Consider the following 72,089-nt stretch of genomic DNA (forward strand, 5'->3'; position numbering starts at 1 on the left):
TACCATATAAGGATGGTATGATACTTTTTTCCATTGGATTCTGTGGATTCCCAAAGCAATGAGGAAAATCAGATTGAGAAGGGGGGTGTCTGGTAAGTACCTTATTGGATGTGGGCCACACCAGGAAGTGGGTTTATTTCTGGGTCTGCACTCAGGGATTATGCCTGACAAGCTCAGTGGACTATATAGGTTTCTGGGAATTGAAATTGGGTTGGCTACATGCAAGGTAAAAACCTACCCACTATACTATCACCACTATGAATCCCAGAAAATGGTATTGTTTTAAGAAGGGGGAGAACCTTGTCTGGGATTAATTTTTCAGCCAGTGTTGGGCTGGATTACATGAATGAAGCTCCATTGGAGAGAAGGGTGCCAATTTGGGGTCTTACATTAAAGGCAACAAGTGATATGGTTAGAATGAGCTGGGCATATGGTGGTGAAGAGAGAGGGGTGGAGGGAGAGGAAGAGATTAGGGAGGCATTAAAGTCATAAGTAGGCAAAAGAAATAAATAGGCTGACCACAGAGGACTTTAGGGAAGTGGAAATTCTTTGAATTATATAATAATGAATACATGTCATTATACATTTGCTCAAACTCACAGTAGATACCAAGAGAACTCTAAAGTATACTATTGACTTGATAATCACATGTTAATATAGACTTAATGGCAGCACATTTTTTACTCTGACGTGGAAACAGGGAGAATATGGAAAGTTTTCATACATTTCTCTAGGTTTTTCTATAAACCTAAAATTTCTTTAAACATGTCTTTAGAAGCAGATATTTCATAAGTCAGAACTGATGGAATTTAGTAGCCAACAGGATGATGATAGTAGAAATGAACATCTCCAGTATATCTCTGAATTTCTGGCTCTGATTGATGAAGAGACTATAACTCAAGCTAATTAAGCTATCTCTAATTCAGTAAGTCACTCCATTCTGAGGACAGCTCCTGGACTTTTACCTTTGTACATAACTAAACTCATCTCTCTCTCTCTCTCTCTCTCTCTCTCTCTCTCTCTCTCTCTCCCTTCCTCTCTCCTCCCCCCACCCCACCCCCAAATACACTTTATACCTTGTTATGTATTTAAGACAAAAAGAGGCAAAAATGGGGCCGGAGCAGTGGCACAAGTGGTAAGGCCTTGCCCTTGCTAGCCTAGGACAGACTGCAGTTCAATCTCCCAGTGTTCCATATGGCCCCCAAGCCAGGAGCGATTTCTGAGTGCATAGCCAGGAGTAACCTGTGAGTGTCATAGGTGTGGCCCAAAAGCCAAATGGGGGGGGGGGCAAAAAGAGTGAAGTAAAAGGTATAGCTGATGAAAAATCTGTAAGGAAGAGAACAGACTGAATGACACAAGTTACTATTTACAGGAGGTAAGTAGTCTGGGTCACAGACCAAACAATCAGAAAAAACTCTGATTCTAGCACTAACCATATGTCCTTAATCTGCTTCTATCTGGTATGGTAAAGTACGTGCCATCTTAGAATGATGAAGCTAGTGGGAATTTTCATAACTGGTGAACAGCAAAAAAAGGATTCACAATTCTAAAGCTTAAGGGGTGCTTTCTGGGTTATCTAATTCTATTCTCAGTAGATAATATGTATAAAATAATTTAATGAACTACTTGGTTCTATGACAGTATTATTGTGCCCATTTTACATCAAGAAAACTGAGACCTTCTGAAATGAAATAACTCATTTGAAATAACACATTGTTGAGTGCTGGAAACTAAGAGTTAGACCTCAGCAACATGGTACCAAAGCTTGTTTTTTGGTCCCCACTTAGTTCTCCAGGTCTGGCAGTACAAATCTTGAGGCAAATTTTCCGTGTGATTGCTGAGCATTTGGCCCAGACATGGAAGTAGAGTGGGTGAAATTCTCATTTCAAGACAGTGAAGATCAGGAAAAATAGGGGTAGGGCACACGGTAGGCATCTTTGCTCCATGGGATGGGCCTGTATCTCAGATGGGAAGTGTACAGCAGCAGAGTTGATGACTGCAGCATGCTCTGAACAATTGTAGGTGAAGGATCAAGCAGTTACAAACTATTTTTCACCTAGGCTGGAGCAAAGGCATGGTAGTAGAAGGGATCAGAGCGCTGTAAGTGATGAGACTTGTTGAGATTCTATGAGGACACTTTACAAGAATCAGATTCTCTGAGTCTTGTGAAATTGATTTTATTTTTATGTCTTAAGTTCGTGCCAGGATGTTATTTCTCAGTTGAATTCCTCTGACTACTTCTATCTCCAAATTGCACTCTCATCTTTCTCCTGTAGCTGTGCATGCATTCTCACATGTGAACAGGGACTGCAAGCAAACTAGTCTTGTTTCCTATAGGCTACGCTTGTTGTCTACCTCTTGCTTTGTGACCCAGAAAAAGGATCACATTTTGAAGTCTAGTGACCTGTGTTGGCAAGTCTTCTTGAACTGGTTTTGCTTCTTTCATTTATTATATTTTTACTTGCCTTATTAACTTTACTGCAGAACCCATCTTTTGAAAAAATAGTATTTTGTGTAAAATTCAACGACTGCTAAAGTTTAAGACTTTAAAAGTTTCAGGAGCTGGGGGGGGGACAAAAAAAAAAGAAAAAAAGTTTCAGGAGCTTTAACCTTTGCTTTGTGCCTTTGTTCTCAGCTAACAATCTCCATCTAAACTTCTGTACCTTTGGGCAAGGCTCTATCCTCCTTAAGACTCTTTTTTCTCCCAGTGGTTCTTTCTAATTGAAGCAACCTCTGGGACAGGAAGAGTGGTAGAGGGCTGGGATACACAAACAAATAGAGCTTCTCTCAATGCTATGATTTTAGACCTGCAAAGGCTGAATGTTCTCCAGTGTAATCTTTACACTCGCTAGGCACCGACTCCATGCTAAGTGTCTTGTAAACCACAGCTGTCTTGAGATATTTCTAGGTCTTCTACCTTTCCTCTTAAAAGCTCAACTATGGACCAGAGAGATTGTATAACAAGTAAGATGCTTGCCTCACACTCTGCCAACACAGATTTGATGCCTGGTACCCTAAATGGTTCCTGGAGCACTGTAAGCAGTAATCCCTGAGCACAGAGCCAGAAGTCAGACCTGAGTACATTCAGGTGTGACCCCAAAATTAAAATAAATAAATAAATAAAGTTCTCAATTCTTCCTATTACTCTTAGAATGGAGCTACAATGTGGTTCCTACCAAGTTTGCAAGGTCTTTCTGTGGTCTGGTTTCTGAATACATTTGCCTCCTCCTTTATCTACTAACTATTTATTTATTTATTTATTTATTTATTTTTATTGCTTTTTGGGCCACACCCTGTGACGCTCAGGGGTTGGTTACTCCTGGCTATGTTCTCAGAAATTGTTTCTGACTCAGGAGACCATATGGGGCGAGGCTGATCGAAACAAGATCCATCCTGAATCAGCTGCGTACAAGGCAAACAGAGCTATCTCTCCGGCCCCCTCATCTACTAAATTATTCTGCTATTTGTCTTTAGATCCCAATCAAAATCTGAGTATATGGGATGTGGGTAAGTGCTGTGGTTTGGGCATAACCTCACAAACCAAACTTTTGGGGTTTAAATTCTAACTTGGTGTCTGACTGTTCTGCTAAGTATCAGGTAGCATTTATAAGTCAACCATTGGAATACCCAGTGATGCTCCCTTCTTGGAAAATGCTTTCCAGGAATGAAATAAACTGTGTTGAAAATATGGTGGGTGGAGAGTTGGGAAATAATTATTCACCAAAGAAACTTGGGAAATGTCCCAAAAAGGGAAGCAGATGCTGAATAACAACCATCCCCTTATTCCTCATACTGCCTTATCCAGGTCTTGAACATGGTGCCCTTCCTTCTGGAAACTTCTTTATCAGGTATCACATATATTGCTTTTATTAGCATTTTCTCCACTTGATTTTGTACTTAAAGCTTTATTTAAGATAAACTTGTTTATATTACTGCTATAAATAAAAAATCTGTATTACTTGCCATGAAAAGGAGTTCATCTTAAATTTTTATCCAGTGAAAACAAAGCAATATTATTAAATTCCAGCTAGAGATTGTGGCCTGCTGAAAATGCTTTAAGATTGTGGCCTTGTTCTCTCTTTGTTAAAAAGAGAGATTATCAAGTGTTAGAGAGGTGTAAAGACATACTAACACCAAACTGAGCCTTTCTCCCTGATGTAATCAGAAGGCCTAAGAAAGAATTGAAAAGGAAATTACTTTCTCACTATGTGATTCAATGTGATGTGATGCCATATCCATATGGCATTGACAAGTCATTTTCCATGCCACTTGTAATCATCTGGAATACTCTAGTGTTACCTGCCTCATAATTCAAGAGTCATTGTCTTGAAGTTTTGAGCTTTGTCAATTGGTGAATGGATGACCCAAGGCAATTCACCAAAGGAATAGTTGGTTATTAAAAATGATTAGAGGCCAAAAAAAGATATTAGTTATCAATAGGAAATCTCCTCTTTGTTTGATTGGACCATTCTGATGTGATACAAAAGGAATTAGCTCATTTCTTGTTCTACTTGCTTCCTGTGCTGTTACCTCCTTCTCAATGCCAGACTGTCCTATTTTTTTGTGGGGAGGAGATTTGAACTACACCAATTTCTTGGATGTCTCTCCAGGAAGTGTTTGGGGACCAATGCATTACTGTGAATAAAACTGGGGTTATCAGCAAACCCTTATCCTATCTCTTATACCCCCAAATTTTCTATTAAGTAGGTTCCCAATGAGTATGATATGAACCAAGCCTCCTGTCCCAATCAGAACCTCAATACATCCTTGCTACTTCCTATTTACTTACCCATTTCACATTACAATTTCTCCAGCATAGTCATTTCTACCTATTTTCTCAATTCTGCTCATTTCTATTCCTCTGCACAGTAATCACCATAGTCCATACCACCTTTATCTTCCTTCTGAATGATGACAGCTGCCTCTTAACTATCTTAAATATTCTGCTTCCCTTTGCCTTAACCCCAATCCATTTTCCATCTATCATCCAGACTGATGTTTTAAGAAAGCAAATTCCAACACTGATTCCCTTGTGTTAAAACTTTAATAATTAATCAAGGTTATATTAAAAGATGCAACAAAGGCCTACCTGATTTTCATCTGGACCTGTCTTTATCTCACTCCTTACAGTCATTTATGCCAAGATTCTCAAACCCTGTATGGAAGCCTCTCTTTCTTCGGTTCTGGATTAAGTGGCTCCAGTCCTTAGAGCACTTGTCCTCAAAGGTTGCCCCTGTATCTCTGCTAATCATGTATTCTCATCTTCAAATAATGCTTTTACTGACCGCCAGTACAAAAGATATCCCCTTCACAGTGTTTTTATCTTTCACATATATGCATACAATTTATTTTTGCACATATATTTGTATATGTGTGTATGTATGAGTGTGTGAGTATGTTTATGTTATTCTCTTTTATCAAACTAAAAGCTCCTTAAAAAGAGGAAACAGGTTTGTCTTTTTATTCACTGATACATTGCAGGCATTAGCCCAAAGCCTGGCATTCATTCGTGTTTGTTAAAAAGCATAAATAGATGCTTTCCATAAAGCACATAATGTCCTTAATGTCTCAAATTGACTAAGAGGGAAATGCATTGCATTAGAAGAGGAGAATTTGTGGGTTAAGCATTAAGTGGATTGAACATATTTGGTAAGATGTTTGGTGGTGGATAAGGTATAATTATGAGGCTAAATATGTTTAGGGATGATTTGTGTTTCATTTCATTGGTAGAAATAAAAATATTCTGTTACATTAGAGAATTCAAGAAAACATGAAGTTTTATTAAGGCATGGGATATAAATACACAGGATAACATTCACCAGACTCTGAATGTTGACCACTGGAAGCCACAGAAATGAAGTGCATTATGCAGTTAACTGGGTTCTAAGAAAAAGGGTCCCAGCAGGCCAAAGCAAGAAAATCGCCACTACTCTGCCCTTGTCCTCTTACTAATGACACCAGGGTTAGAAAATCCACTGTGGGGTAAGGCTGGTGAGATAGCACAGTGGTGGGGTGTTTGCCTTGCATGCAGCTGACTCGGAATTGAGAGTGGTTCAAATCCTGGCCAGCCAGGAATGATTTCTGAGCACAGAGCCAGAAGTAACCCCTGAGTGCTGCTGGGTGTGACCCAAAAACAAAAAAAAAAAAAAAAAAAAGAAAAGAAAAGAAAAGAAAAAAGAAGGAAGGAACGAAGCAAGCAACGAAGGAAGGAAGGAAGGAAGGAAGGAAGGAAGGAAGGAAAGAAGGAAGGAAGAAGAAAAAAATCAACCTGAAAACTTAGAGCCAAGCCTTCTTCAGTCCCTAGAGGAAAGGACTGGGGAGAAGGTGAACCAATATTTTTATTGTAATGATGTGGAACAGGAAATTAGGAGATAACCTACTCATAATTGTGCTGGAGAACTTCCTGAGAAAGTTACCTTCTTGCATGCATGTGGTAGCCAGGGGTCATCAATTATGAATTTTGGAAGTCAAAGACCCTCCTCTATCTTGCCATACTCATCTTAGGTAGCAGGACAAGGAGAAGTCAATCACCTCCACCAGGTTTTGAAAATCATATCTCTTCTTACCATTATACCAATAAGAATAGGACATGAAGACAGACTTGGCCCTAATGCATTCAGTTCATATACCACACTGTGTGTGTGGTCAGTCAGTCTACACACCTCAGGACTTAGAAATAGTATAACTCTTTAAAATGACTGATCTGTGAAAGTATCAACCAGAGGGCAAGTTTGATTATGAGGACAAAGTCCTCCCTAGGCACAACAGACTGTATACAGCCAGTTCATACCAGCTTTCAAAATTCAGTTGTTAACTTTTCTGGGATTTTTTTTAACAGTTGTTAAGCACAGACTTTAAAAAAATTAAATTCTGGGTCCATACAGGAGCTAAGGCACTTGCCTTGCATGCAGTGGATCCTTATATGATTCCCATGATTCTCTATGCAAGCCAGGAATGTCACCTCAGCACAGAGCTAGACAACACTAGGTGTGGACCCATTCCCCAACTAAATTCTCTATAGCTACAATGAAATAAATGAACTGGAAGCTAAGACAACAGAAGTTTACACCAAATATCATAGTATTTACTAACTCTTTACTACAAACTACAATCAGGGTGGACAGTGGTTCAAATTCTGGCACCCCTATGGTCCCCCAAGCCATCCAGGAGTGATTTCTGAGTGCAGAGACAAGGGTAACCCCTGAGCACTGCTGGGTGTTTTCTTTCCATTCTGTGTGGTAGAAAAACTGTATAATGTACTCCAGCTCATCTCTTTCAACACAATGTTCAGCAACATCATATTGGTGGCTTGAAATCAGCCAAATGTAGAAATATTTATACTATGAAAATCATGAAATGCTAAAATCAGTGCTTGGATTAGCTGATTAGCTTGGAAATTTGATGGTGATGGATAAAAGTTAATAAGACAGACTGCATATAAAAGCCTGTTGTGTCTGTATATAATACATTGTGAATGGCACAAAAATCGAAGAAATATACTTTTGGAATTTGAAGACTATTATCAGCTCAGCAAAGCAGTTGCTCACATCATTGACAAACTAATGGAGTTCTGACATGCCTTTCTTGTTTCTTGTTCATCGTATTTGTGAATGTAAAAGAAACTATCAGCCAATGTTCATGTCAGAACTGTACCCATTCACTGATAATGTCCTTAGTTTGAATATAGATTCAAGAGTTCAACATAAATCCACAGCAGCTTTCTCTGAGAATTAACTGGTTATATGAAATAAGCAGTGCCAAATATTTTTCTATTTGTGAATTGCATACAAGATATCTATTATATTGAGACTCATTTTAACAAATTTGAAGCTGGTTGTTTAAACACAGACAAGCATCTTATTTGGTTTCTCCTAAATCAAAGAAGAGGATGAACACTAAAGGTTAATGAGTTGTAACTATTGCATTTATAATTTTTAGAAAGAAATAAAGTCATCAGAAAAAAACTGAATCTTTTGAATTCAGGGAAAGCCCCATGATGATCTAACAGAGAAGTATCACAATTCATTTAGTCCTGATCTAGAAAGGACACTTGGAGATTCTAAGTAGCAAACTATAGGGAGTTGATTTCTGCTGGAAGAACAAAAGTTTTTATGAAATCTCATCACTAGTTCCAGTTTCTCAATCTTTGCACTATTTAGGACCACATCAGTGTGTGTGTGTGTGTGTGTGTGTGTGTGTGTGTGTGTGTGTGTGTGTGTGTGTGTTGTAGGGGGTGTCGTATGTACTGCAGGAAATTCATCAGCATCCCAATTCTTTCTACCTACTAGATGCCAGGAGCATCTCTCTACTTTTGAAATTAAATTCTCTGCAAACTTCAGGTGAAGTAAACTTGGTGAAACTGAAACATCACTTAATTTCCATGCAATTCAGCAAAAAGATGTGATCACCTGCTGTGCGAGGCAGTGTACCAGGCACTTGTGATCTAAAATTGAACAAAAGAAAGAGATTTGCTCTCATGAAGCTGCCAGTCTACATGGCTTTGATGATGCACTGAGTTGCTTTTTTTTTTTAACTGTGCAGTCATAAGCTCCACAAGAATAGAAATTATGTCTTATTTCATTCACTCAAGGTGTCCAACTGATTATGAAACAAAACCTGACTCTTCCAGCTCAGTAATGTGGTGCTTGGTTTGAGCATACTGTTTACATGTACAGTGCTATCTCTTTGCCCACTATAGCTGTCCATTATTTTCCTTTCCCCAGTATTCTCTTTCTGGCATTATTCCCTGATTGTATGAGTTTTCCACTGATGAGCAACAAATTACTAAATACATGATCATTTAAAGCCATCTCAGTTTTTTTCCTGTCAGAGACCCAGACAGTTAATTCCTGGTGTTTATCTACATCCAGGGTGTGAAGTGGGAGGGGGGGTCTGATTTGCCATCTGAAGCTTAAGGATTTTCTTTCAAGTACCTTCAGGTAGTTTGTCACATATCTACCAGACTGGCTATCCACCAGGGATGACATTCCTCTTGGGAGGCCACTTTTATCCTTGTCACAAAGACAACTTTATCTTCAAAGCCAGAAATGAACAGTGTCTTTCACATCCGATTCTCCACGTTTCACATTGTTCTTCCTACCATATTTGGACTCCCCAAACTCTAAATCATCTACAGTATCCCTCTCTTACCATTTTTCTTTTCCTTTCTTTCTTTCTTTCTTTCTTTCTTTCTTTCTTTCTTTCTTTCTTTCTTTCTTTCTTTTCCTTTCTTTCTTTCTTCTTTCTTTCTTTCTTTCTTTCTTTCTTTCTTTCTTTCTTTCTTTCTTTCTTTCTTTCTTTCTTTCTTTCTTTCTTTCTTTCTTTCTTTCTTTCTTTCTTTCTTTCTTTCTTTCTTTCTTTCTTTCTTTCTTTCTTTCTTTCTTTCTTTCTTTCTTTCTATTTGTTTTTTGTTTTGTTCTGTTTTGGTTTTTGGGCTACACCTGTGGTGCTCAGGGGTTATTTCTGGTTTTGAGTTGATTTTGAATTGGTTTTACTCGTTGGTTTTGAGTTCATTTGGCAAAATCTGGTGACCATATTGGATGACAGGGATCAAACCCAGGTCAGCCACGTACAAGGCAAACACCCTACCTACACTCCACTCAAAGGCCACCTCCTCAGAGAAGCCTTCCCCTGGTTATCCTTTCTAAAAATGGCCATAAAAGAGTGCCAGATACAATTCCAGAAAGAATAAAAAAATTAGTAAAGTCATCAATTGGAACCATCATATTAGTAATTGATTCAGGCAAGAATCATCAGTGGAGGCTAACACCAGTGGGGAATTTTTTTTATGAGGAACAAGATAATTATATAGACTGCAAGTATCTCTTGAAAAAAACTTAATCATTATGAAAGAAAGAATTATATTGCCTTTATGTTAGAAGAAATTGGCAAACATTAACTTACCTAAATGGTCAGAGTTAATATCACCAATAATAAGATAAAGCTACCAGGCGTGTCTTCAATATGAGGCTGTGAGAGAGGCACACTATTTCTATGTTTTCCTATTTTACCAGATGTGCCCAAATTGAGAGCTCACATTACAAAATTACTAGACTATACACTTCAAAAATGTCAAGACCAGGGAAAGCTGAGAAACTATTGCTGATTAGAGGAAATTAAAAATGTGTGAGAGCTAAATGTAAATGTGATTCTACATAAATCCTGGAGCTAAAAAAGGGGAATATTTTTAAAATATAAAGATATTATTGATACAACTGTTAAAATTGTAATAAGATCTGCATAATTTATAGTGGTATTAAGTTAATTTCCCAATTTTGATCATTGTACTGTGGCTCTGTAGAGAAAGTGTTCTGATTCTTTGAAATTCCACATTAAGTATCTAAAGGAACATCCAATCTGCAACTTATTGTTAAATGGTTTCAAAAGTAAATAATAGAAAAAAAAATTTTTTTTTTGTTTTTGGTTTTTGGGTCACACCCGGCAGTGCTCAGGGGTTACTCATGGCTGTCTGCTCAGAAATAGCTCCTGGCAGGCACGAGGAATCATATGGGACACCGGGATTCAAACCAACCACCTTTGGTCCTAGATCGGCTGCTTGCAAGGCAAACGCCACTGTGCTATCTCTCTGGGCCCAAATAATAGAAAATTTTAAAAGGTGAAGTCAGTCTTTGAACAAAGCCAAGCAAAGAAAAAAGTGGAACTTTATGCTATTTTGCAATTTTTTCTATGTTTTATATTATTTCAAGAAAATAAGTTAACCAAATATAAGACTATCTCACTGACCCATTCTTTATTTCTCTCTTTGCACCCTTTATCCTCCCTAATTATAACATGCACTTAACTATGAAAACAATTAAATGAAGTTGAAACTATTATTATTTTCCAGTATAATTTTCTCTGCCTTGAATGTTCTATTTTCCCAGATCTTTGTAGGTTACTTCCTCATTTCCTTCTAGTGTCCACTCATATTTTATTCATAGTAGTAGCAATGTCAAATTCATCCCTCTCCAGACTAAATTCCATACCTAAATACCCAACCCAAAGTCAACGATATAGGAATCATGAGAAATCACAACAAGCTATACACAAAAGGGACCTGTTACACCAGCAGTCCAGGGGGCTAAGGGTGAAAGTAGGGGATGCATGCTAAGAACAGGGGTGACTGGTGGTCAACATGGGAAAAGGAAATTTCCCCAATTCACTGGCATTATGTACCTTAAACATAACTGTGAAAGACTTGTAATTTACATTGGCCTCAACAAAACTATTAAAAAATAAATTGATTATTAAAAGAATGCATAGACTTTAGATTTTTTATTTGATTGTTTTAGGTGTGGGGTGGGGTGGTGGTCAGCACACATTGCTTTGCTCAGGTCTTACTCCTGTTCTACGTATAAGGATCACTCCTGGCCATGCTTGAAGCTATGCTTGAAAGATTGAACTGCAGTGGTCCATATGCAAGGCAAGTATCTTACCCATGGTACTATCTCTCCAATCCAAGATTAATTTTTAATGATTGCTGATTCTCATTATTTAAGCAGTCTTTTGGTAAATGTGTTAAATAGAAAACCTCCATTTTTTAGAAGAAACTTAAGAAATATAGTTGTTTTTGAGTCCAGGCTTTGAATTCAGACAAAAGTATTTTATAACTACTATAACTACTATGTTCAACTGATTTCATTTTTCCAAGAAGGCTCCTTGTCTTGTCTGTCTTAACTTCTCTCCCTTTTCATATGAAATGAACCTTGAAGCTCACATATACTAAATATCATCTGCAAAAGTGATGGACTTCAATGAGATGGACTTCAATGATTAATTAAGCTGGTTACTATAAACTGTGACTTCTAAGTTGTAAGTTGATAATTACTTATGCTTTTACTTGCCTTCTTGTTTGCTTTCATGTTATGAGGTACTGTGTGGAAAGACCCATATGGCAAGAAACTGAGAGATGCTTTGAGCCAATCACTTGCAAGAAATTGAATCTTGCCACACCAAAAAATATGAATGTTCATTTGTATATTTATCCACCACAATTGAGTCTTCTGACAAGACTATTGCAACTCCAGCAGATACTGGCATTGTGTTCTTTGAAAGATATGAAACAGAGGACCCAGCTAAGTCATGTCCAAGTTCCTAACCCACAAAAGTGTTTGTTAAAGACACTATGCTTTGTAATTTACAACACTCTGAATCTCTACAACGACATCTTCCTAGTATATAACTATTTTGTATTATATTATCTGTATCTTCCACCCCACTTCTCCATTACTCACACAATAAGCTTTCTGTGAAAACAGGTCGTGACGTGTTACATATAAATGATTCATAACACAGCCTCTGTTTCATTGTTGAAGCTCAATAACTGATCATCAAAATTTATCAGGAATTCCTCATTCAAAATAAATTGAAGTGGGCTTATTCATCAACCTATAAGTCTGGTCATAACTAAGGACCCAGATACTGAACTTTAGATTTGCAAAGCTCTGAAGCAAAGCTTGAACTACAGACATGTAGACATTGTCCTACCTCTTATGAGGGCCCATCTGGGTGGCCAGCTGCCCCCCTAGATGATATCGCTATCTTAGCTTCTTCAACATCATAATTTTTAAAACTAATGTTTGTAACACTGAACCGCTTAAAAGAATAAAGTGAACCATCTATCTACCTGTTCCAATTAATATACTTTTAATCTTACCAAGGAAAACCATTTCATCTCTTTCTTTACACCACACAAAGATTTAGCCATAAAATTTTGGCTTGGAGTAATCACATCCTGAATCAATGGCTTCTTTTTGAGTTAGGAAAAAAAATGAAAGGAAGGTCCTTCTAACATGTTCATTTTAATTTAAAAAAATGCTATTTTAAGTGGTAGGGAGCCTTTTAATTCTTTACTTTGGGTTATAAAAAATAATAGATAGGCAGAAATGTGTTATTAAAGCTATTTTTCTTGGCATTCTGGTAATTTAATAAACTGCTGAAGCTAAGCCTCAAGACTTTATGATGCAGCAAGAAAACGGCTTGCCTCTTGATTAATAGTTTTTGATCATCCTACTTCCAACCCCCTGCTTCCTGGGGTGATTCCTGAAGGACATTGGGTAATTTCTGAGAAATAAAAATTTGGGGAAACATCATTCAAAAATGTCTTGCTTGAGAACACCCCAACACTGCTCAATTATTATTGGTGCTGGTGAGCTGGTTGGAAAAAATTTCAGAAAAATTCTTAAGATGGTAATTTCAATAATGAATAACTTTAGATGTTTGACCACCCTGAAACATTTTTGCTGTCAAGGTAATTAGAGAGAGTCCCAGTCTGTGCAGGCTGCCACAATAGTATAAGATGACCCTATGATGTAAGCAACAGACCTTTCTGGCAGTTCTAGAAATGGGGAAATTGAAGATCAAGGTGTCATAAGCATTTGTTTATTCTAAGGGCTGTTCTACTGGAATGTGGACAACTACAAATACCATCTTACTGTGTACTCACACTGTCTTCTTGGATCACATACAGAAAGAGTGCAAGCTTTTATCTTGTAAGAGCATGAGGGCCTCATCTTCAGGAACTCACCTACTCTAATTAATTCCCAGAGACCTCATCTCCAAATCCCATCATATTGATGGAGGAAGGAATCCCTACCAATTGATCTGAGGGCAACATAATCACCAGTCTCTAACAGTGGGGCATTCCAGTTATTGTACATTTATTACTTAACCCATACTTCTTAAATGCTACAAACCACTTAACTGTTGCCTAGTGGCTCTCTGTTAGGATCTGTCAATAAGGGGCACTAAAGGGAGATGTAAGTCTGAAGAAAAAAACAGGACTGGTTCATTTCTTGGTTTCTGATTTTGATTGGAATCATCCCAAGAAAAGTCAGAGTTTTAGAATAGAAGTAGTATGTTTCTAATTTACCATTGTTCAACAATTTCAGACTTTCCCCCTCTCCATACATCCTTAGAATATCAATATGTTGGTACCTCCTCCTTAGAGGATCCAACTCATAGAGCTTCTCTTTCAAGCCGGAGGCCCTGAAAATAAGCCAACCAATCCCTGTTTCCCACACTTAGATTTATCATTTCACCTCTCCATGTTCTTCCTCCAGACTTCTAAATTTTAACAATTCTACTCTCTTGTCTATAGATAGTAGATGCTTTTTGCAATTGCTGCTTCTGTTACCCTAAGAATTCTTTTTTCCTTTAACACTTTTTTTATGATAGAGTAAGCAATTATTGACTTATATGAAATTCTGCTCTGATAATGGAAGAGGTTCTATCTCCTGCCCAGGCTATGACTAGAGATTTAACACTACTCATTTAGCAGAAAAATATAAGTCCTCAAAATGTAGATCAGCTACACTGCATTTCCTGACCTATTTCTCTTCTTATAAAGTAAAGCAAATAGCAAATATGTTTCAAGCATGAGATTGACCCCACTAAGCCAATTTTGTCTTTTTCTTTTGGTAACAGCTAGGTAGAATTATTGTGGCAAAATAAATCTTCCTTAAAAATTTATCATTCTTTAGAGACAGCTAACTGTGTGAGGGCAGAGAATAGGATTGCTCAACTATGGACTTAGCACCCATTCCCATTTATGGGTCAAAGAATGCTTTCAACAAAAATCTATCAAATTAGTGTTTTTAACCTTATTATATTGATAGACAATAGACTATGAGATGATAATCTAATACAAGTGATGAATGAATAAACAGAAGGATAGATGGATAAAAGAGGAATAAATATTGAATGGATGAGGTATGGTTGAGGAATGAGTAGACAGTAGGATGTTACCTCATCTAAAAATCATCAAGAAGTGATGAAAGAAAGATTTTTTATGACTATATAAATTAGATTAAGTTTGACAATATGTATAAAGGAAAACTTATATAACAGTGGTTTTTAAAGGAGTTCACTTTCCTACAACTTAAAGTCCAGGAACAGGCTTTCTTGGGGAGGGGCTTATATCTATTTATGACCGTCCACAAACTTTCTCACATAGCACAAGCTTCTAGGCATCTATCTGTCTATCTGTCTTTCTGTCTCTCACCCTCTTGTTCCCCATATACATGTATTTCTGCTCAAACCACATTTAATCAAAATGAAGCCATATTTTGGTGCCCATGCGCTAATCTGAAAAGTTGAGTTCTTTAACTAAAGAAAAGGTAGAGATAATGCATAGTAGCAAGGAAATCTCTGTTACATGGAGGAACAGAACTATGATGTTTATCTGACCCCTCCTTTCCCTCAGGCTGCTTTCCCAGCTCTCAGCCCCTCTCTTCCATTTATTATGACCAGGATGGAATCTTGGAAAGTGACTTAGAGTCTTAGCTGCCTATCAACTTAATAGTCATCAAGAATATAAAAAAGTTTCAATTAAATTCATTCACTCTGTACTGATACTAGACATAGGTAATAACAATAACTTTGAATCACCTATCATGTGACCATGTAGTAAGATATCAATCACTCTAAACGGAGTTTCTGTGTACATTATAATAGACAAATACATGTATAATAGTTATTATGGACATTACATTAGAAATGAAAATGACATACAGCCCTATGTCTTTCCATTCAGTGATCATCAGCTATTATTATTTTATTATTTCTGGAACCCACAAAAACATATTGCTTCTCAACTTATAGGCTTTTTATTCTCACAGTCTATGGCTAGTTCTAAGATTTTTGAGGGGCCGGAGAGATACTACAAAAGTAGAGATACTACAAAAGTAGGCAAATTTGCCTTGCACGCCACTGACCCTGGGTTCAATTCCTGGCATCCCCTATGGTCCCCCAAACTGCCAGAAGTGATTTCTGAGCATAGAGTCAGGAGTAACCCCTGAGTGCTGCCAGGTGTGGCCCAAAAATGGAAATTAAAAAAACATCAAAACCCCGAAATTTTTTAGGCAAATTTGGGGGAAGATTGGGGTTGTGACCTGAAAACATCCCTGGTGACAAACAGATGCAGAAAGAGCAAACAGTGGGTGCACTGCTGTGTACTTTCATGATCCCTTGAATGATCTCATCATCCCCATGGTAACTATGATGTCATATGTAAACTTAAAAATACCTGAGAGAAGACCCTTTTTCAAATTGAACCTGAAAATAAGGTGTTCAGAGTTCCTGTCCCCGTAATTCCTCCACGTATTTTCAAAATTTCTTGAGCATGAAAGTTGAGTCAGAGAATACACTGCATTGCAAAGATATGGGGCATACACTCCAGCCCTCCTTTCACTAAGATTCCTCCTAAATCTTTTTGAGAAAACCTTCATAGGGGCCTCTGAAAATCAAGTTATGGGACATCCAAGGTTTGGGGTTTGAGCAGTAGGTGCTAGCTGTGTCAGAATGTAGCTCAATGAAGTTAAACACGTTTGGCAGCTATCTATCTTGCAGGAATTGTCCAAGGTATGTGCTCCATGCAATTTCTTTTCAAAAGCAAATTCTTACATTTTATTTAAAAAAAAAACACCCTGTGTATATAGGTTAAAAGCCAAAAACACCTGTGAGAAGTCTCATAAACAAGGCAACCATCTTTTTATCCCTTACAACCACATCTTTTTTTGTGTGTCATTTATTTTGTTTTGGGACCACACCTAACAGTGCTCAGAGATTACTCTTGGCTCAGGGCCCAGGAAATATTCTTGGCAGGCTCATGGGGACCTTATGGGGTGCTGGGGATGGAACTGAGTTAGCTGTGTGCAAAGCAACCGCCTTACCTGCTTTATTATCACTCCAGCCCCAGAGGATTATCACTCCTCTTTATTTGGGGATCCACCTACAGATTTCTAGATAATTATGGGAATTCCACTCTCTCTTTAACCATCCATTTTCGATATTACTGACTTTATTATGATAAATATGAACTTGGGTTCTGTTCATATCCCTCATTCCACCTCCATCCTCCCACTAAAGTTTTATAACAATTTTGGGTTGAATCCATATTTGGGCTCTCTATTATTATGGACCATGCAAATGTTTTTTTAACTGTAGAGTTGATATCTATTACTTCATTTTTTATTTGACTTTATAACTATCTCTCTCCACCAGCACCCACTGCTATAAAACAACTCCAGATACAATTTTCCACACCGTCCACTCTCTTGTAATGAACCATCCTTTCTTCTCTCTAGGAAAAAGGGATTCCCTCAATCCTACTACATTACCTATATTCATGCTCCTTTCCAGTTCTCCCCTCTCAGTTTCTGTCTAAACTAGGATTAGATGAGGGCTTTCCAGTTATGCCTCAGGATTCTTGAATTGAGGCCATCCCATCTTCATTGCAGAGTCTCCTTGCTTCTTCTCCATTGGAGAATCCATTGCATTCCATGTCTTCTGAGCTCATTATTTTTCTATATGACTTAGGAATGCACATCCCCTCTCAGACTAAGGTTCAAGAAGATAGATTCTTTGAGACTTTATTTGAAAAGATCTTCATTATGAACATTTTAACTATGAGAATTGTATTATTTTTTTCTTTGACAAACTTGCTTATACTCCATTTCCATTGCTCTGCCTTGGACTTGCTGTCAGTCACATATTTTTGGTCTCTGATCCTCTTGTTTACTTAACTTTTATCTCCTACAATCCATTCTTGTCTTTATTTTTAATATACTACTTTTCTTTGACCAAGCATGGTAGTTTTTTATCAAAATTTATTTAGAAAGATGTGAAGAGAAAAGGAGAAATGTATTTTTAAGAAAGAGCACAGACTTCTCCAGAGTGGAAATAGACAAGCAAGGAGTCTTAGAAGCAAGATATGTGATTCAACGGAAAACAAGTGTCTTTGATGGCAAAAATTTCCCTCCTACCTTTTTGGTGAAAGATAAACTATTGGCATTGGCCAATGTGTATACAAATTTTACTTAATCTCCATTTCCTGTCTGAGCCCTCCTCTCCCACAATACTTATGCATCATCTCTAAATTTCTCTAAATATGTTGTTCCCACATAACTGAGCAGACCTTGCCTTTTAGGAACCAGAAGAGGAATTACCTCTTTCTTATATACACCCCTCTCTCATCTCTCTATCCTACTTTCCATGATCTAGTCACTAAATTTTAGTGCTTCCTCAGATCCTCAGGGAACTACATGGGAAATATTTTGCTTCTTGTTGACTCTTCTGAAAAGCAGTCATTTTAGGTATCTTTCTCTGTTCTGCTAAGATTGTTTATGACCCGCCACCCCATTTCTGCCTCTGTCAATAGTGGACATTATTGCTGTCTGCTCCTAGTTTTAACATAAGTGAAGCTATGTTTTGTTTCTTTGTTTGTTTTGATACATACCCAGAGATGCTCAGGGATTTCCCCAGGCAAAGCTCAAGGAACCATATGGGATAATGGGAATTGAACCCAATTTGTCTGCATGCAAGGCAAGCTCCAGGCCACAAATCTATGTTTTTTGGTTCTCAGTATTTGGGAACTAATTTCAAAAGGGTCATGTATATCTTCATTAAATCATCTCAAAGCCCATACATCTGCAGTATTTGATCTGCACTAAATCTGATTGCATTTTAATTCTCTCAACTATGAGCATTGCCATTTGTAGAACTAAGGTTCAGATGCTTTTAAGTTTTCTACCTCAGAGTTGGAAAGTGACTAGAAATCTAAGTCTAGCAAAGAGCCAGCTCTTTCATTTACTCTTTCCTTCACACACTTGTGAGGAGAGAGAATGGCAAACTACCATCCAGTATGGGTTAGTAGTTGGGAGTACAATGTGAAGAAATAATTTATCTTGCAGGCCTAGGAAAAAGGGTTTAAGGACTCAGGAGGAACTTCAGGCTTAGACCTAATGAGAGTGATTGTTGGTTTCATACCATGAGGATCTGAGAAATAGCTCTGTGGACCCATTCCAAGACATCAATATTTCCTCCCCCAGCCTCCCATTATATTCTGAACTAGGGTTCCAAAAATTCTCTAGACCTGGCTCTCACTTTAGGCAGCTTTAGAAAGATCTACAGACCAGTCACAGAGCAACTTAGCAGACAGTGTTGGACCATAATGGTTATTTTCAAAGAATGTAACGGTAAGAAATTAAATCTTTTTTGTCTTCTATTTGTTTCAGGACCACCTCTGGTGAAGCTCAGGGTTTACTCCTGGATCAGCACTCAGGAATTATTCCTAGACATGCTCTGAGAATTATATAAGACGCTAGGAATCAAACCTTGGTTGGCCAGGTACAAGGCAAGCACCCTACCCATTGTACAACCTCTCCTGACCCGACTGGTGTGAATCTTTCAAAGAAAACATATGGGCTTCACTTGTAACCTGGTCTCACTCTGTGCTAGGTTTCTGGATGATCACAGGGAGAATGATTCTGTAGCTTTAGTTCAGGTTCATCACAGGAGCAGCTTAAAATGTGGGCCAGTTCAATGTAGCATGGGAAAGTTAAAGCACAGGTACTATCACCAACCCAAATCATCTCCTCTCCCAAGATTAGAATCCTCCCCATAAGTATAACCATGATGTTCTTAAAGTCACCAAGAAGAGTTGATCCAGTTGCATTTATGAGCAGTGCACTGAGCACAGTTCTGAGCTTGACCTCTAGATTGACATCAAAGTGTAATCACTGATACAGTCTGTAACATTTCAATTTATTTTTGGAATTGATTTCCATTTTCCCACCTTCTATCAAGAGAGACTTCCTAATAAATTCCTGAGACACATCAAGTGGGCCTGGAGAAAGGAATTTCTCTCCTGGGAGGAGAATAAAATCCTTCAGTCCCTAATTCCTAAGCCCAGAGTCTCTAACTCTGGGCAGCATTAGGAAGACTTCAGCCAGTGGTCAGAGAAAACATTGAATTACCCAGGTAGAACTGAGCAGTAAAGTTGACATAAGCATAAAAGAAAACCAGGAACACTTCATTTCAAGCAGCTCATTCTTTTATCATAAAATGTAAACTTTCTAAAATATAGTATCTTACTTCTATTTTACCAACAACAAAAAAAACAAAAATCACTCATGTTAGCTAAATACAGGTAACATATGTGGTTGAGCAATTAAGTATGACTATGAGGAATGTATGTGTGTTTGTGTGTATGTGTGTGTGTGTGTGTGTGTGTGTGGGTGGGTGGGTGTATGTGTGCACATTTGTATAAGCAGGGCTGTGTGTGAGGGGGGGAACTGTATGTGTCTGAGTGTTGGTTAATACATGAGACTGGTCTTGCTGTTTTCTTTCTGTGACCTGGTTGGAACCTTGGCTTTCCAAACTTCAAACCAAGCTGTCGCAGAATTCAGAATTCCAAAGCCCTTAGCCTTGATCCAAGGGCTAAGGTAGAAGGAAAGAAAAGAGTAGTAGATTTAAAAATTAATGCCATTTCCACTGGAGGGAAAGTAGGGGCTGTTCATCAGGGGTCCACTGGATGTTGAACCGAACCTGGGAGAGAAAAAAAAGGACATCATAAGAAACTCTTGATGTAAGTGGGGGCATTTAGAAAAATAATATATTAATTTTGTGGCTGTCAAAGACTATGGAGATCATGACAGGTTTGACGGCCAAATTATTTAGTATAATATAAAATCTTTGGCTCTGGCGAAATCAAATATTAAACTGATACAACTGGAAAACAATAAAGAGTTTCTTCTACCACTTCTTAGGTCAGGAAGACCCCAGGGCATATCAGGATCTGCTCTCTCAGACTGTGCTTTAAGTGTGGCTTTATCACAGAGCATGAAACCTCTCTGGATTTGGATACCTTACCTGTGGACTGGCATCCACTCTAACTATTTTAGGACCAGGATCTGATGTGACTCTTAGGAAGTTCCACAGAGTTCACGGTTCATGGTTCTCAGGTTCCTGGTTCAGAGTGAGATCAATTTCAGGACCCAGTACTCCTCACCTACCACTTCTCAGCTTGCAACTAACTTAGACTTTCTATTTCAATACTAGTCTGACTCATGAACACTGGGGTAACCTTGAGTCCCTGGGACTTTGCTAGATAACAGGGAAAGAAAACCAAGAGGAGTTGAGCTTCTCCCTCTATTTGGGTGGGGAAGGGATAGCCACATCCCAAGTTCTTCAGGGCTTGCACCTAATTCTGAACTCAGGGTCTCTCTGGGATATGGAGGATTAAACCTGTTTCAACCAGGTGCAAATTAAATGCCTTGCCCTCTAAACTATCTTTCTTCATCTGAGTTTCCTTTTCTAAAGGTAAATATATACACAATTTTGTGTTTTTTCCCCTATAACACTCTTACTCATTCTTCAATGAGAGTACAGAAACCATCTATGAAGCCTTCCTAACCTTTCCAGATGGAATTACTTGTTTTGCACCCATCTGCTAGGAAACCCAGAATGAATGGGAACAATATAAATGGCAGCAGTGCAAATGGCTAGCTTTAGTCTAATCCAGAGATTTATCAGTTTCTTTTCAGCTGGACAGTTGCATATATTATAGAGGCATCTCAAATTCATGGCATCCACCCATAAATGCATGTAGAGGGCAGAAATAAAAGCAACCACATTAATTCATAACTTCTTTGTTTGCTTAGTATCTGTCATTCACAGGGAGTGCCCATCCACAAGCTGGACTTTATTTTATGTTGAATTCCTTTTCATGGAAATATATTCCATGAGCGTAGTAACATCATCCAATCTATTCACCTTTATATACACAGTGCCCGGGGGAACCTGGTACGTGGTCAGTAGTGAATAAGCAACTAATGCTAGCTGTTAAGGCCACATCTTTTTTTCAACAAACAGGTTGGAAAAGAATTCATTAAAAGTGTTTTTGATTCATTCAAAAGGACACATGCACATCGTTATTCATTGCAGCACTTTGAACAATAGTTAAGATATGAAATCAACCTAGGTGTCCAACAAATGATGAATAGATTATATATGCATACAAATGGAATACTATGCAGTTGCAAGAAACTGGGTTTCTACCTGGAACTACTCATGTGTGTGAGGGAACCTAAGACTCTCAGGAAGGACTCAATCATGCTGCCTCTGGGAGCATCCTCATTAGGTGAAGATTTTCAGGGTGGGAACTAGCTTTGTATAGCTCTGCAAGCAGCTGCTGCATACTGGTGACTGGCCAGCAGGCAAACTGTGGAGCTCACAGCTAACCAGTAGAACTGGAAGTGGTTGCTGGCTGCTTGGACCCTCTCCCTGGCTATCTTGGGTGCTTTTGTAGTAAAGTAGGAGTAACTGTACTGGAAGGCCCTCCCCAGGGTCTGCGTTGAGTCAATAGGGGTGTTCAGAAGATAAGGCTTACAAGAAGCAGGTGCAATGAGATAGGGAGGGTGCTGAAAAGTTGCCAAGTCCTCACATAAACCCTGTGAGTGAGTAAAGGCATATTTGTCACACTTCCACCCTTTGGTCCCTACCAACCTGCATGCCACACTTTCAAGCAGACTGCAGGCTCCAGCCCTGAAATGGATCCTCCAAAAAAAGGCCTTGGCTCCAGGCCTACCTCCATCAGGACCCACCCAGTTGCAGGATAAATGGCAAAGGACAGTGGGCTCAGGCACCAAAAAGTTGCTCAAATTGTGGATTCCCACTGACTGGTGGGCCAAGAACTTACCCATAGGCCTGGGGGAAGAGGAACTGTGGCCCATCACCTGCCATAGGGGAAGGGTCGCGTGGATTGGTCGGCAGCTTGGGCGGTGTCCTTTGAGGGTATGGATAGTTGGGCTGCACAAAGGGTATGTAACTCAGCAGTGGAGTGTAAGAAGAACGGAAAATCTGCTGTCCTGTCTGCTGAGTATTGTAGGGTGTCACCTGCAGCTCAGAAAGGAGAGAAGGGTAAAGTTCAGTGGGAGCCTGTCACCTTGAAACACCACAGATCTTGAGCCCAATTCTGCCATCACTTCCACACTTTCCTCTCCAGGTCCCTCCAGCATTGTGGACTACATAGGGATCGGCCTGTAAGGATGGGGAAAGCCCAACACCAGAGTTTGAGTTTGTGGATATAGACCTCATACCTAGTAAGTAGCTAGGACATATTTTCTTCATTTATTTCCCTATTCTCACTACCTTTCTCCTCATCAATAACTATACCCCAAACCCTTTGCTCATTGTTAAGTCTTTTGCATTCTCTGAAAAAAATGATTTTGATATTTACACATCTCTTAGAATCAAGCAGCTTCAAGTCCAAGGCAGCTCTGCTCAAGGCTAGGGATGTAGAGCAGTGTGAGGGCCTTTGTCTTGCAGATGTGAGGCTATGAATTTCATCCCCAGCACTGCCCACAAACAAGGTGAGTCTGCTCAGCAGTATCCACCTGCAGGCAAGACAACTGTCCCATCCCCAGTGCACCACCAAGCACAACCTTAGTTCTTGAAATGTAACTAATATGAATGAGAAGCTGAATGCTTTATTTCACTAACTTTCATTAATTTAAAATTAAAGTCATTGCAGCATTGGATAGTGTGAGGCTAAGAGAAAGGTCCATGGAGAAATGGGCTAGAGACATTAAGGCCTTCAGTGGAGCTCTGAGATTGCCCTGATCAAACACCCTTCAAGAATTCTGGTTCCTGAGGCTGAGCAGATGACTCCAAGACATGAGATGTATGTGTACATGTGGGAGCTTGTGGCCCAACTCTATATATTATATAATCAATCACCTGAGCATAACAGATTTGGTCCTTAAAGGAAAAAAAAGTAGGAGAACCCAGATTCCTGCTTTCTTGGTGCTGACCAGGCAGGGAACCCCCACTTGTCTCATTTTCTGACAGTTTGCCACTCGAAGACATGAGTTAAGTGAATGAGTACAGGGAAGAAAGAGGGTGTGCCAGAGTTACAGCATGGTGCATGCTTGATATCACAATTGCTGCCAGAATAGGGCAGAAAATCTTATCCCAATGCATGTGACATATCCTAGGTGCTGCTGATAGGAGTTACAATCAAAACCTGGACCCAGAGGCCAGAGGCAGGAGTAAAGCATTTGCCTTGAACATGGCTGATCTGGGCAGCCAACCCATGTTTGATCTCAGGTATTCCATATGGTCCCCTAAACTTGCCAGGAGTGATTTCTGAGTGCAGAGCCAGGAATCACCCCCTGAACACTGCTGAATGTGGCCCCTAAACAAAAAACTGAGGGCCAGAGCTGGAATGACAGTATAGTGGTTATGGAGTTTGCCTTGTACACAGTCAACCTAGGTTTGATAACTCCAGCCAAGAGTGATCCCTGAGCCCAGAGCCAGGAATAAGCCCTGCATGTCCCAGATGTGACAAAACATCACCACCAACACCCCCCCCCCCAAAAAAAAACATGGGGGTATTTCTGATTTTTCCTTTATAAGAAGTCTGGCTGTGGGCCCCACACCAAGATAATAAACCTAAGTCCAGAAAGCATTCGGAGCTCTTACAGAGAACTCAAGGTCACGATGGGTCAGTGAAGCAGAAAACGCCCCCATTTTTTTCAGGGAGGGACTCCTCAACCTGAAGAACTTACAGAAAAAAGAAAATGTCTGTCCAGGAGCAGAGATATCCTTTATTCCGAAACATGTCTCTAATCACAGGAGAAAAACCAACCACAGAATCCATACAATAGATTGCAGCATTGTGTCCTGCTCTGCAACCATCTCCAGGGTGCGCTCTGCTGACAAATGTAGCCACACTGCTGTGTTCAAGATGTGGCATTGGCCTCCCTGTGTCCAACTCTCTGATCTGCCTCAGCAGGAATGAAAATTTTTCCTGTGTCTTGGCTTGAGCTGAGAGGACACACCGGCCAGCCCAGCTCAGCCGACTTGCAAACTCAGCAAAACCCGACGGATGAGTCTCTAAGATACAGACCAGGGCGTGTTTGAGTTAACACTAAAAGCTCAGGTGAGCTATTTACTCTCTGCACCTTTATCTCTTAGTCTGTGATCTCTTTATAGTGAGGTGGGGAAGCAAGCAGTGCAGGCAATTCAGCACATAGTATACAGCAAGGGCACTATAGATGCCAACCTCCCACTGAGGGCCTCTCTTGTACACCCTCTCTCCTGGACACCACATACACTGGGTGTATTTTCCACACTCAAAAGCAGTATTGATGTCTCTCCCCCAGAATTCAGGATGTAGCACAAAGTATGTCTGGTGATATGTTGGTCAAAGACAACATGTGTGTCCAAGCCTGAAGGTTAGAAGGGTGTCATCTACTCACCTGTCGGGAGTAGCAGCCCAGTTGGGGGTGCAGGGGCTGCTGATAAGGCATCCTTGCTGCCCGCTGAGGGTACAGACCCTGGGGAGAGAAGGAAAGATCAGAACCCTGTGGTAAAGGGATCACGCACATTGGGGCAGATGCCCAGACATGCATGGGCCCAGTGGCTCCCACTTCATAGTAGACCCAACTTTGGGTTGGATTGTTTACTGGCATCAGGCTGGTGCAAGTGTAGGCTCCTTCAGTGAGCTCCCATAAGTGCTCCAGGAATCTGCCTCTTGAAGCCCTGATCAGCCCCGTAGGAATCTGTGACCTTGACCTTCATCACTTCACTGCTATGAGCCTCATTTTCCTAGGTCATCCACCAGTGTGTTCAAGCCCACCCAATGAAGGCAAGTAACCCATTTAGCTTCACCAACCACACCACCTTTTCAAAGAGCCTTTCCCCAACACATTGCCCTTGCCCTCCCTCACCCAGACATTAGGTGCCCGGGGTGTGTGTGGCTCACCTGTTTGCTTATGCAACTCCACATGAGTGTTTCTGTTCATGTCAGCAGCTGTGTGCTATATACAGCTGTATACGTGTGCTGCTATGAACCTGGGATTTCCTATTTCAGTCTCAGCTGCTATGTTTGCATGCCCAGATACACACCAGTCACATTGTCTCTGTTGAGGATGCATACTTCAAGAACTGGGTTCCTGTGTCTACCAGTGCCATGCATAGTAAGACTGCCTGTACATGTTAGGGACCCTAGTCCCCTCAGGCTCATACAGCAGAGGAGTAACTAATCATAACTCTATCCTGGTGACCTTGGGATGTCCATGTGTACACAAACATGCATATACATAGGCTCATACACACACATCCTCACACATTCAGCTAACTGTATATGACCTCTCTAGTCTGCACTGGCTTTAGCTGCCAATCTATGGTTATCTCCTCAGGTATAGCCCAAAGCCTTACAGAGCAGAACATCTTTCCAGAAAATTTCATACCTGAGAAGTTGCCTCTACTTTTGAGTTCAGTGTGTGCCAAACAGCAAAGTGTGGATGGCTAAAATGAGGACACTCCTCATATCAGGCTTCAGAATCCCTGAGTCAATGTCTGGTGGTTGTTCTTAGGGTTCCCATCCTCTGTTTGCTCCAGACCAGGCTAAATCTCCTCCTGTGTTTTGACCTCTTCCCATGAGCACTCAGTTGTGCTGTGCACTAGTAGCTCTGCCCACGTCACAATCCTCCATTCCCTAGCTAAGCATGCTCTGTCTCTGACTTCCCTTGAAGGCCAAAGAGAAGCATCCCTGCTCTGTTCTGGGGTGGGTTTATAGAAGACTAGGCCATCTTCATCCACCAGAGGTTTAAAGACCAATTTCCGTGGTTCAGATTCTTAATTCTATAAGATCATAAGCTCCATTCTCCTTTGCTGCATGCCATAGTTGTGCCTCTCATCACTTCTCTTCTTTTCTGCCAGCAGAGTTCTTTTGTGCCAACCATCTCAGGAGCCCCTCTGGAGTTCCTGTGTCCTCAGACTGTTTCCATAGCATTGCCTCTCCTCACAGAGTGAAGCACTGAGAACATTGGAGGGCATCTCATCATTCTTCCTAACAACCACCAGGGAGAGTCCAGGATAGAGGGTGGCTCCTCTTTCTCCCCTCTTAGCTCCTCAAACTCAGACAAGTTCCCAGATGTTTTCAAGGAAGATCAGAGCTGAGCACTAATAAAAATCACAGTCTCTGTCACACCCTGTAGGTCTTACAAAGACCTTCCTACCCAGGGATTACTCCTGATGGTGCTCACGTGATAGTATGAGATGCTGAGAATCAAACCTGAGTTGCTCTTGTGCAAGAGAAGAGCCCTAACTGCTGTACTAGCTCTCCAGTCCCAATCAGAGGTCATTCCTGGTGGGCTCAGGGGACCACATGGGATTCCAGGAAGAAGTAGGATTCCAGGAGTCCAAATTGGTGACTGGGAACTGGGGGCTTTCACAGCTCTAGATGAAGCTTAAGGACCTCTCCCTCTACTGCAAAAACTTCATACATTTTAGTGTTAGGCCTTGAGCAGTAGGTGAGTCGGGCAAAAGGTGGCATGATCCCGGAGTCTGTCAAATAGTTTTTCCAGCAATCAGGCAGCGACCATCCAACAGGAGCAATCCAGCAGAGGGCAGGGGCAGAGCCTCCAAAGCCCCCTTAGCACTTCAGCACTGGGCTTTATATACCCTCTGGGCCAACTGTCATCCTGCAGCAGTTGTAAGGGGTGGGTTTCTGATAACTGATGTCTTCACCCTTAAAGGGACAGTAGAACTCTTATGGCTGACCAGGGGCCATAAGGGTTTCTGTTTCCTTATAATGCCCTCTGAAGGAGGGTGGGTACGTGTGTCCTGCAGCAAAGTCTTGGAATCAAGACTTTGGAGAAGAAGATATCTGGCTAAGCCACTAAAATAAATTACTTTTTCTGGGGCTGGAGTAATAATATGGCAAGGTGGAACACTTGCTGACCCAGGTTTGCTATGTTTCCTGAGCCCTGCCAGGAATGATCTCTACAAAGAGAACCAAGAATAAGCCTTAAGCACCACTGGGTGTGATTGCCTTAAGTTCCATGAAGACACTTTCCCCGCATTCTTCCCCATAGGACTCTTATGAAGAAGATTATATAGGTCTGGTCCCACTGGTTCCTGGTCCCACAGCTTGCACTTTCAAGCCTATGTTCTCCCTTGAACATGTACTTCTCTCTTTCTGCCTATATTTTTTACTCCGGAGAAATATGTGCTCTCTCTTAAATACTATTTTCTCTGCCCTTTCTTTTTCTGTCTTTGTATTTTTCTAAGCAAGTGTTGTTCAATAAGAACTCTTGTTTAACTAAAAAAAAAAAAAAAAAAAAAGAATATTTCTTTCCCTCCTCAGGCACTTGTATACATTCTACAGAGGAGCCAGCTAGAAATCTAAGACAGCAAAGTGCCATGACTCAGTCACTAAAAAGACTATCTTTCAGACAGTTAGTAATGAGTTCAACCTCTAACCCCCAGTGCTGCCACACATGCCAAGCACTGTGGTGTACCCCAAGACCCACCCATATCTGGGAGGAGTTTTGGGAACCGGATAATAGGTGTAACTACCTGCAAGACCTCCCATTTCTGGGAGGGGTCTGGAAAAGGATAGATAAACCTCTGAGCCAGGGGATTCAGGCCCTTTTGCCGTTTCTCTCTTGGCCCGGCTTGGCTTCCTGGCTTTTGGATCTTTGGGCCGCATGGAGCCCAAAGGGAAGATGGCTAACAGGAGATAAGATGCAGGGCTAGCAAAATATAGCTGAATGCTTAAAAGGTTGACATAGGCCACACACCTGTGGTGGCTAGGGCATAAATAAAGATGATTCTTCCTGAAGCCTGCGTGTGAGTGATTTCACCTGGGCCTGGAACTCGCCGGCTGCATGGAGGTTGCAGAGCCATGTGGGCTGGATGGCATCATCCACCATCCAGCCCCATCGTTAATTATTTAATGCAACAAAGCACCATCCTGGTAGCTCTGCTACGACCCCACTACACACTTGACCACTCAGCTGCAAGCGCCATGGCTAGAATACAAGAACTCTGGCAAAGCACAAGGACCACAACTAAAAGTCAGTGACTCCTAGTTAGTATCATAACTGTGTGTGTGACCCAGATCACCACAACACTGACCTTCACAGAAGCAGATAGAATCAAGGGAAGAGGAAGGAGAAATCCTAGTCACTGAGGACCTTTCTTTAGAGAACCTGAGTGATACACCTAAAGAAACTATTTAATAAACTTCTGGATTGAACAAGAGTTTAAACATTTGAACATTTGATTTATTCCTCCTTTTTCCCAATGGGCAGCAGCTCTTCTGGGATATTAAGTTAAATAGACAAATTAAAGAAATTACATTTTCTGTGCATGAATAAGTTTTGTGAGTAAATATTTTTAACCCAGATAAAAACTGTTACATCATCCCTTGTGTCTGGCTACCAAGTCTCTTTTAGCTATGAACCCAGGGCTGAATGTAACTTAGCAGAGACAAGCCAAGACTACACAGATATAATTTAAATGAGGCAGCTGTAGAACTTTTCCCACAAATCAGAAGAGTTGAGAATACAAGGTGGTATTATTAATGATCTAAGGGGCCAGAGACATAGAAGATAAGTGAGGTCTTCCCAGTTTTATGGTTTGGGGATCCTATTCAGTGGTTCTCAGGATACCTTGGTTGGCTGCATGCAAGACAAGCATCTTACCTGTACTATATCTCTGGCCTAAAGTTTGATCTTCAGTTTCACATGATCTTCTGAGCATCTCCCAGTTGTCCCTGGTGGTCCCTGGCACAGCAGGATCTGAGCAGTACTACATCCCTGGGTCCTTGCTTTGAACTACTAGTTGGCTGATAATTAACAAACCCCCCATCACTTGGAGGTTCCCAAAATAACAAAATATAGGTTCAAAACACAGTCTGGAACTGTTTCTGTGACTCTAAGACATGTCATCCAGCTCTAAAGGAAGTGACTGGAGGAAGGCAGGAAGCCAGAACTCTACCATACTTCTGTTCTGGGACCTCGACATGGAATCAGCCCCCACCAGTGAGGCAGCTTTGGAGCTGGAACTCAGAGCATGAAAAATCAGACACAATCTGCAGATACAGGGCTGCATGCGTGTCCCAAGTGTCAATATGATGGTGCCACCACATAGAAAAGGAGCTTGAGTTTGTTTAAAGTGCTCTGTAACCTAGACTGCAGGCCCAACATCCCAGCTTCTTCTACAGATGGAACATGTAGGTGAAACCCACCCCCCAGCTGGCACTCACCTGATACTGCGGGAAGGTGGAGTGATTGGTGAACATGGGTGGAGGAGGATAGTTGAGGTTGAGCCAGAGCGGCTGATTGAGGGTTGCCGAGGTCAAGGTGGGAGCAAAGCGCGGGGGGAACATATTTCCTGAGAATTTGAAGTTGTTCTTGTCTGCAGCTGTCACAGGAGGGTTACCTGCAAACAGCAGGTGAGAGGGCAAGGATTCCCATGATGCATGTGACCAACCCACTTATAATCCCTAGCACCACAATTTGTCCTGAGTACCACTGAATATGGCCCCAAGACCATAAAACAAATCAAATTGTCTGAGCTTCACTGCTCTTCTATCTCCCTGCCCCCTAGCATCATTAATAGCACCCAGCATTCCCAATCCACTTCGATCCAACTCATGGATTCATGTTCCCAGCCATTTGTTATTGGAGCTCCTAGAGGGTCCTTCAAGTTTGGAATATTTCTGCTCTGGAAAAAAAAATGATACTTTCACACCTCACCAGGAGTGACCCATCTCAGCACAAACTGGCTCTGAGCCTCTCAGAAGAAGGGGAGGTAAGAAGCCCAACTACCAGAGCTATAGCTTACCCATGGGGGAAAAAAAAAACCAACAATTTCCTTGCCTGCTTCTGAATTTGGTTTTATACAGACTATCTGTGTGTCATTCTAGTCAAGTTACTAAGGCAGCCTCCTGGGAGCAAACTTGCAATGCTGAGAACCATGCACAGCAGATTGTTGCTTCTAGATTGAAGTCTTTGGTTGGTTTGTTTTCAAAGAATAGTTAAGACATATAATTTAGTGTAGCATGAACCCCAAATCAGTGTGATTAAATGAGACTTTACTGAGTTGTTTACTGAGTCTCTCAATTGTTTCAGAGACCCCTACTCACCACCCTCTCCAAATGTCCTGGGAACTTATTGAGTCAGAGATGAATCCCTGGTTTCTTCATTTTGATAATTTGTGGGCAGAGAGGAAATTTGACTAAAACAGTTATAAAAAGACAGGGAGAGAGCACTGGAACAGGAGTCATCTTAGGAACCTACAACAGGTTCTCCTTTGGCTGAGGTTGAGTTAATTTATGCCTGCAATGGCTCCCGAGGCTCAACTGCATTGCTTGGACAACTGTCATCCCAGTAAAGGGTGTAGGAAGAAGTCATTCCCCCCATTCTGTGAGTTTAAAACCCCACAAAAGAAAGCAGTGACTTGATATGAGGAAATAACTCAGAGGAGTTCTAGGATCCCTTCCCTTGCAGCCACTCCAGAAACACAGCTTACATTTCAGTTCCAATCCTTCCACATCCACTTTGCTTCGAAGCTTCAGCTGCCCACTCTGGTTCTTGGTGGCCCCCAAGAATTCATATAACAGGTTCTTCTCAGCTGGCCATGCAGGCTTCTTGGCTGCTTGGGCTGTGGACGCAGAGCCCACTGGCTCACTGCATGCCTCCTCATCACGAGTGTCCTTCCGGCCCTGGGGCCACTGACTGAAAAAGAGGCTCTCTCTATTTTTGGTGGGTTCCTTGGCACCAGGGTTTCGTTCTAGAGAAGAAGGGAAACTGAGTCAGTAACTAGAGAATCTAGTGCTGGATATGGAAAAAATGTCTAGGGTAGCACCTTCTTATGAACTAAGTGATTCTTCCATCAGACAAATATGCACCTCTCCCATTACCCCAGGGATCTTCTCATCCAATACAATCTTGGGCCCTTCCCTAAAATTTGTACTGTCCATTGCCAATTTTGGTCTTACCCTCTCATAACCCACTCCATTTATCCCCATTCCCCCTACTCACCTACAAGTCCATCCATAATCTAGTGATCAGCCCACCCATCCATCTAGACAACCATTCAATCACACATACATGTATATACCATAGCCTTCCCACCCAACCATTCATTCATCTATCTACAAATACATCACTCTATTTATCCACCTATACATATATTCATTAGTATATCTGCCCATCCATCCATCAATACCTCAGCCCACTCAATCTGTTCATCATACATCTATTAACTCATCCCCCACACATACAACTATCACTCGGCCCACTCATTCATCCATTCACCCACATAATTCATTAGTCCACCCATCCATCTGTCCCTCAGTTTACCTATTAACCCATCCATTGCCCATTCTTATCTTATCTTTTCTCCTTTATTCCATCCATTTATTTTTCCTTCTATGTTTTCTTTAGTCCATCTAGATGTGTTTCCATTACCTTTCCCTTCCTCCCTCCTCTTCATTATACTTACTTTCCCTCTTATCTTTCCTATTTTTCCTTATCCTCCCTATCCCTACCTTCTATCCAGGGTGTCAGCCTTGGTTATGTGCCTTGGTGTTGATGTACACCTCACTGCTTGCTTTCAGGGCTCAGCTGCTCAGTGAAGGAGACAACTAGTACCCTTACCAGTGGTATGAGCTGCAGTTTGGTCCCTCATTAATGGACTCTACTCCTGCCTGCTCACAGGAAATTCAACTCACTTGTCAGCACAGGGCATTGACCCTAGAGTGGGAACACTGATGAGTCAGAGTCAAACTCTGCCCTGTGAGAGATTACCACAAACAAGGAAAGGGAGACAGAATCAGAAATAGCTACAGGACAAGGCCAATAAAGACCTTGAAAGAATCAAGGGTGATGAGGGAGGTCAAAGAGCTTCCATAGGAAATAGGCCTAGAAAAGGGGATAAGGTAACACAGAGGCATGGGAACTGTTGGCCAAGGCAAAGAGGTATCAGAAGGCAGTTGATCACCTCTTAACCTGAGGACACTACGTGGGTCATTGTGGGATCTTCCACAGCAGTGACCTACCTCTCACCCCCACTTTCTTCACAATAAGAGAACTTCTATTTCAAATAGGTTTAAGTGTGGCAGGAAAATGCAGGTTTGGGGTATTTTGAGGTATAGCAGATAATGCTTGAGTGTTTCTCTTAGTTCAGGTATTTCTCCCAGTGGGGCTTGGGTGGGAAAACATGAAGCCAAAACTGGGCCTCTTAAATGCAAATCACATTCACTAGTTCTTTCTGTTGCCATGTCATGTCCGTAAGCCTGATTTGCAAGGCACTGCAGTTGTAGTATAGACCTTCCAGACTGGAGGTCTTTTCTATTCCCCATGGAGCATGGCTAGGAAATAGTACTGGACATGTGGTAGGCATCCTGGGTCATTCTGGAAGCAGCTAGTTCAGGAAACCTGTGTCCAGCATTTCTTGTTGGCAGTGACTCTCCTCCAAGCAGCCCTTGCCACACTTTGCCCCAGCCCAGTCGTCTTTAGACTGAGTCCAATCTGAAGCAGACCTGCTTCCTAGCCCCACCCCAGGCAGGGAATGAGCCTTCCTAGCCCAAAAGAGTTTAGGAGGAAATGACATTTTTAATAAAACATGTCTCTGGAATCCTTTTCAAGGTTTCTCTGGTGGCTGAATATAACCCCTGACCAGTGTGCTGAAATGACAGTTCCTTCAAGTAATAGCCCTTTCCCAGAGATTACAAACAGCCCTGTGCATACCTCCAAGAACCTTTAATATGCTGCTATTCACACTTTCTCCAACATCTGTGTACACACATACCAATACACTTACAGATGCATTCCTGCCATCCTCTGACACACTCACACATCCATGACAGGCACATTCTCTTAGATACTTACACAGCCCCATTACCCCTCCACTTCCCCTAGTCCCCCATACCCAGAGCCCTATGTCAGATACTGACTCCAGCTTTCTGTTTACTTTGCCTTGCTACTTTCTGAAACTGCTTTCTGTGGTGACCTTGGGAGATGGATATGCCCACCCAAAACACTCATCGCACAGTTATCTATTGGTGCTCACAGATGGAGGCAATGGCTCTTGTTCTTGACATGGGTCTGAGTTAGTCTGTGAATGGTCACTGATTGTAGGCAGTGCCACTGTCACCCATGTGCCTACCTGGGACCATGGTCCAGGAGGACAGATCAGAGCTGTCACTAACTACAGCAGTTGTTGAGTGAGAAATGGGGCTGGGTTTTCTCTATCTCCTGTATATGGTTGAGAAAATGCACTGGCCACAGGCCCTGAAGTCACAGGAAACATAGCCAGGAGCCATCATCTGAACTGCATTTTGGCATTCCCAGCTTCTGCTATTCCCACAGAGGCTCAAATCTCCAAGGCCAAAATAGGTGCCACCAAGAACTATGCATCCACCTTGCCAATCAGATCTTTCTCCTATCTAGCTGCAATTATGCCCTGGACTTAGTCCTTTCGAAATGGGTCACTATGACTACTCAGGAAGCCTGGACCCTATGGCCTTCAAGACCAAAAGCAGTCTTACCTCCAAGATAGTGGCCAGTGGCTTGCAGAAGGACCACACTACCCATTGACCAATGGGCATTTGTAGGGTTATGTGAATGAGGTCTGCCATAGCCCACACAAGCTTTCTCTTCCCTGCCTGCCTACTTCCCAGTTGTGCCCCAACCCACTCACCCATCAAGCTGTGCCCCTCCATGGGGGAGTCAGCCTCGGGTTTGGAACAGATTTTGGCAAACACTGGTAGCTGCCTCTTCTGAGCAGAGGTATCAAACGGCTTCTCTGGGGATGAGGGAGGAGGTGGGGGTGGTAACAACAAGAAGGGGCCCAGCCCAGCAGGTTCCTTGGGTCCAGGGCCATTGAACATGCTGTTCTGCAGGAAATCCTTGATAACCTTTGTTTCCTTCCGCACCATCTTGTTATCAGGGGTCTTGCTTGTTTCTGTGGACTTCAGAGGGAACTGAGCCAGGAGCTTGCTGATCTCGGAGTTGGTGGTGCTTAGGCTACGACTTCCTACCTCAGACCCCTTAGCACTCTTGACCTTGGCAGCACGTAGGATGCCTGTGACTGTAGACATGGCAGAATCATAGTCTTGCCGGCCACCAAGAAGGGACATGGTCATCTTTGGCTCCAGAAGTTTGTCACTGGGAGAGGCTCCTGGGTGCTCGCTGCTGCCTGCCATCAAGGGGGGTTTAAGAAGGCAGGGGGGCAAGGTTCTGGGGCTCTCTGGAGACTTGTGAGGTCCTTCCAATGTCCCTGGGCTCTCTGTGACAAGGAAGACATGCTCCTTGGTGAGGTTCAAGAACTCCTGCTCCACCAATAGGGAGATCTCATCTTTGCAGCTACTGAAGTCCAGAGCTCTGCAAACAGGCCAGACAGACAGATACTTTCAGTGCCAGCCTGCTAATAGTGGCAGTGCAACAAAAACAGACCTTGGAATGTGGTAAAAAGAGGAACACTTATTTTCTTGATATCTATTTATCTATCTACCTATCTAACATCCATCTACCTGTCTGTCTTTCTTTTTCTTCCTTCCTTCTATTTTTCCTTTCTTTTCAGGAATGGAGTTATTTATTGCTTTTACAAGATAAGACGGAAGACAGTAGAGGTGTTGAAAGTGAGGCACAGAATGCCCATATGTTCAGAAGACCTTGTGTTAATCCCCAGAGCAACCATGTATGCCAAGAAAGTTGTGTGTGTGTGTGTGAGAGAGAGAGAGAGAGAGAGAGAGAGAGAGAGAGAGAGAGAGAGAGAGAACACGTCAGCTGGCCTATGCCACCTCTGGCAAGCACAAGTATGAGCACCATAGCTGCCCTGGCAGTGATAATCACAGATCAACCTCTGCTGAGCACAGAAGGTGGCCAAGGACATAGCACCACATAGCCAGTGAGTGTGAAGCCCCCGCCACAGCTATAGCTACTACAGGAAGGGAAGGGAAAGGGAAAGTAAAATCTGGGTGGGAGGACAGAGAGATGACACAGAGATAAGGTATTTGCAATGCAGGCAAAGGCATCATAAAAAGTCCCTTGAGCACTGCCAGAGTGATCCCCTGAACAGAGCCAGGAATAAGCCCTGAACACCACTAGGTGTAGCCAACAAAGAAGGCAGGATGAGCATTCCTTTCCTCTAAGATCTCTACACCAAAAGCCTGGCTCGGAACAGGACCCAGAGTCCCTCTCCTATATCATGTCATCCCTGTTTACTGATCTGAGCTTTTCTTTCAGCCCACTAAACTGGTGCATAAGTTTGAGGCCTGAACCAATAAAAAGCCTCAAAGTCAAGCAGTGGGGATTGAACCTATTGCTCTAAACAGGTACCCAGGCTGCTGAGGTTGAGCCCTGAGGACCACATTTCCAAACCCATGCTTCTGCTGAATGGAAAAAAATGAGAGGGAGGAATGGGAGGGGAAAACAGGGGCTCACAGCTTGGCACTATCGTTTCCTAGCTGGGAATCCTGCCCAGCAGCTCAGCACCCTGTCTCCACATCTGTCACCAGACTAGCACAGAGGCGCGAAGGCATCAGCAACTGTCTGGCACAGGGTAAGGCTGTTCTCCTAACTGAATCCGTGAATCTGTATTGTGGCTCCACAGATTCCTGGGTCTGCCTAGGTTGTCGTGACCTTCTGACCAAATTTCAGTCCTATGGCTCAGCCACCCTTCTTGGTAGTTCCCACACATCCCTGCATGTTCTCTGTAGCTAAATCTGGGCCTATACTGGCAACACAGACTCTAGTCTAGACCACAGATGAACCCTTGAGACTAGGCAACAACCTGAGGGGTCAAGTGATCCCATAAATCTTCTGCTCATTGTTGCCAACACTCCAGGCTAGACCAAGGGATGACTCTGTGGTTCAGTCAGTTCCTGCCTGGCACTTCCAGGAGAACAAGGGTCATTCAGTATGAATCCCTGTGCCAAACCAGCTTTCTCCTTCGAGAGAGTGGCTTACACATGTTGGCATTCTGGAAACTATCTTGATCTTAGTCTTGGGGAAATGTGGTGAAGATGGTTCCTGCAGGGTTTTGCATTCTGGAAATACTCTGTGTGTGAGCACAAAGACATAGAGACAGGATGCATACACGTGTGTCTGGGGCACACAGCATGTAGGCTCACAGCCTACATGACTCATAGCTCACCTCAGAGTCTTAGAAATTTCTGTCTCGGCCTGCCACACTTCATAAGAGTCCCATTGCAGCTGGAGAAAAAAATGGGATGGGACATTTTGGGAGCATAAAGAAGAGAGGGAGAGGTTGGAGGTGTCACCATTCTAACCTGAAGACCTGAGGCTCCTCGGGCTCAGAAGGAGGAATGCTGCCAGCAGAGAATGGATTCAGGCTTAACAAAACAGGCTCTGACTCCAAGGGCTACTGCTTGCCTTATGCCAGAACCTATGAGCTGGGTGTGCTCTTTGACAAGGGGGTTGGGAGGTGAGTGGAGGCACGTCCATGTGGGGGGCTCAGTCAGCATCCGTGGAACATGCGAAGGGCCTGAGGTCCCAAGTAGAACAGAACCAGCTTTGGGTTCCACTTCCTTTTTTCTTTCCTTTTTTCTGTCCTCTTTCTTGGCCTCTGCCCCACACTGCCCTGTGCAGCAAGCAATGAGAACAGAGAGGGTGTCCCCGCCCCCCACCTCCTGCTTCTGCACCATCCTCCTAGGGACCCGCTGAGTCTCCAGCCACAGACAAACTATCTGAGGAGCTGCTTTTTTGCCTCTCCCCAGAAAGGCAAGCTACACATCAACAGATTTCCTGAATTAGACTTAGGACAATTATGTTCATTTTTAAAATTGTGATAATGGTGTGTTCGTTATACTTAAGCAAGAGTGGAGGGCAGTCCTTATTTTTCTTAGAGAGGATAGATCCTACTAAAGTGTTTACAGATAGCATTCTGTCTGGGCTGTGCTTTAAACTTCATCCAGCTGGGAAGAGGAAAGATGAAACCAGATTCGCCCTGGGTAACTCTACACTCTAAAGGGGGACGGGCATTTTTGCTGTGTTTGCTTACTGATGTTGTTTTGCTTTTAAATCAAATGTGATATAATTCATGTATACACAGAATTCTCACACTATAATCTATTTTTTTAAAGTAAGGGACCACTCCCAGCTAGAGTTGGTTGGGGTTGGGGTTGGGGGGTTGGCCCTGGGCAACTCCCAGTACTACTCAGCCAGAGGTCCTGATGGTTCAGTGGTTGGGGACAAATGGTGACAGGAAACAAACTCAAGGTCTTGGACATCCTACACCTACTCTGCTAGGTCCTTCACTACTGAATCTTTCAAAGTTCCAAAAAGTTAAAACATCATCTAGAACCAGAGGTCTTCAATCAGTCCACACACTGGTGCCAGGTTAGAAAGGTTAAAAATCACCATGTTTGAGTGATTGGGGGAATTGGTGGAGGGAAGGTTACACTGAAGGGAAGTGTACATTTTATGATTGAAACCCAACTACAAACATGTTTGTAATCATGGTGCTTAAATAAAGATATTATTATAATTAAAAAATAAAAAAATCACCATCTATGACTTTGCTTTTAACTGCTGATTCATGAGCCTGTAAGGAAGATAGGTCCAGTCCCTGGGTGCTATTCACAGGAGTACAAGGTTAAAAGACACTGTTCTAGCAAACACATAGGACCCAACACTTCTGAACCAACAGTCAAAGGGAACAAAAGGCTAAGACAGATTCAGAAGAAAGATAGAATGAGTAGGACACAGGACACAGGGCCTTGAAACTAGAAAGTCTACATATTACAGAAAATCATTGAATAGGGATCCTTCTTTGTCTCTATGGTTTCTCCCAGGAAAGCATCCACTGTGATAAACACAAAATGTTTGTCCAAAATAGAGGCCCTTGGATATTTAAAAACATTTATCTAAACATTTAGATTAGCATATTGGCAGCAATCAATCAAAGAAAGTCACCCCCCCTGCCCTGGAGCGATGGCACAAGTGGTAGGGTATTTGCCTTGCATGCAGCTGACCTAAGATGGACAGCAGTTCAATCCCAGGTGTCCCATATGGTCCATATGGTCTGCCAAGCCAGAGGCAATTTCTGAGCACATAGCCAGGAATAACCCCTGAGCATTACTATGTGTGACAAAAACAAAACAAAACGAAAAAACAGAAAAGACAGTCACCCTCACTCCCCACACTAGAATTTCCAGCTTTTTTCCACAGGTTGTACTCTGTTCCCCAGCTTTGCGCCATGCCTAGCTTGCTGTGAGCTAATCAGATGACACTAACCATTTATTTTCCTTGGTCCTCCCAATCTAAGAACTCTAGGTCTCATCACAGAAATCCCATAGAAATCCAACCCATAGCCTGGCTAACTCTTAGCAACCTCTCAGGGGTACACAGCAAAAACAAGTTTTTCATCTTCTCCCTGCTTCCCTCCACATAACTGTAAAGGGTTTGACATTAGGTAGGCTGGCCTACATTTCCTAGAGTATCTGATTTTCTTTCCTCAGAAGTTTTGCCAGTCCTGGCATCTCTCCCATGCTATTTACTTTCTCCTTTGAGTTGGTACAAAACCATACCCTCTACCACAGACTATCTCAGTGAGTCACTGGGGCAGGGAGGAGGGGGTGGGGGTGAACCCAGCTCCGAGGCACTGACAAAGGACAAGTCAGTTGGGCTCTCTCAGTTGCCACCACCTCCCTTGGTTTCTCCCACCTCCAGAAATGATGGGTGTCTGATGGCAGCTCTGGACTTGGATGTGGCAGTTATTTCTGCATTTGCAGTGTACAGAGTCATGTAAAAATAAAGGCTATTGACTGGCTGGCACCCCTTCCCAGAATAATGACTAAGCAAGCATGCTGTTCGCTCCCCAACAGCAGTTCTGTGTACATGATAACACAGAGCAAAGATGAAAACTGCTATTCATCGGAGCCAAACAACGGGAAAACGCAAGCAGAAAATTGTTAGTGCTGGAAGAGGACAGCAAAACAAATATTTTCTTCCCACTGTGGCATTTTAGACCAACGACAAACATGGTACCCAGGCCTGGTGCCCAGAAGCATGGCTGATTGAGAAGTAAAGTAGAAGATTCAAAGGTTCCCACAGAGATCTGAGTGTGAATGGTCGACAGATTGTGTGAGATTCTGACTTCTTTATCTTGTCTGTATGTGGGAACAATAGAGAGGGGGTGGGGGTGGGGGTGGGATGATGGGCTTGAGCCCTGGAAAGGGGCAGAAACTAGATTCAAATCTCTGCTTCATGAGATTTCAAAAACTTACTAAAATGCTAAAACTTGGGTCCTTGCTCACAAAATAATGATTATTAAGATGTGTAGAGTACTAAATAGCTGGCCAGGCACTGTGCTAAGTATATTATATGCAAAACTCTCAGTTTTATCTTCAAACTAACCCCTAAAGAGGCAGTAGGTAGATTAGAGTTATGGCCCCATTTTATTATACCATCCTATAGCAAGGCTTTTTGGTAGTTGATTACCCTATTGACTCAAGAATAAGTAGACTTAAAAAGTACTTGGGCACTGGAGCTTAATATCTTATTTCCCTAGGGACTCAACAACTTTAATGTGAACAAACCTTATAGATCCATGAAGGGAAATTATAAGGTCATCAGTCAATGGTCTGCCAAACCCAAATAACTGCAGACATGTGATGAGAAGTAAGTATCATACCAGGCCCTTGCAGATGATTCTGCCAGCTGAATCCAGTCCACACTGGACTACAAAGATGAAACTTAAGCAGAGTTTTGAGGTATGAAGCTTTTGTAGTCAACTATGAAAAGCTACTTGATTCAGAGAAATGCCAAGATCTCCAGTAATTTTTTAGATTAAGAAACCAAGGGATTGGGGCCGGAGAGATAGCATGGAGGTAAGGCGTTTGCCTCTCATGCAGAAGGTCATCGGTTCGAATCCCGGTGTCCCATATGGTCCCCCGTGCTTACCAGGAGCGACTTCTGAGCATGGAGCCAGGAGTAACCCCTGAGCACTGCCGGGTGAGACCCCAAAAAAAAACCAAAAAAAAAAAAAAAAAAGAAACCAAGGGATCTACACAGTGGAATACTATGCATCTGTTAGGAAAAATAAAGTCATGAAATTTGCTATACATGGATGAATATGGAGAGTTTTATGCTGAGCAAAATGAGTCAGAAGGAGGATAGACATAGAATGATCAGACTTATTTGTGGGATATATAAAGATAGTATGTCAAAAATATCCAGACATAATAGAAACAAATACCAGGAGGGCCAGTTTATGGTGAGAAGCTTGGAACAAATAGTAAGCTAACACAGTTAGGTCAGAGAAGGGACTTTTATGACAATAATAGTTGGAAATAATCAGTGCTGACAAGAACTGGGTACTGAAAGGAGATAAAGTGATATGCATCATACCCCTTCATTAACAATATTGCAAATCAACATGTTTAAAAGGGGGAGAAAGGATGAGAGAGAGAGAGGAGAGGAGGAGAGGACAGGAGAGAGAGAGAGAGAGAGAGAGAGAGAGAGAGAGAGAGAGAGAGAGAGAGAGAGAGAGAGAATGTATATCACAGACACAGGAAGGTGAGAGGGTGAGAGGTAAACTGGGGACATTGGTGACAGGAATGTGCACTGGTAAAGGGTGTTGAAACTTAATCACAAACAACTTTGTAACAAGAAAATAAAACCAACTGAACTATAAACAACCTTGTAAACCAAGGTAATTAAAAAATAAAAGCCAAGGGACAAAGAGGTTAGTTAATTTTCCCTAGGCCAAGGGATTAAGAGACAGAGTAGGTAACTGGAAATCTTACTCAGATACCAAGCTCTCCACCACAGCTGCTCCCTGGCCTCTGGCCCTTTCTGCAAGTGAAACTGAAATAAAAGGGAATTGCAAAGTCACTGCACCACAAAGAATGGAGCTGGGATTTGAATACAAATCTCTTGGCTCAAAGCCCCTGTTTTTTTTCTTAATTTCTTCTATTTGGGAAAGGACAGGGTAGTGGCTGGGAGTGACCCCAGAGGGTTGGGGCCTTTTGGACCTGGAATCCAAATTCTACTCCAACACTTACTCTCCTGGGTGTACATGAATACAGATCCCAGATTTCATGAACCTTGTTCTTCTCTAAGTTGAGAATGAAGATACCAGCCTTCCCCTTGTAATTGCAGTGGGGACAAAGGCTGTATCTGATGCCTGGCACAGTTCTTGGTTCACAACCTTCAGTCCCTTCTGTCACTTCTCTGAACTGCAGGGGAGATCAGATCCTAACATTTTCTTGATCGAAGCAAGAGCCATCCAGGAAAAAGGATGACAAACTGCAGAAGACAGAACTTGTGGGCAGGGAGGTATTTACCCTGGAAACTTGTATAAACCTTGCTAAAAGTAGGGTAAGGGGAAACACTCAAAGCCCCAAGGGAAGATATATCATGAGGCTCTGGCATTCAGATGGGGTTCCTACACCTCACTTGGTCATTTTTCACTGGTCATGTCTATAATGCTTTGTCTCCAAGAGGAGGGTGACCCAGCTATGTATGTATGTATGTATGTATGTATGTATGTATGTATGTATGTATGTGTGTGTATAATCATCACTGAAGGAATCACTTGGGTCTACCCCCCCACATACATCATAGAAGTGCACACATATCACTAATCAACACACACACAATGCTGCTATGAACCATGACACACACCACCACCACCACCTTCATTGCCACAACCTGTGGAGAAAAAGCAGCAAGAAGGGAACTAAGGGGCCCGGAGAGATAGCACAGCGGCGTTTGCCTTGCAAGCAGCCGATCCAGGACCAAAGGTGGTTGGTTCGAATTCTGGTGTCCCATATGGTCCCCCGTGCCTGCCAGGAGCTATTTCTGAGCAGACAGCCAGGAGTAACCCCTGAGCACCGCCGGGTGTGACCCCCCCCCAAAAAAAAAAAAAAAAAAAGAAGGTAACTAAGGATAGGAAGGTAGATTCCATCTCTCATGACTTAAGGGCTCTGGGCTGACTTTTTCTGTTTCCTCCAACTGGAAGCTATTGCAGATTCAGTTGACAGCCTGCAGCATCCAGGGAAATCTACTGAGTTCTGTAGGTGGGAGAGGGGAGGGGAAGGCCTTCATAATGCTCTGGACTTCTGGTCTCTGCCCTTCCTCCATTCTCTTGCAGTGTGAGGATTAAGGAGCTGATGAATGGGAAAGCACTTGGTAAACCTTTAGGAGCCTTAAGCAAATGTTAGCAGCGCCAAAGGTGTGAGGGATGGTGCCTCAGAGTCCAGCTCTCTGAACCCTCATAGTCCAGAGCCTGACTGGCTCAGGTGGAAAGCAGTGGGAGGCCTGAAACTTGGGCCTCATTATCTGCAATGTGAAATAGATGGAAGATGCCCATAGGATTGAAGATAATGGGGGGTGGGGGGTCTCAATGTCTGACCATGGGTATGGGTCTCATTCCTCAGCAGAGCTTCATGTGCACTAATTTCTCACAATGCCCCTGGCACAGAAATTCAGCAAAACCCAATCTCCTCCCTTCTTCTTCATAAAACCTTTCCTGCTCAAATTGGGTCCCATTTAAACCTAAAGATCGCTCACTTGTGACCCAAAGTATCAGAGATCATTATAGATAACATAGATATACATGGGAGTCAGATGTGTATTTTTTCCAATTGCAGATTACTGGCCATTGGAGGAACCAACTAGAAGCCCAAGAGCCTATGTTCTGAGCAGAAATCCCCTACACATGTACACACACACACACACACACACACACACACACACACACACACGAGTTGTGTGGACTCAGATGCAATCAGCCAACCTCTGTTAGTCCCTTTCCATACTTTCCAACTCCTCCCTGTGTCCCTTGGGAGCACAAGTCAACCTTGGAAGGCAGATTAACTATATGGAAGAGGAATCCCCATTCCCAGCCCACCTCACCACCTCTCCTACCTTCCTCCCCCTTCCCTAGAGGGCAAAGTGGGAGCAGGTTTGGTGGGTAAGGATTCAGTGAGCTGAAGAATGAGACAGGAAATACTGGGGAATAAATACAGCAATAAAGGAGCTTCGGCTGGGAGCTAGAGTGATTCTTATTGTTCAAATTATCTTTAAAACTTTTCATTTGAATCTGTTTAATAAGAGAAGGCTTACCCCAAGGAAGAGGTATTTTTTTAATGTGACTTGGGAGCTGAATTGGAAAGAACGTTGCAACAAAGATATTAAAAAGGGGATTAAACCAAACCACTAGTGGCCCATCTCTGCAGGCTCCCACAACCTGCGACACAGCCACCGAAACCATAAAATTAAATTAAAAAGGGGGACACGGGACGTGGGACGCGTTAATCATGATTCATCTTCCCTTCACTGCTCCTGGCTCCTGGTGCTAAGCAGACACGGAAGGGCTATTCAGAAGGGCTCCTGGTGTCCAGGAAAGAGCTCAGGTCTTGGCATCTCTGCAGCTATCTATTCCCACTCTGTCTCTCCAAACTGGATAAATCATCTAATTTCTTTTCACCTAAGCTTCCTCATCTGTAAAATGGAGCGATACCCACTATCCACTGGGTAAATATGCTCAGCCACTGAAACAAACCAGTCTAGCCTGTACAACACTTGCAAATAGTGACACCCTAGTAGGAACTCATAAAATTAGCTCTCAATGTAGCACAAAAACCAGACAGCTAAGGTCAACAAACAAAACCAATGGTACTAGTTGAGCAACTAGTAACGAACAGCAGAGTAAACTTTGAGACAATGACTTAAAGACCTGATTATGAAATTTATCACAAATTTTCTTTTATTATTTTTTTATAATTCCAATATTACCATTTAGTTGAAACAAGCAATATAAAGTGAACTATCTTGTGCCTGCCAAGTGGGCAGCCTTGGGAGTGAGTAAGAAACTGAGGATAAAAGTGGAAGAAATGTTACATTAGTGGTAGGACTGGTGCTATACCATGGAATGCCAGAAACAACAATATTATGAACAACTTTGTAAACCATGGTGTTTGAAGTAATTTTTTTTTATAAAAGAGTCTAGCTTATAGCAGACATTCAAAAAATATTAGTGCCCTTCCCCACAACAAGGGTAGGAAGAAAGAAAATATCCTGCTATTACTTGATCCCCTGTTATCCTATATCCTATTTCATGTCCCCACAATGATCACTCTGAGTCATGACCCCTTTGCCTGGACCCTGTCCACTTTGGGCTTTCTCTTCTGTGCCATTGACATCTTTGTGGTGCAGCCTTTATTCAGTTCCTTCTTTTGTGGGGGGCACACCTGGTATCACTCAGGGGTTACTCCTGCCTATACGCTCAGAAATCACTCCTGGCTTGGGGGACCATATGAGATGCCAGGGGATCGAAACGCGGTCTGTCCTAGGCTAGTGCGAGCAATGCAGATGTCTTACCCCTTGTGCCACCATTCCAGCCCTTATTCAGTTCCTTCTTAATTCATGGTTCATGCTCACTAACTTACAGGAGCTTGATTAGGTTAAAGACACAAGCATCATCCTAGAGAAGCTAGAGTTAGGAGGACTGTTGCCACAAAGCAGCCTGAAATAAAGATGATCAACATGTGATAGAGCCCACTCCCACTTTATGCCAACAGATCCAAGTGGGAGAGAATGAATACACTTTATGCCAACAGATCCAAGTGGGAGAGAATGAATATCCTATGCTGGATTATAGTCATCACAAGAACTGTTTCTAAACCTACTCTCCCATTCTACATTTTATTGGAGACATATATAGTGCTCAGAGCTTGAAGCATGTTGGTGTCTCCTGCCTTCTTTTTTTTTTTTGAGGGGGGGGGTCCACACCCGGCAGCGCTCAGGGGTTACTCCTGGCTCCACGCTCAGAAATCACTCCTGGAGGCTCCGGGGACCATATGGGATGCCGGGATTTGAACCACCGTTCTTCAGCACGCAAAGCAAAAGCCCTACCTCCATGCTATCTCTCTGGCCCTGTCTCCTACCTTCTTGACTGCATTGTTCTATTAGGCAACAGGAGTTAGGAAGCCAGTTGTAACAGGCCCACTTTTTGCTGAAACTGCCAAGAATCTGAATGGAAAATGCTGTCCTCAATTGGATAGTTGCTGCTAGATTAGGTGTCCTAGGGTAGATGTCTCATCTCCTCCAACTAGTTTTAATTGCTTTTTAATTGGTCCCTGTCATTTTTTCCTGGATAATAACAATTATGATGGACCTACTGATGACAATGCACATGTTCTCTTTTATACCATTACAAGGGAACTTCCCATGTATTTTATTGTCCAGTATACATTCCTTATAGGGGGTTGCCATGATTTTTTTCTACTTTTTAGGTAAGAGACATGGGGCAAAGAAAGTTGGAGTGACTGGATAAGAGTCAGGAAGCCTGGTGGGAGCTGAATAAGCAGTTACTATTGAAACTCCCCTTTTAATCCTGTCAAAAAGATAGGGGAATATCAATGTTTCTTGACATTAAAAAGAACATGAAAGGGGCCAGAGCAATAGCACAGCAGGTAGGTCCTTTGCATGCATGTGGCTGATTCAGGTTCAGTCCCCAGCATCCTATATGGTCCCCTGAGCCTGCCAGGAGTAATGTCTAAGCTCAGAGCCAGGAGTTAACCCCAACTGCTGCCAAGTGTAGCCCCAAAACAAAAACAAAACAAAATGGAAAATAACATAAAAAAGAAAGAAAATAAGGTTGAGTGGAGTTAGGCATGGACAGTTCAGAGGATAGCAGTCATTCTAGATCTTAAAAGAATGGCAGATTTTTACTTGTCAGAGAGAGAGAGAGAGAGAGAGAGAGAGAGAGAGAGAGAGAGAGAGAGAGAGAGAACATGGTAGTGTAATATCCCAACCATGGGCCAGGAAATGTGCATGCATTGGGTTTCTTCTTGGTTCTTAGGGAGTGAAGGAGAGAGCAAAAAGACATGCATGAAGAGATAAAGGCAAAGCTAACTCCAGGGACCCTGGAATACTTGAGGTCATGGGGTTAGGAGACAGTGGGGTACCACAGAAGATGGTTGTGCAGCTGTGCTGACAGGCTCCAGGGAGATGAATAGTAGAGGACCTCTGGGAGAGAAATAAGCCATGCACAGCAAGATAAGGCTCCAGAAAATGGCAGTAAAGGTCAAGGGGAAGGTTATAAGTCACTATGAAGGCAATTGACAGATACTAAAGGACACTGGAAGAGGGAAGAATAGGAAGGCCTTGAACTTTTCTCTGCTCTCTCTATGTCATGCACCAATGCACGTGACAACCAGGACAGGGACATTCGGGTGTCCACATGAGTAGAGCCTGAGATAAGACTGAGACCAAGTGCTGGAGAGCATCAGGGAGATCAGACATCTCAGAACTGAGTTTCAAATAAATATTTCAAGTTCGGGCTCCTCCACAGAAGTATTTCGGCAGAATTCCTTTGAATCTCAGAGACACTGACCCTGCCCTGCCCGGGGACATTGCCAGGCACAGAAGACTCTGCCTTCTTAGAGTGGCTTCTGCTACTATCAGGCTGACACTCTCCTCCAGTCTTGTCATCATCACCCCAACTCCACATTTTATGCCTTATAAACAAAAATTAAATACAAGTAGAGATGTATTTCAAGTAACTTTTCCAGAAATATGAATAGTAGCACCAAAGATTGGTTTGTTGAGAGAGCAGGTCAAACCAAGTAGGACTCCCCATGCCAGGTCTACATTGGCTTGTTGGTGCTGGTGGAAAGTTTCATCCCAGTACCAATAGCCTCTTCCTTCTGGAGATTTGTTTCCCCTGGACTCTGCCAGCCAGATCATGATTGTCTTTTAAAAGGTTTAATAATTTTCTTTTTTTCTGTAGACTTTTCTTTAAACTTTGGGTCTGGCTGAAGATAACATTCAGCTCACCATATCATTCAGACTCTCCTGACCAAGCTGAGTTTTGGGGGATGAGGGTGAGAAGATTCACAGTTACTACAGCATGATGGAACTGAAAGCAACCAATGAATCTGGCCATCACATCAGGCCTCAGCCCACCTTGCATGCAGCACTGTGCCCATCACTCCCTCCAACAGCAGGGGACATCCTAGCCTACTTGATCCTGCTAGGCTCTTCCTATTCATTACTTCTCTTCCCTCAAGCCCCGGATCAGGGGATGATGCTCCCATAGGCTCCATAGCAGTGAACATTTACTGTGTCCTGCCAATCTCTACTTCCAGGAAACTTTAACCCCATCTTTCTGACACTGTCAAGAATAGGACATCTTCTACACTTATCTTTTTTGTTTATTTGTTTGTTTTTGTTTTTGAGACACACCCATTTGACACTCAGGGGTTACTCCTGGCTATGCGCTCAGAAGTTGCCTCTGGCTTGGGGGGACCATATGGGACACCGGGGAATCAAACCGAGGTCTGTCCTACGCTAGCGCTTGCAAGGCAGATGCCTTACCTCTAGCGCCACCTTCCCGCCCCTACACTTGAACTTTTCAGCCCACCTTTGCCACTACTGTGTCTCCATGTTAGGTTACACCTTATTTTACCTAAAACAAAGATCATCCCTAGTTTCTTTGTATGTTTGTTTACAACTTGGATTTACTCCCAAAACAGAAATAATCTTATTTGTAAATCTGGGTGGAACTGGTTCAGGATAGTCTGAGCTATCTATTCTTACATTGTCCTTACTGCCCCACCTGTACTCAATAAAAACTCAATAAAAGCAATTCTGGCAGGCAGTGGAGTGGAGATATGAGGTAGAAGACTGCCAGACTACACATATTTTATCCTCAGACTGGTCTGGATTATTTCATGCATGGCTCTACTTTAGACTAATTTACCTGGGCTTATAGATAGAGTATGTGGGGCGATTTTACATCTCCTACACTTTGTCTGGCATAAAGTAGTTTGACAATAAAAATTTGTTAAGAAAATAGCTCTAATTCTTTGTAACTATGTACCTAAATATTACTGTAAAAGACTTTGAACACAATAAAAATTATTTAAAAATAAAAAGAAAATGGGCAAAGCTCAGGAGTAAGGGACACAATCCTTGTACAAGAATTGATTGATCCCCTTACACTGCTGGGAAGGTCCTGGTGGCCCCAGGCACTGCTGGACCTGAGCTGCACTGCATTCATGGGCCAGAACTATTTGGCCTGGTTGACCATGTATTATGGTCCACTGACCAATAATTTCCTGAGAACTACGGTCCCTCAAAATACATGTGCTAAGAAGAATTGCTATCAGATTCATCCATCCCCTCCACAAAACTGGGAGGTGTTTACTATAGGAATCCTGTCCCATTTATCTTTGTATCCTTGGGATCCAATGTCTGGTTGTGCCTCAAGCCTTTATTGAAGAAATGAACAAATGCCCTTCCACCATCAGAGTCATGGGATGTCCAATAACAAATCTAAATCTAAAGGTTGTGATGTTTTAACAATAAGAGAATGAATAGTCTTAGGAGTGAGCGGCTTGCTGCAGTCCTGTTAGTCCAAATTTAAGACTAATTAGATGATAATTGAACAAAATTTTTCAATTGACACTAAAGAGAACTATTGATTTCCCCTTCCAAGCTCATACCTCCACATTCTTTCTCTACTTGGAAATGGCATCACCATCCAGGCAATCTTTTGGCATAAACCAAAAGATTTAGCTCAGTCTTGTCTCAGCAGGTATTAGTTGATCTCTGAATATACACTTAGAATCCATACTTTAGGGAGTAGGATGGTTGGTTCATACTCAACCACACTTAGTGGACACATCTAGTGGTAGTTAGGGGACCATAAGTGGTTCTGGGAATTAACTTGGGATCAACCTCATGCAAGGCAAGAATCTTAACATCTGTACTACCTCTCCTCCAGCCCTGCAAACCACCACCACTTTTTTTCCTTATCTGTGGAGATAGCTCTGATCTAGCCCCACCATACCTCACCTAGATGACTGCAGTATCTTCTCAGTGATGTCCCAATTTCCACACTTTGGATCTATACCACCAGCTCCACATGGCAGCTGGAGAAAGCTTCAAATACTAGTGACTCTGATTTAGTTACAACTCCATCAACAAACAAAGTTTCATACCATGTAGAACAAACCTGAACTTCTTTGGACAATGGCTTAGGCCTTCTAAGACTGCTCCACCTGTCCATGTCATCATCTTGTGTCTTGTGACCATTCTCTCCATCTTGACCCCCCTGCTCCTTAACCATCAATCCCACCTCAGAGTCTCTATATTTGTTGTTCCTTCTGTCTATGCAACCTTTCATTCTTCACCTGCCCAGTACTTCTTTGACCACCCCCATCCCAATTCCTACAGGAGCTCTTTCTTATAATTGATTTGATAATTCCATAAAAGCACTATTCATTCTTTGAAATTATTGTTTTCTTCCAACTAGGATGCCAGTTCTTTTCATATTCAGAAGTAGATTTTTTAAAAATGTTTTCTGTTGTTCTTTCCTCCCTGAATATGAGTTTTATTTAGCATAGCAACATTTGGGGCCTGAGAGATAGCACAGCAGTAGGGCATTTGCCTTGCATGCAGCCAACCTAGGGTGGACCCGGTTTGATTCCTGGCATCCCATATGGTTCCCTGAATGCAGAGCTGGAAGCAACCCAAGTGCCGCCAGGTATGACTCACCTCCCCCCAAAAAAACAAACAAAACATAGCAACATTTATCTGATTTATAATTCAGTTCCCTTTGCTCTTGACACAAGTGTTGGGCACACAGTAGATACTATAAAAGCACCTGTCAAATGACATATTGAATCGACAAATTCAAAATGTGTTCATTGGATGACACCAGTCTGGAGAGGAGAATGAATGCGCATTAGTCACAGTAAGCTAGAATGCAGACAACAGAAAAGGAGGGGCCAATCCATATAGACAATAGGTCCTGGTTGCTACTCACCCACAAGGATCTGAGTGCAGGTTGGACACTGGCCAAATGCTCTGTGAGTGGGTCACACAAACTGAGGAAGGAAGTATGTATAAACAAGAAACTCTACAAAAATACCATAGCTATCTTTTAATCTCTGAAGACATGCTGAGTAAAAGAGGAGATATATTTGATTTGGATAAATCCAGATCAATTGGTATTAGTTTAATAGAAACAACTTTTTCTACATGAAGAAAAAGCTCTTTTGAAAGTTAAGATTCACAGGAAAGTAAGATGCTACCTCAGGAGATAATGAGCTCCCCAATATAAGAATATCCACATGATCATTACTTGTACACAGCCAGGATGTAAAGGAAAGAATTTAGGCAATGGGAGACAGCCTTCTGGAGTGCTTTCAGATTAGCAGGGTCTGGGTATTTTCAACATCCAGAGTCAAGAAAATACCTCTTCGAGGAGGCTGGTGCTAGAGAAATAATATATTTGGGGAGGTTGGTGCTAGAGAAATAATATATTAGGATAAGGCCTCTGCTTTACATACCACTCACCCAGTATCCCATCTGGTATCCCCTGAGCCGGCTAGGAGTAATTCCTGATTGCAGAGCCAGGAGTAACCCAAGTACTGCTGGATAGAGCCCAAAAGCAAAAAGAAAAATAAATACATAAACAAAAGAAAACAATAAAAGGAAAGAAAATACTCTGGCTAACTAGTGAACCAATATTCAAAACTGGATTTACAAATTAAGTAGTGGAAGACAGATGAGCTGAACCTGAAGCAATCCCAGAAATTGCTGGACAGCTCCCAGTGTATGAAATCTGTTGTCTATGCGTAATCATTCAGAACATGGGATGTTGGCTATTGGAAAGGATTCCTCCATTTCTAGAGGATGATAAATCAACTCTATCCAGGAACGTGTAAGTAGATCTCGTCATGGTGTTACCTCCCAAATCTCTACCAACTTGGAGTTTGTTCTTGTGAGTTAACTGCTTGAAAATACATAATCCCCTCTCCACACGTCACCTCCTCTGTAAACAGGATTTCATTTAAAAATGGGAGAATGGGGGAAATTAGAACAGAATAGCACAAATTTAATTAATGAACTTCAGTGATAGATACATAACCATTCTATTTTATGCATCTGAACATTTGCATAATAGAGAGTAAGGAGAGGGGGAGTTTTAAATAGTACCTACCTTATGTAATAATTGTAGGGCTCAAAGAAATCATCGTCATCGTTATTACAAGGAATTTTTACAAATCCTAGTTATTATCAGAAATGTTTAAATGGCCCATTTAATCATGCCGACAACCCTAATCATCTCCATTTGGCAGATGAGGAAACTGAAGCTCACAGAAATTAAACAAATCTGCAGCTGGCATAGAACTGAAGTGTGCTTTGAACCAGAGTTCTCACACCCCACCATTGCAGCTGCCTTTATTTCAAGAATAGCTCATTGTGTTCTACTTGGTTGAAATCTACACAATTATGATATCGTTTGTTCACCTAAGTCAAGGGTTTCCTAGTTCTTTTCTTGGTGGCAGAACCCTTTCTTTGCAAAGGCAATCTTTACTCCAGAATTCTGTGAGCAAAGTCTATTACAAAAGGGAACATCCAAGACTGAACTAGGGATCATGGTGTCCTGTCACCAGGCCACTTGACAGCCGGGTGGTCCCTGATGCATCCCCATATGCATGGAAAGAGTAGTGTGGAAGCCCCATACTGAAGGCAACAATAAGGATGACAACCTTCCCACTCCCCATGCCCCCAGAGGTTACTTATCAGGACAGCCTCATTTGTATAATGCATCTGTCAGATTCCCATCTCCCAGCACATTTGCTCCTCATTATCAACTCAGAGGTGGACAAGGCAGGGACTATCATCCTCAATTTGCAGATGAGAAAATCAAGGCCAAATGGAGTTAAGCAACTGGCCAAAGGTACGCCAGCCTCCAGTCTGTGCGGCCAAGTGCAGACTGGAAGTAGTCTGACTCCATTAACTCTGGGTGACCTGGCAGAGAGAGTGCCATCTACTGGAAATTGCCACTGACCCTTGTGTGTCTACCCAGTGAACAATCAGCTCCTTGGCCACTGAGTGGGCCTTAGCTCCCATGGGCCCCCTGCCAAGGCCTTGTCCCAGAGCAGATGGCAATGGCCAGGGAAGAGATGCTCAGTGCCACTGGCAGGTTGGACAGCAAGATTTTGGCTGTGGAAAGGTTGTTCCCATCCCAGACACATCCTGCTGGGCACAGGGCAGAAGTACTCTCAGCCAAAGCGCCTTTCCCCTTTAACCACCTAAGTGCAGAAGCACACAAAAGGGGTGACAGGTAAGAGGGACTCCAGTTCCAATGATACTGTGCCTTCCTTCTCTCCTCTGCCACTGTAATTTCTGAAACCAGACACAGCTGATAATCGCCTGGACAGTTCTCCCACTCTAGAGCATCTCTGAACTGAGCTGGAACATGTGTTGGAACAGGCAACACTTAATTATCACTTAGCCTTTAATTAGCACTTAATTATTAACATTTATCCATCTGTAAAATGGGGACAGTAAGACCTGCCTCACAGGGATTCAGGAAGAATAATTATGCCTTCAGTACACTTTGAAATGTCAAGCATTGACTGGACAAGTGCTTCAGGTGGCACCAAGGACTATGGGTGGTTTTCTTGCCTTTCTAGCAAGCTTCCCTCCTTCCTCTCCTTCTGGATATCCATCCTCAATACTGGCCCAACTTTGCCCTGGTGGAGAAACATTCAGCTCTGTGTCTCCCAGACATAGGATTTCCCATCCAGGAAACGGGCTATTTACAGCCATCTTCCCTCCCTTTAATTTTCTATTATGTCCTCTGAATATGTCAATGCTTTCCCAGTAAATATTTTGATGTGTGCTCCTGCAGCGGCTTCTGTGGAGGCTGAATGGGACAGCTGCTCTCTGTATTAGGGAATTCCAGATGTGGTTTTTAAACTACCAGACTCATCTCTACTCTACCCTTGCTTTCAGGGAGGGGAGATCTTGCTGTCGCCTTTAGGAAAGCTGTGAGCCTGTAGTCTCCACCTTGCCTACAATGTTTTCTTGAGTCTTTGGCTCTTTGTTTGGATTGCCTATGGTTTTCAGATGAAAAATATCTTTTTAGAAGCGTGATATAAAGCCAAACTGGACCCACTGAGTCAGCACCTCCTAAGTAGTAGATGATGATATAAACTTCAGCCTTTTCTAGTCTGAACAAGGTGCCACACCATTACCCCTAAAAGCTCAGGTTGGGTTTTACCCTTCCAAGGGCTGTCCAGGGGGATACTCACTCTTCTTGAAAGCTGAGACTGCTGTTACTCAGCAGCGGCCCAGGGAGCTGCTCCTTGGATGTCCTAGAGTGCAAGGCCTCTGGCAGGCCTTGAACTCTCTTCCAGATTTCATGGCAAGTCTTATCTAAACTATCTTGGGGGGTATCCTGGTGAATCCAGATGTATCTGGGGAATGGGCCCAGGGCGGAGGGGCGCTTGGCCACCAGGGCAGAGGCAGAAGGGAGCCCATTCCCACTGGCCATGTTCTTCTCTTTGCTGATACCCCTCTGTCCACCCAGGGTTCGAACACCAGGGGACCAGCAGCTGCCCTTCATTCACTAGAAAGGGCCAGGAGGAGGGACCAGCGCAGGTGACTTCCTTCCGGCTGTGGTGGCAGCCAGGTGGGGGCACCCAGGAGTGGTTGGGCCTGGGAGAGGTGCTTGGAAGTCGGCTTGCTTTGGGAGAGGGGGAGCTTTTCGTGATATCTGTTTACTGGCTCGTCCCTGACTTTCGGCCCCCTCCCCCTCTCCCTTAAAAGAAAATACTTAAAAGTCAACAAAAACCAGTAACTTAGTAACCCTGGAATGCCCCTGATCTCGGGAACCAGGAGCTTGGGCGGGCAGAATGACATCTGGGAACAGCTGGCAGGAGAGGGCTGGCTCTCCCCACTGTCCCTGGCACTCCCCGCTGCCCCGCAACAAGCCAATGGACACCCAGTGGCTCCAGGGGACTCACTCCATTCTCCCCACTCAGCCTAGCAGACTGAGTCGGGAACTGGCACTCTCGGGGGGCATCTTGAAGGGTAGGACCCCGCCCTGAGATTTCTGTCCTCCCCCCCCCACCCCCACCTCACCAAAGATCTGCGCGCACCCAGAGGGCCAACGGCCCCCCCACTCTTTGCCAACTGAACCGGCTTAGATCTTTGCAGCTTTTAGCCTGCCTGCTTGCCAGCCCCTCCTGGCTGACTCTGCAGCGCTGCTCCGATGCCCCCTGCCAGACAAACTCCCCGAGTAACGTCCCCCGCAGGCGGCCCAAGTCCCCCACTTCTCACTGTCCACCTGCTATGTCCCCCACACCCCGTAACAGGCTGCGATCTGCCTGGGGAAGGGACCTCAACGTTCCCCAAAAGGCTCAGTCTCCGCGGACTCGGCCGGGCGGGCCAGGCAAGCTGGAGCAATTGGCTTGCGGGAGGCTCCCCAACCTCCCCGTCCAACGCTGGAATTCCTCTGCGGGCCCAAACGCAACGGCTCTGTGCGCGGGGCACCTGGGTCCGTGCCAAAGTCGCAGTGCGGTGGGGGCAGGGTGGAGCCCGGAGGAGCCCCCACAGCTGTTAGAAGTCAAGGGCGCCCTGCCGGGGTCTCTGCCTATCACCCGCTGAACCTTGGCACCCTTTGCTCTACTGATGGCCTGTGGTGAACCCGAGTTGCAGCCGTTCGTGGCCTCCCACCTTGCAGCGCTGGGTTGGGTGAGACCATTCATGCCTGCACCAGGCCTGAAGCACCTGCCATGGTTGATGAGCATCCTGCAGCGAAGGAAATGAGTATAAAGAAGATTGTCCAAGGTCCACTGGTGGTGGAGAGCTGGGATTCACACCCATGCTTCCCAGATCTGAGCCAGCATTCCGTGGCGATGGCAGGCAGGCAGGCAGGTGGTGGGTATGAAGCTGATTTGGGGTGGGGGTTGAGATGCAGAGAGAAGGATTAAATTAGCAGGTCGCTGCCCCTCAAGTTCTGCTCTCCTTGGTTTCTGGGTACTTCCCCAGTAGCTCCTGCCACACCCTTCAGACCTGGAAGCCCAGGAGTGAAGCTTTCAGATTTTTCCAGAAAATAGAAGAACTGGAAGAAGGCAGCAAGAAGAGAGTTGGTAGCTGGAAATGTACACTGGTGAAGAGATGAGTGTTGGACATTTATGATCGAAAACTCTACCATGAACAACTTTGTAACTGTGTATCTCACAGGGATTCAATTAAATAATTTATTAATGTGACTCTGGTGAGTGGCTGGCACATAGAGATGGCTGGTTTGAATGCGGACACTGTCTTTCTTGCTGTATGACCCTAACAATATCCAACATTTCTCCCACTTTCCTTCATTTACCCCCTCCAGGGGTCTCAAACTCAATCTACCTGGGGCCGCAGGAGGCAAAGTCGGGGTGATCCTTGAGTGCAAAGTCAATAGTAAGCTTTGAACATTGGGGGGTATGACCCAAACAACTAAAAACAAAACCAAAAAAGATTCCTCTAGGGCAGGGCCACAAAATGTTGTATGAAGGGCCGCAAACGGCCCGCGGGCCGCGAGTTTGAGACCCCTGTAACCTGTAACCCACCTTCATCCTCCAAATGACTGACAGATGAGTTTCTTAGCCAGATTGGTTTCCGGGCATTGGGGATGTTTGAATGTGGACAAAACTGGCCCTGGCATTCAAGAAATCCATTTCCTAGTAGAGCAAAATGGATTACTCTCTAGCAAAGCCAACCAGCAGTAATTACAAATAAAACAGTATGCTAATAGCAAAAGGAGAAGAAAGGCATGGCCAGCTGCGACCTCTTCCAGTCAGACTTTGAGGAGGTAACGAACATTTGAGCCCAAAGAGAGGGAAGGGAAGAAATCCCCTTCTATAAAATGTGTTATTCTGAAGTGCAATCTTCATGCATGTAGTGGGCACTCTACTATATTGGATGAGTTCATAAAATCCTATTTCTAAAGTGGGTACCCCAAATGCAAACTTGCTCTTTACAGAGAGGCTGAGTTCCTGGAAATATTGACTCTCTGTTTTGAAATCTGAGCTTCATCCCTTTTTGCTTTCCATTATAAAATTGAAGATGTGCTCCTTTGGGGAAAATTCCGAGGACCTAGACTGAATAAAATTATAGTTAAGAATGTAGAAAAACCTTTTAAGATAGTGTATTTAAAGGAAAAGTGATCATTTCTGATGAAATATTAATAGTTCTGAAAATGTCACCCAGTGTTTGTGCTGCTTGGCATTTGGTTGGCTAACACCCCTTCTGAGAGCAGAACACCAATGAGCCCTGTCTGGTCCAGGCCACAGGATTCTGGAAAGTTAGCCAGCACCCTCAATGCTCCTCTATGTCTTTCTCCTCTCTCTCTCTCTCTCTCTCTCTCTCTCTCTCTCTCTCTCTCTCTCTCTCGCTCGCTCTCTCTCTCTCTCTCACCTCTCTCTCTCTCTCTCACTCTCTCTCTCTCTCTCTCTCTCTCTCTCTCACACACACACACACACACACACACACACACACGCACAGACACATACACACACATCCATCAGAAGATCAAGCAAAGAACTGCACAACCATGCAAAGTAAATTCCTGTAGAAATAAGAAATGCAAAAAAAAAAAAAAAGCATGTTCTACATCCCACAGCTCAGATTTCTAGTTTTTTTAAGCTGGTGCTGTGCTTAGAAATAGTATAAAGCTAGGCCTACCATGCTTGCCACTAGCCACACGTGGCTGTTTGATATTATTTTAATACAGATTAAATTAAAATGTCAGTTCCCTAATTACATCAGCCATATATCAAGGGCTCAACAGCACTTAACGCATAGAAAGCCCCAAGACTAATACTTGGCACCTAAGATAGCTGAAAGAGCTGTATGTTCCTTTCCTTGTTGATGACATTGAAATGTGGGCTGCTGCAGTTCCTAAATAGCAGCTTCTTGTGCTGTGTGTAAGGAGGCTTAAATGTGCTGGAGAAGGTGCATGGTGGAGTAGAGGATTCAAATCAAGCAAGACTTTCTAGGCTTTGTTTTTGAGCACTTTCCATGGATCTTGATTGTGCAAGGGTCAGGCTAGTAGATGAATAAGACCTCTAACTTGACATTGTCACAGGCCAGTGAAGTGGGCACTTAAGGAAGAAGCATTTCTTAAGTGCTCTGAGCCACAGCTAGTGGAGCAAAGCAAACTTGTTCTAGCTTTAGTGCTACAGAGAACTTGGAAAGGAGCTCAGATAACTAGGGGGCTCGTAGTTCAATTTAGTTGTATTTATTTTTTCTAGTTTATTTGGTATGTCTGTATTAAATAAACGTAAAATTATTGATATACACCAAGTGCTGTTCAAGGTCCTGGAGATAGATAATGTGGACAGGCCAGGGTGCTGCCTTTTTCAAGAGCCTGAAAGCACATTTTTGCTGGTCATGACATTATTTTCTTTTATGAATTCTTTTTCTTTTGGATACACTCTTATTGTTGATTATTTGTTTTGTTTTGTTTTGTTTTTAGGTTTTGAGTCACACTTGATAGGAGTCGCTTCTGGCTCTGTATTCAGAAATTACTCCTGGCATTGCTTGGCAAACCAGATGGGATGCAAAGGATCGAACATGGGTCAGCTACATACAAGGCAAGCACCCTAACCACTGTATTATTTCCAGACCCTCACTTAGACACACTCTTAAACAACCTCCACTGTTCCTATTACCTCTCTTTATTTGCTCATTTGTAAAATAGGGATAGAATACCATATGCATATATATGTACACACACATACTGTGTGTGTGTGTGTGTGTGTGTGTGTGTGTGTGTGTGTGTGTGCTGCATCTGGACTCTGCACTCAGGGGTCACTCCTTGTAGGACTTGGACTGTATGTTGTGCCCAACTGAACCTGAGTTAGCCATGTTTAAAGCACTCTATCATTTGTATTATCTCTCCGATCCATCACAGAATTTTTTGAAACTGAGAGAATAAATGTTTTCATTAGAACACTTAACCTGGAACATGCTACATACCCAATGAATGCTAAGCATCATTACTTAGGATTCTGGGATTATTGCTTTTCTTAGAACAAAAATATATCTGAAGGAAGCAATTTTTCCCCATGCATTCTTTCTTCCTGCTGTTTACCTGTTTTTCCTTGCTAAAGGTCATTAAGGTGAGATTGAAGGTTCCTGACAGGTGGGCCTAACCTGAGTACTCTTTGAAGATACACACTGTATCTAGACCATCCATACCTTGAAGTGCTCAGGGGCAATTCCTGTCTCTCTACTTGAGTGACCCCTGGTGGTACTCATGGAATCATGTAAGGTACTGGGAATAGAGCCAGTGCTACAGCAGAAGTAGCTACATGCAAGATTTAACTCCTGTATTATATCTTCAGCACACGCCAAATATATTTCAAGCACGCACCTCAACTCACCATAAATGCAACTCTTTGACTGTGAAAAAAAATTCAAGCAAGGTTTTTGCCATTTTGCTCTGGAAAATTTTTGGCCATGAGTAACTTATTTAATTTATGGTCATCTCTGAATTCTCACCCATCTGAGTTAATGCAAGGGAAATCTTACACAGTGAGAAGATCTCAACCTGCAAACTGGTATCAAATGTAATAAAATTTTTATGCCTACTAAACTCAACAGTTAATGAACTTGATATAATGTTATATTTGGCATTTAATTAAATATTTACTGATTTCAGTGCTGCCATTTTTTTTCCTTTGTGTGGGGATACAGGTAAAAATATTTGCAGGGAGCAGAGAGATAATACAATGGGTTAAGGTTTTTGCCTTGCAGTTGGCTGACCCTAGTTTGATTCTCAGTTCTACATATAGTCTTCCAAAAGATACCAGGAGTGATTTCTGAGCACAGATCCTAGAATAAAACGAGCACCACCGGGTGTGGTTCTACAAACCTAAACGACAACTCAACCAAAGAGAAAATTAAAAATAAGTTTTCTATTCTCAGATATTTTTATTGGCCCCTCCAAACCACGGAGCCCCTTGTTTCCAGGCTGCTGGTGCCTGGAGGCCCTGGGCAAGTATCTCAGGAGCCAAGTCATTGGGACTGGAACAAGAGGACACAGCCATCTGTCATGGGAATAGGCCTCCTCTGGATGCTGTCCCAGCAGCTGAACCTGACTATAGAGTAGACAGTCATTTCCAAGACATGAAAAGGGACACCCAAGTGTTCTTGAAACATAGCTGTAACTCTGCCGCTTTTCTCTCCTGGCAACTCCATCAGTGAGCCTTGATATTATTTCCCAGGGGGAATTTAATCCCTTGCTATCACTTCAATTCTTGGCCACATGTGAGGAGATTGTTAAGAGTTTGGGTGGTGGCTGCTGACAAACTTGAATTGAAATTCTTGCTTTGCTCCTCACTAAAGAATGATTTTGCACATACTTCTCTGGTATTTCATCATCTGCATATTGTTTTTTTTAATACGCAATAATTCAGAGATGGGGAGAGACTCAAGTAAAAAAATGCATATAAAGTATTCAAACAGCTTGGTGCCTACCTCACGTATTCTGTGCTTCAGAGACACTATTGTTATTGTTATTAATTTAAAAATGGCCCTCTATGAGATGCTCTTTTAAAGTGAAAAAAGAAAGAAGGGCTGGAGTGATAGTAAAGCAGGTAAGACATTTCCTTGTATGCAGCTGGTCTAGGCTTAATCCCGTTCATAAATATGGTTCCCTGAGCCATGCTAGGCGTGATCCCTAGGCACAGAGCCATGAGTAAGCCCTGAGCACTGCAGGATGTGAACCACCAAAGACAGGGAAAAAGGTAGGTGGTAGCTAGAAGAGAAAAATGAACACGACTTGGTCCAAAAAGCAACAAAGTCCAAATCTGGTTTGACTTCTGTGCTCTACTTTAACTTTCCTTCCAGTCGTCTGTAATGGTAGGTAGTCCAAGCATACCTGCAGAAGTTCTATTTGGGTTTTCTTGTCAAGTAGGAATGCCCAATCTATCCTTCCTTCACTTCCATACTGCTCACTGATATGCCTTTGTTTAAATTATCTACTAGTGTATTGCTGAGATGATGTGAGGCAGTTTGTAGATTAAAAATCATAACAATGTAGAATAAAGAGCTGACTCCATTTAAAACAAAACAAAACAAAACAAACCCCAGAACATCTGAAGGTAATAAGGTAATAAAATTGGGTATTTGTTTTTAATTTTTGGCCACACCCAGTGGTGCTCAAAGCTGGCTCTGAGCTAAGAAATCACTCCTGGCAGGCTCTGGGGACCACATGGGATGCCAGGGATCAAATCCATGCACATCCTGGGTCAGCCATGTGTAAAACAAACACCCTACTGCTGTGCTACCACTCCACCCTGAAGTTGGGTATCCTTATTTGTCAGCTCAAGTAAAGGGGGAACAACATTGGATGGCAGAATTTTACTTTCTGATAGCAGAAAATACACATCTTCATCTGCAGAGACAAAATGTTTCCTGGAAATAACCCCAAGCACAAATTTATCACGAGTCCTTGTATAAAGGACACTGAGTGACAGAGTGGGCAATATATTCAATTCTGTTTTCATAAAGACAGAAATGCCATTAAGTTGGTCAGTTTCTCACATCAGGGTTCTCTGAAGACAGGGCATAACATTAACTCATAACTCAGAGAAGGAATTTCTTGAAGAAATTCAGATAATAAAGTCCCAGATACGTTGGGGCTCATTTCACACACATTACTGAGAATCTACTCAAGCAATCATCACTTTCTTTTTCTTACCATCTATTCAATCATCCATCCATCCAAACATACATTCATCCCTTCATCCATACAGCATGGACCTACTGAATGTCCACTACGTACCAGGCTGAATGGCACTGGTGAATATTGTTAAGATCTGAACCTTGACTGAGATTTTGGAGGACAAATAGGAGAGTGACATGCACATAAGAAAGAAAACATTTCAGGGAAAGGGAGAGGCATGCACCTCTAGAGGGAAGGGAAAAAGCACAGCTCACTTCAGAGGTGTTAGAGCCTCTCAATGCCTCGTATATTGGAATACAGAGTGAACAAACAAAAAGCTATAAAGTTATATGTGAGAGCTGAAGTGGTGGCGCAAGCAGTAGGGCATTTACCTTGCATGTGCTAACCTAGGACGAACTGTGGTTCGATCCCCCAGCATCCCATATGGTCCTTCAAGACAGAGGTGATTTCTCAGTGCATAGCCAGGAGTAACTCCTGAGCATCACTGGGTGTGGCCCCCCCCAAAAAAATGTGTGTGTGTGCTTGTGTGTGTGGTGTGTGTATATTGAGGAATGAGGGTGTGGAGGAGTGGGGGTGTGGCTAATGGAGACTTTAGGGGAGAGGATGTAGTTGGAATCTTGAAGTTTGTTCTGTGGAATACACCAGCAAAAGGCAGAGAGATGTGGAATTAGGTTAGAGAACTGTTTTTTTTTTTATTTTATTCCCCCTGTTCTGCTTTTTTATTTTACATTTTTGTTATAGTTATGGAGACACTGGGCAATCATGGTGATGGGTCTTTGTTGGGTCACATGCAGGTCCTAGCACTCCCTTGAGCCACATTCCCACTCTAGCAGTAGGGTTAGGCAGTGTAGCAGCATGAAGCCCTGCTGAATGAGGCAAGAGCAGAGCTGGGGCCTGTTATGTAATGAATGTTGTCAGTAAGCAGGAAGAGAGTCCATGTGGGCTCAGGCTTGGACCATGTTAAGCAGAGAGACTTTAGAGGACTTGGGTGTTGCCTGGCTGTAGAGGCTGATTCCAGAGGATTTCCAGGCTGATTGCCCCCGGTTTCTGGATCGGAACTAGGGTACCTAAGAAAATGTTTTTTTGAGCTGGAAGACTGACTGAGCAGGGAGGGGAAGGAGCTAATTCAGAGATATTTTGGAAGGATATCCCAGAAGGTGGGAAGCCTGGGCACATCTGCAGCCCTGGACTCTGAGGAGCTTTAGAAGCAGGTTTCTGTCCCTAGTTGCTGCCTAGCCCCTAAAGGGAACAGAGAAAGGTCAAAAATTCAAGTAAGAGAAGAATCCAGAGCAGTCCTCATCCTACCCTCCTGACTGGGCTTCCCAGCTGAGCTACTCATGCTTTTTACCACTTCTTCTCTTTCTTCTGGAGTCAAGCTCAGTGGGCTAAAGTTACTCAAGGAACCATCAAGAGGGAAGGTTCCTTAGAGAGCAGGGACTATTCCTAATGTCTTATTCCTTTCTGTTTCTACATTCCTCAGCCTCTAGCACAGTGTGGCAGGCAGATTCATGCTCATGGCAATAACCAATAAATGAATGAATGGATGAAGAATTTATGGAAAATGGCTTAGAATTTAGGGAAAGCATAAAGTTGTGTCAGAATGTTAAGAGCCATGATCTCACATCCCAATATTTCAGTGGTTTTCTACTGTTAAAGGTTGTTTCTCCTACAATGATCCAAAGATGCAGGCATGCCTGCTGGGTGGTGATTTTTCTTCATGTGAGGATTTGGAATATCCAGGCAGCTTCCAACTGTGACTCTGCAATCTCCTAAGCTCCAAATGCTCTGAATCAAGCCATTGGATGAAGGGGTAAAGATGGAAAGATCCTCACAGGCTGGACCTTAGTATAACACCGTTTCTGCTTTTATTCCTTGGACCAGAACCTTGTGCCATGACTTTACCCAACTGCAAAATATAATCCCTGTGGGTTAGTATCTTTTTTAGTGACAACACATCTCCATTAACATTTTTGTTCAAATAATTCTTTGGGGTAGAAAGGAGAGTCTCCCAATATCATAGGACCCTAGACTGTGCCCCAGATGTCTGATTTCCAGGTGTCAAGACTCCAAATGTTTGCGATTGTGGTGAGTGTCTTCTGGCTAGACTGGGTGAGGGACCTGGTCAAATCAACAGGGAAGAAGTGGGGTGAGGAGAACTATAGTTCTATACACAAAACCAGGAAGCATCAATTTTTGCCATGTATAAGCTATTAGTGACAAGGGCTATAAGGATAATAGCTAGGTGCTATACGTCATAATTTAGTTATTGGTCAAATATAGTGTCTGTTTATTTTTCTTTTCTTAGTTTTTGTACTGTCACTCTTGTTTTCCACTTCATACTGGAATTTCCACATAGCCAATCACCCCACATTTGAGACCCAATTTTGTGACATCCCGGACTATCATCCATTTCTAAATTATATGATTTGTGTAATTTAGTAACAGTTGTTATGCCACCCCCTCTTTCCCCTTTTTAACTATAAAAGTTCCCCTTTTACTTTCTCTGAGGCTCTCTCTGGTTTTTTGAGAAGCCCAGCTAGCTATTTGCTATTGCATTCTCTGTAGTTCATGGTCTTTATTTGAGGTGGTGGGCTTTCTCAGACCCTTAACACCATCCAGGTTGCTTCTTGCAGGGGGAGGTCACATTTGAGCTAGGTAATGAAGGGGAATTATATAGACTAGGAGAGGACAAGAGGGAACAGAATTACAGCCAGAGGCAGCAGTCTGAGCTAGGTACAGAAGCCTAGTGGCAGAGCTGATGCCACTAGGAACTTCAAATAGACGTGATAATGTAGACAAGTCCCTCACCTGCTGCAGCTGGCCTCTGACAAGCAAAGGACAATTTGATCTCTTTTACCACTAACAGGAGCCCCACCCATTCCTTGGCTGTTTCACAAAGGGGAATATTCTGCAAGCAGTGGCTGCATTTGGTGGCCCAGCAGTGGCAGCATTGAAAAGATGACCTGCACCACGGGCCTTTCCCTTTCCCTCCTGCATGCAGCAGTCCATAACATTGCAATAATTTGTTAGGTTTTTTTCTTCAAGGGGAAAAAAAAAGCCCAACCCTCCTCTGTCACCTTTCCTTGGCAAGCACATCACTGTCATCTCCACAGTGACAGCCTAGCCCTTGGGAAATACTAGCTTCTGTCTGATCATTCTCGTGATTTTACCCCCCCTCCCCCTAGGCTGAGGCTTTTCCTCCGAGTCCTTGTCTTTCCTCTGGAGCTATTCTTTCTGTCTCTGTCTCTGTTTTAGTCTGTTTCTCTCTGTCTTTCTGTCTCTGTTTCTATCTGTCTCTCTGTCTCTGTCTCTGTCTGTCTGTCTGTCTGTCTCTCTCTCTCTCTCTCTCTCTCTCTCTCTCACACACACACACACACACACACACACACACACACACACACACTTTCTTCTGCTTGAGTCAAATTGAATATTTTAGGGCAACCATTCAGTAGTGTGCAGTCCCGAGTTAAATCAGGTTCAGCTTCTTGCAATATCAAACCTTTCTTTTTTCTGCTTTACCAGGCAATGCTCAGGGATCACTCCTGGTGGAGTTTGGGTGTCCATATGTGACGCCTGAGATTGAATCAAGGTCAAGGCATGCAAGGCAAACACCCTACTTACTCACTGTACTATCACTCTTGGTCCTGATTTTCCTTTAACCAACTCTGATACCTCTCCCCTCCCGCCCACTACCAGTCTGTACTTAGGAGTCTCAGCACCTCCCAGGGCTTTCCTGCATTGTGATCTGGCAGGGAGATCCTGACCCAAGAAGCCCTCCATGACAGCCTCCACTCCTAGGCCTGAGGGGAGAACTGTGGTCACTTCTGACTCCTGCCTCTCCCTAATCCTGCCCTCAGTCTCTGCATTACCTGCCTCACTTAGACAAATGCAGCCACCACATCCCATGTGATGTCTCCCTTTATTCTGTCCCTTATGCTGCTGGCTGTCTCCTTGCAGATATGTTCGGAAAAGATGTGGGGCCAGGTCACTGACTTTGTTCCTAAAATGGGAAATCCATTGCTGGGCCTGCACAGCTTCTACCTTTTACTCACTATTCCTGCAGTAGTTTCATATTTACCAGCCCTAACTGAGATCTCTTTATGCAGGTTGTACTTTCTCTTTTTCCATCTGAAAAGTCCTTCTTCTCACTAGGGGCTAAATTGGGGACCTCTTCCCAAAGCTATGCACTCAAGTCCTTATTCTCAGGATTCTCTGAACAGGACTTTATCAAGAGAGGCTCTCCAAAGAGAGACTCGTGTTCAAAAGCGATTATTAAGGTGCATCCCAACTAAACCTGCCTGGTGCCCTTATAAGGGAAGGAAATGGGAACACAGTTGCACCATGGGGAGAGGGTATGCTGACAGAGAGGAAAGATGGCTGCCTAGGAATCAAGTAAAGAGGACCTAGAAAGAATAGGCCTGAGGCTACATTGGTCTTCCACTTTCAGGCTCCAGGTCTGAGAGACAGAAGGGATCTGCTATTGAAACCACACACAGAAGTGTGGTACTTTGGAATGGCAGCAGATCGACTAGTCAATAAGAGTCATACTTCCCAGGAAAGTGTCGACTCTCACCAGTCCCTAGAAGACCCAGTGGCTTCAGTCATCCTAGAATATCCTGCTTCCTCTTCTCTCCTGGGTGTCCCCTCTTGCCCTCTTGGAAACATTTCCCCATTTTTCGTACCTCTTTTCCCCTCCCCAAGTCCTTGTCTACTCACTGCAGTCTCTTGTTTATTGCTTAAATTTTGATGCCATCATGATCACCACCTCAGAGATCTCCAGACCCCTTGTTGGGCCCTCTTGATGTACTTTTTCATACACTTTTCCTCCATAGAATCCTTCACTAGCAACCTTATTCATGTGCTTATATTTTAGTTATGGATTATCTAGATCCAAAGAAAGTTCACTTGGATTTCTTTTATCCAGTCCCACTACAGAATGACCCTCTAGAAAATGCTATTGGGTTCATCAGTCTCCACATAGTTCAAGTGTCTCAGAAGGTCTCAGGAGACAGCCCGAGTCCCATTTGTCTCCTTCAATTTGCCTGTTTCCTGCCTTGATGCTCTGTCTGTCATTATGATGACCACCACTGGCTGTGTGGGTTCTGTGTGAGTTTCCAGATCTGTCCTCCACTTCCGGAGACACACACTGTGTGTGTTTGTGCAGCCCATAGAATTGACTGGCTGCAGGCCAGAGACCAGGAAGTCTCAGAAAATATAAGTGGACCCAAATAGATCAGAGAAAGGGAGGAATGGTGGAGGAAGTGAGTAACTGGGCCGTTGACAGGGATGAAAAGGTGCCTTTGGCCTCCATATTCCCCTGGGAGCGGGATGGTGACAAATGTACTCTCTTCTTGGAAGGATTTGGGGCAAAGGACTGGGGCTGATACAGGGGTGGGAATAGTCCACTGTCCTGTAGCCACTCTTAGGCCTTTATAGGGCAGCCCCAGGGCTCTTCTATCTAACCAGACACTGTCCAAGGCCACTAGACCACCCAGCTAGCTAGAGCACTGCAGGAGAAGTACCCCACTCCAAGGGAAAGGAAAGCCCTGAGAAAGACCTAGCCAATACCCCCTCCCTCCAAGTTAGCACCTACCCCCCCAAGCCCAGCCAGTCCCTCTGACCCCTGCAGACTTAGTGGGAAGGCCCAGTCAATGGGGCTGCCTGAGCTTAGCGCTCTCTTGGGGGGTGGGGGGGGGAGGCAAGGGGACGCTGGGCTGGACAATGGGAAGCTAAGAGTGCTCTCCCCGCTGCCCTGGGACATAAAGCCTTTCTCTGTGCAGTTCTGGCTGCCTCAGAGGCTTCTTGGCATCCCGAGAGGCTGCTTAGGGAGGGGCTAGAAAGCTAGGGGGTGGGGGTGGGGCCGGCGATGGGGAGGAAGCTCTGGCCCGGCTACAGTTCATTCTCCCAGCTGTGGGATGAGCTACAGCAGGGAAAGCAGAATAACTCGGGGTGCCGGAGGAAGAGGAACACCAAGGGAGCTGAGAGACGATGGCGCTGGGGAGCAAGGACAAATCTCCACTTCATAGACCGTTTTCCACTCTCCAGACCCCAGTGGGCACCCCGCCTCCTGGTATCTTCTTTGTCAAAATATCCCAGCCCCCCAGGGCAGCCTCGGGCCACTGCCCACTAGAACTGGGGCTTGGCCACCCCACCAAGCCGCGAGTGTGTGCTGCCTATTCCCTCTTCTGGGTTTCTCTGGCAAGGGGGATGGGGTGCTCTTGGTAGGTGCCTGGCGCTGCCACCTCCCCTCGCCTTTCCCCGGGGTTGGATCCCCCCACTAACTCCCACCACCCGAGCAGCGCAGCTTCGCTTTCGCTGAGAGTTTGGGGTAGCCAGCGAAGGAGCCATCGTGACTGACAGAGGAGCCTAAGGGAAACGAGACGGAGACAGACGGCCACGGAAAGGGAGTGGGGGACGAGGTGGGGACAAGGGTGGGGACTGAGGCTGAGCCCTTGGGGCCGGCGGCAGCAGCAACTAGAAAAACGCTGGGGTGCGGCTCAAGCTGTGGGGTGGGGAGAAACTCGTCTGGGTTTGGGGCCATGACTAGGAGAGGGAGGGGGGGTCCGATTATTTAATCTGAAGAATAATTGTGTAAATAACTCCTGCTCCCTTCCTTCCCCCACTTCCTCTCCTCTCCAGCTCCCACCCCAGCCCCTCACCCCCCAACGCACACAGCCACTTGTCCCTCCATCCCCAAGATTTTGACAGGGTTAAGAGCAAACAACCCTAGAACCGGTTCTCCCCCCTCCAAATCTCAACCCGGCTCCATGCACATTCACACCCCCTTATTTTGCGATCGGGGCAAGGGGGGGGGTCTCCTAAACATCACCCCTGACCCAAGGCTGCAAGTTCAAAGCCACCACCCAAGCCAAATCCACAACCAGCTCTTCTTCATAAGATTCGTGACTCCTCTGGGAACTGAGTTCTTCTTTGCCAGACAGTATTCAGTCATCCAGTTTCCAAACGTGGAAGAGGCGTGTGTGTGTGTGTGTGTGTGTGTGTGTGTGTGTGTGTGTGTGTGTGTGCGTGCGTGTGTATTCGCGTGTGTGTTACAGGGGGGTGTGCAATAATGGGCGATCTTATACATGGCAAGGAGCAGGCTGAACTTAAAGGAAACTGGTCAATTGTAAAAAAAACAAACAGGCATAAACAACCCTTTGGAAGCGAATTCGTGGTGGTTCTCGGTGGAGGTGGATGGAGGTGGCGCTGCCGCGGAAGAGGCACCCCCAACCAACCCCCCTCTCAATATTTTTTTTTCTCTCCCTTTTCCTCTGCTGCGCCTCCTCCACCCCAGCATTCGGAGAGCGGCGGAGAAGAAGAAGCGGCTCCGGGAGTGATTAATCCGGGGATAATTCGCTCCCCCTCCTCGCCCCCCGGCGCGAACCCCGCCGAGCGGGATTGGAGCGAGTCATTTCCGAGAGCGCAGCGCGCCTCTCCCCGGCCGGGCGGACACTTGGTTCATTCCAGCCGCAGAAGCTCGGGGCTCCCGCGTACCGGGATTTTTTCCGACCGAGCAGAAATAAAAAAAATAAATAAATAAATAAATAATAAAAAAAAAGCTCCGGAGCTCTCCTGACCTCCTTTCTCCTCGGCGGCGGCGGCGGCGAGCGGAGCGGAGCCTCTGTCTCTCTCCCTGGGCGCTGCCAGCTTGCGCCATGCCGCGCTCGCGGGGACGGGAGCTGGGGCGTTGCGGCTGCCCCGCTGGGAGGGCTGGCGGCGGCCAAGCCGGGGTGTCCGCGCTCGCTGGGAGCCGCTGGGGCCGCCCGTCGCCGCCTCTGCCGCCGCCGCTGCTGCTGCCGCTGCTGCTGCTGCTGCTGAGCTGGGGCTTGCTCGGTGTCTCGGCCGCCGCGGGTAAGTCTGGCCCCACCTGAACCCCACGATCACGCCACCCCCCATGGACCACCCGGCCCCGGGCCCTTCCCCCGCCCTCCCTGGTCACCTTCCACCCTGGCGATGGACGGACCACCCCCCAGGCTCACCCTCGCTTCTCTCTGCCCCCCTCCCCAATTAGCTCCCACCGCCGTGGCCTCGCCTCCATCCTTACTGCTCTCCCCAGAACCCGCTGCAACTTGGCCGGATCCGGCAAGGGTTTGGGGTGGGGTGGCGGTTGGGGGGCTGGCAGGCAGACGTTTCTGTCTCTTTCTGTCCGGGGTGGCAAGGCATCCCGTTTCTCCAGCCTCCCAGCCCCCCATCAGGTGCCAGGCTTCTCCCCGATAAACTTTCCCGGAGCCCTCTTCTTTTCTCCCCACCTCTGGATTCTGGCTGGCACAGCCGTGTTGGAGAGCTGGAGCATGGGAAGGTGGAGCCCCCTTTGCCCGTTTCCCTGTCCGTGGGGGGTCTCCCTCTGCCCATTTTCTCCTTCATGGAGCCCACGCCCCCGTCGGAGCCGTGGGAGACTGCGGCCGCCTCTCCCCACACCCCCTAAGTCTCCTAGTGTCCCCCTCCTCAGTGCGCGGGGCTTGGAGGGGCTGTCAGGGGTCGGTCGCCCACCCCGGGCGGAGTGGGGGGATTCCTTCTATGTGTTGCAGGAGGGTGCAGGTGGAGGCTGGAGGGTGCCAGGCAAAAGGGGAGGCGGGGGTTGTGCCAGGGGTGGGGAGGGAGTGTCGCCGCCAGCCTCAGCGCCGCCGCCGCCACCTTTCTTTCCCTGGGTTTCCACTCCGCGCCAAAGTGCCCTTTCCCGCGCCCTGCTGCAGCCCAGTGCCGGGGATGCTCTGCGGCAGCGGTGGCGCGGGCAGCGGGACCAGCAGCTCCCGGCGGTGGCGGTGGTGGTGGTGGTGGTGGTGGTGGTGGCGGAGTCCGGGAGGAAAGCTGAACTGCGGGTGCTGCGAGTCCCCAGAACTTCTGGGGGGTTTGGCTGCATCTGGCAGATCCGGGCAGCCCACAAGACTCGCCAGAGATCTCCATCCCCATCGGGGTTCGGGCTTCCCTTGGTGCCCTCCCGGCTTATCCCCTCCCTGCACCACTCAGAGGCTCTGCTCTGGCCACAGCAGCCTAGAAAGTTCCGTGTGCCCTGGTGGGGATCGGTCCTGATGGGAGAAGCAGTGGCTTCGTTTTCCCTTAGCCCAGAGATGATGATCCCTTCTGGGCTGAAGATTCCAAACACCTGCTGCCTAGCTAGGCCTAGTCTGATGCACTTAAGGCTGGGAGCTGGCTTGCTTTGGTTTCTTGAGGGTACCCCCCCACACACACACAACCACCAATTGAGTCTCTCTAATGGCTTGCCCTCCCTCTGCTGTCCCGGCATCTCTAGCTCCCTTCTTGGAGAGTGCGCCCCTTTCTTGACCCGCCTTAATGAGCCAGTCCCCAAAGACCCTTTAGCCTACTCTTTAGCTTCGGAAAGGTCCCTTGACTGATCAGGGAGGGCATCAGGACCCAGCCCCAGCTTTTTTTTTCCTCCCCGACTTCACCGGACTTTCTTGGGTTCTCTGACGAGTTATAGCCTTGGCCACCCAGAGAGGGGCGCCCGCGGCGCGCGCCAAGGAGCTCCAGCCTCACGCACACCCACATCCCGCGGTGGCTGTGCAGTTCACCATTGTGCTCTGCCTGGCACCCAGACTTGCCACATGGGCGGCGGCCTAATGGTGGTTTTGTCCAGGTTTAGGCTCCTGCTCTGATTGAGCACACATCAGCCTCTGGCTCCCTCCTTCCCATTGGCTGTTTTTGTTTGTTTGTTTTGTGGCCATATCATTTCCCGTGGGTGCCCTTGCATATACCATGAGAAAGAAAGAAGAAAAAAATAAAAAACTCAGAGAAGAGTTTGCTAGCTCCCTTCCTCAGAACAGCACGCCTCCATGGCCCTATATTGCAGCTCTGGTCAGTGGGGGTGGCCAGCAGCTGTGGGATGGGGCCCTTGCTTTCTGGCAGGCGTGGTCTGGTCTCGCAAAGCTTTAAATGTCTTTCCTTTAAAACTTAGTCACATTTTATGGGCTGACCACTTAGTCCAGGGAACCGAGATCCCCCCACGCCAGACTGGTCTTCAGGGCCAGGCCTGGTAAATCGGGCCCTGAGGGGAGGGTGGTGCAGGCAACTGAGGTTTGGAAATGAAATGAGTGATGGGTGATAGCAGGATTTGACAGATTAGAGGGGGAAGTGCATTTGTTTGTTCTTCTCCTATCATTGACTGTAAGAGAGGGCCAAGCCTGAGCCAGCTCCCTTCCTAGACCCAGCCAGGGCAGTGGGCCTTGAGCATAAGGGTTTTCAAAGACAGTACCGCCTTGTGAGTGGTCATACATGGGTTCGATCATAGCATCCTATACCGTCCCCAAGCACCAACAGATGTAACCCATGAGCACCACAGGGTGTGGCCACACACACACACACACAAAACAAACAAAAAATGTAAAGGACCTCCTCAAACCTGTCTACTTGTTGAACTCCCGCTGCAGAGAACCCTCCCTGCAGCCACCTCCCATCTGCTCTCTTCATCCTCTCAATCATCCTCACTCTGGTGTTGGAAACTTTCAAAGAAAACCAAGCTCATTAGATTGCTGGGCCACCAACTCCATTGCTTTTTATCTCTTTTAGAACTGAGTTCTCTTGGATGGGGCCTTGCTCAGTTTTCTCCAGCCTCTGCTTATACTGCGGTCTGCCTTCTGTCCTCAGTACTAGGGTTCTCTAGAAAAGATCACTAATGACCACCTCACCCCAATTGTCAGACATTTTTATTTGTTTTTGGCCACACCCACCCAGTGATGCTCAGGGGTTACTCATGGATATGCGCTCAGAAATCTCTCCTGGCTTGAAGGACCATATGGGATGTTGGGGATTGAACCACGCTAGCACATGCAAGGTGCTACTGCTTGCACCATCATTCCAGCCCCCCAATTGTCAGACATTTTATACCTTCTCTGCTTAATTTTCCCTGACCTCTCTGTGCCTGTGCACACCTTGGTTTCTTCCTTTGAAACTTGTTCTTCCTGGGGTTTTTGGATATGATGCTTTGCTGCTTTTTCTTCCTGCCTCATGGCTGTTGCTTCCCAGACTCCACTAGT

General features: G+C 44.2%; 2 protein-coding genes across 2 annotated transcripts in view; one reads left to right on the top strand and one right to left on the bottom strand.

The window, feature by feature from the left end:
* Positions 1-20,004: 20,004 nt before the first annotated feature.
* C6H1orf94 (chromosome 6 C1orf94 homolog) lies at positions 20,005-53,985 on the bottom strand. Its single transcript, XM_049775535.1, has 7 exons — positions 53,672-53,985; positions 34,282-34,964; positions 31,108-31,368; positions 29,840-30,015; positions 25,041-25,118; positions 22,478-22,674; positions 20,005-20,325 (listed from the first exon to the last, which is right to left on the bottom strand). The coding sequence occupies exons 1-7, from the start codon at positions 53,983-53,985 to the stop codon at positions 20,250-20,252; spliced, it is 1,785 nt and encodes a 594-aa protein (XP_049631492.1). The 3' UTR covers positions 20,005-20,249.
* A 14,768-nt stretch (positions 53,986-68,753) lies between these two features.
* CSMD2 (CUB and Sushi multiple domains 2) overlaps positions 68,754-72,089 on the top strand; it is a 638,485-nt gene continuing 635,149 nt past the window's right edge. Inside the window, exon 1 of the mRNA XM_049775147.1 lies at positions 68,754-68,949. Coding sequence (XP_049631104.1) covers positions 68,754-68,949 — 196 coding nt within the window. The remainder of the gene's footprint in view (positions 68,950-72,089) is intronic.

The sequence above is a fragment of the Suncus etruscus genome, chromosome 6 (assembly GCF_024139225.1).
Source record: "Suncus etruscus isolate mSunEtr1 chromosome 6, mSunEtr1.pri.cur, whole genome shotgun sequence".
Classification (NCBI taxonomy): domain Eukaryota; kingdom Metazoa; phylum Chordata; class Mammalia; order Eulipotyphla; family Soricidae; genus Suncus; species Suncus etruscus.

Coding starts and splice junctions, on each gene's coding strand:
- C6H1orf94 (XM_049775535.1), bottom strand. CDS start 53,985: ATGAAGGGCAGCTGCTGGTCCCCTGGTGTTCGAACCCTGGGTGGACAG. Junction 31,369..34,281: donor GGAGGGGCACAGCTTGATGG/GTGAGTGGGTTG, acceptor CTTCTTCTCTAG/AACGAAACCCTGGTGCCAAG. Junction 25,119..29,839: donor CCACCTTCCCGCAGTATCAG/GTGAGTGCCAGC, acceptor TTCTCTCCCCAG/GGTCTGTACCCTCAGCGGGC.